Source organism: Balaenoptera acutorostrata, chromosome 10 (assembly GCF_949987535.1).
Source record: "Balaenoptera acutorostrata chromosome 10, mBalAcu1.1, whole genome shotgun sequence".
NCBI lineage: Eukaryota > Metazoa > Chordata > Mammalia > Artiodactyla > Balaenopteridae > Balaenoptera > Balaenoptera acutorostrata.
The window spans coordinates 94,031,289-94,103,377 of NC_080073.1; the positions used below are offsets into that span (position 1 = coordinate 94,031,289).

At 40.2% G+C, this 72,089-nt stretch overlaps 1 protein-coding gene and 1 pseudogene across 1 annotated transcript; both read right to left on the minus strand.

The window, feature by feature from the left end:
• Nucleotides 1–7,937: 7,937 nt before the first annotated feature.
• STMND1 (stathmin domain containing 1) lies at nt 7,938–38,813 on the minus strand. Its single transcript, XM_007197170.2, has 5 exons — nt 38,733–38,813; nt 27,095–27,275; nt 21,944–22,095; nt 9,066–9,197; nt 7,938–8,353 (listed from the first exon to the last, which is right to left on the minus strand). The coding sequence occupies exons 1-5, from the start codon at nt 38,811–38,813 to the stop codon at nt 8,069–8,071; spliced, it is 831 nt and encodes a 276-aa protein (XP_007197232.2). The 3' UTR covers nt 7,938–8,068.
• LOC103014186 (actin-like protein 6A) lies at nt 30,829–32,259 on the minus strand (annotated as a pseudogene).
• Nucleotides 38,814–72,089: the final 33,276 nt, after the last annotated feature.

Consider the following 72,089-nt stretch of genomic DNA (forward strand, 5'->3'; position numbering starts at 1 on the left):
GTATAGCAGAAATTAACACAACATTGTAAATCAACTACACTTCAATAAAACAAATTTTTAAAAAGACCAAAGGAAGGAGAAAAAAAAAAGGAAGAATATTCACTGATCTTGTTGAAGCAATGTGGGAGATGGGGAGAAACAATTCATGAAGCGGCCACCCCTGGGAGGGCTCAAGCCGCCTGGTGGTTGGGAAGTTGGGGGGGGTGGTCACTGTGAGGGTCCTGAGTCACCCACTGAGGCTGTCCTCACACTGGCGTGGGCAAGTACTGTCTAGGCAGGCCCTGAAATGCTCCTCGATCATATGAAAGAGCAGGCTTTTATTAGACTGAGTGACATAAAACTGCCAATGACTGGACCACATTTAACCTCCAGCTTCCATATTACAGCGAGTTCTAGCACCTGACTGGCAGGCCAGCAGCTGTTCACGCTGGGCTGAGGACTAAGGTCCAGCTGAATTTCTCCACCTCAGCTGCAGCTGGTAATTATTTGTTTGTTTTTTTCTGGTGTGGGTTTCCCACATTCAAGCTGCACAGATTTCAATAAGTCTGGAAGGACAAAGGGGTAAACAGTCCCTCCTTGAAGAATTAAATAAATGGTTCCAAGTATTCTGGGCTAATCTGGCAATTGCTCATTGTCACCATATTCCTGTGGAAATAGCAATTCTCAGCATCATCAACTTCTCTGCAATGCTAGACACAAGATCCAAAATGAAAATGTCCATTTTATAGAATTTATGAGATGAAATTTAAGACTAATAAGCTGGCATTTTGGTGATGACTATAGAATTGTTTACAATAACTTATTGATAAATTGAAAATAACCAAAACCTCCAACAAACAGGCATTGGTTAAATAAATAGTAGCATCTTCCAACTTTTTAAAAACTGTAAACCCCTTAAGCGGTTTAAAAAAATATTTTCTGCAATTTTGAATGGCATGTGAGAAAAAAACTCATTTTAAATTTAAAACGTTAAACATTTTGGGGTCAATATACTAAAGATTGTGTTAGAAAATTTCTTACAATAGATGAATCATGTGGAAGATTATTAGTTAATAAAAATAGTCAGTTAGACAGGGAGTCTTAAAAAACAGTGTATATATACCCTAAATATTTTGTTTTAACTTAAAACATTTATATATACTTTCACCTGAATATACTGTGATGTAACACCAAGGCATGGTCAGGATTCTTATGAAAACCACATTCGTAATGCATTATCTACAACTGCAGGTTTAGTTTCCTTAAATTGGAGGGTGAAATTTGTACATTTTATGAAACCATGTGAGTCTAGAAGCTTCAAAGATTTTTTTTTTACAATCTTGTCTATTCCTTTATAGAGCACATTTTTTCAAAAAGCATTTCAAAATTAAATGTAACAGCCAGTTGTTGGGCTGCACCCCACAGGCTTGCAAGCCTTGTAGTTGCCCAGCCTCTAGACCAAAGAAAGAAAGAGCCCGGAGACAGTGACAGAGACATCAACGGCTATTGGATAGGGGATCTTATGCATCTGAAGCAAAAGGTCCTGGACTGACATCCTGCCACGTACAGCAGACAGCTGGCAGGACACAGCTGCAATCTTCAGTACTCGCAAGAGAAGGAGGCTACCATTTATATGGGGAATTGACATCAGGTTGACTCATCAGTTACCAGGGAAACCAGCGAGTAGGGCAGGGGGCAAGCAGGTAGGCAGCTGATTAAGCCTTCTAATTAAGAGAATTGGATACTCATGAGTGAAGCAGGGACTGGTCAAGCAGGGGATGTACAGAGAGCAAGAGTACAGCCATCTTGAATGGCCCGACCATACATCAGTACAAATGGTGTTAATAGGTTTTAGAAGAGACATAACCGACTCTTGGTAAATATTCAACTTGACCCTTGGGTGCATGGGTACTTGAACTTGCTGGAAAGTGGCCTACTAGTCATAAATGGGCAGCTTATTGTGGGCATGGCTGGATAGGCTTACGGAGTGAACGAACACACAGGGCAAACCTGAGTGTGCGTCACCTGGAGGGCTTGTTAAATTCAGATTGCTCAGCCCCGTGATTTGATACAGAAGGTCTGGGGTGGGGCTGAGAACTTGCATTTATTACATGTTCCCAAGAGATGCTGATGCTGCCAGCAGGGGTGGGGGGGCCACACGCTGAGAACCACTGGCACAGGCCAATCCCACAGGGTTGGTTAAGGGCTAATCCTCTGTACAGTCTTTCTCCCCTTTAACAAGTGAGCACTGCTAGTTCCTCCTTAAGAGGAAAAAGCATGAAGTGTCATATACCTTTTTAAGCGATATGGTTGGTTCAGGAATTGAACTGTATTACACAGAGAGGAAATGTATGTTTCAATTACTAGAAATGACTAGGAATTGAATTACTGCTTTCCTGATCCTGATGTTTAGAATGACTGCATTTGGTGCTTAAAACAGCTGATCACTTAATTTTTCTTGTTTCTAAATGACAAGAGAAAAGGTTACGGATCCTTAACTGCAAACACTTTTCTGTCAATAACACTTTGCAAATGTAGGTAGCCTTTATTCCTGATCACTGAAAAACTGACTCAGATAAAATTGTCACCTTTTAAAAAAATTTTATCATGTGGGCTTTTGAAGCACACTTGAGATCTCAGTGTGCTGAATACAAGCTGTGATGAGGTGAATACAGCTTCCTGAACAGGAGAAGAGTCTGGAGGTGAATTTGCAAGACTGTTCATTTGCCCTCTGAGGGACAGGGACCAAGAATAAGGGCAATGGAAAGCGGGGTCCTGGACAAGCAAGCATGGCAGCTGGCTGCCTTCCTGGGGGTTCAAGACTGTTGTTAAACGGGGAGTGTTCCAATTATTTTACTTACCAACTTATAAAAACACAGAAACAGAAATGTGTTATGACTGGCTTTAAGGATGAGAATCCCTAAACACATAACAGGGAAACTAAACAATGTTACATCAAGAATGATACTGTGTGGGCTTCCCTGGTGGCGCAGCGGTTGAGAATCTGCCTGCTAATGCAGGGGACACGGGTTCGAGCCCTGGTCTGGGAAGATCCAACATGCCGCAGAGCAACTAGGCCCGTGAGCCACAACTACTGAGCTTGCGCGTCTGGAGCTTGTGCTCTGCAACAAGAGAGGCCACGACAGTGAGAGGCCCACGCACCGCAATGAAGAGTGGCCCCCGCTTGCCGCAACTAGAGAAAGCCCTCGCACAGAAACGAAGACCCAACACAGCCAAAAATAAATATAAATAAATAAAAATTTAAAAATAAAAAGAATGATACAGTGGGAGCAGATTTATTTACGTGAAAAGATATTGTCCTTTTGAGTGAAAAAAGGAAGTTACAAAACAATTTATGTTGTATTAGTCCATTTATGCAAGGAAAAAAGTTACAGTACCTGCAAAATGTTCCCAGTAGTTTTCTTGGTAGGAGGGGAAAATGTTGGATTCTTGGTGTTTTTTGATTCTTATGTTTTTCAGTGCTTATTTCCTATAACATATTACTTACGGGATTTAGAAAAATAAAAACAAAGAGGTGGCTATTATTTTTAAGAAGCAAGTACAAGTGACAAAGAGAGACCGTAAGGGTCATCTCCCACTGTTTATTTTAAAATAATGCCCTTTATCAATCTCCTGAGACAAAAATTCCACCATCCTACAGGAAGGCGCTGTATACACAGGTTATGTGGGTGCAAAAGTGATCTATCTGCTGACACACCGTAGCATTATATATCTTTAGAATGCAGCATTTACTGTATAATTACTCCTTCAAATACAAGCTATTTACTGATAATGAAATAACAAAGACAGAAATAGGCACAGTCATAAATTACTGGTAGTCACTATAGCAACACCCTATAATAAATTCTATTTTTGTCCTTGTGATTGCAAAATTACTTTTGTTAACATAAGAATCTTACATTGTGTATGTATCTTTTAAATATATGTGAAATATTTTTAAATACACCTTTTAAATATTATTTTAAATAAATATGTTATCCATAACTTCTTTTCCCCCAGAAAAACTGGAGGATTTTTACTAGATATCAAAGTACCTTTTATTAGACACAACAAGGCCATCTTTCACAAGGAGATCAATACAGGCATGTTTTCAGCTGCCCTCAATTAAAATGCTTACAAAGATGTTTATCTAATCCCATCTTCTGACTCATAACTTTCCTGAAGGTTGTGGTTTGGTTTTAATTGAGGTACGCTGGTGATGTTCAAAACTTTGTTTTAAGAATGAGAAAACCAATTATGTTATTTCAATAGATAAAATTAACATTATCGCCAGAGGCAATATTTTAGAAATCTCAATCCTTTAACGTTCAGTGTGAATCATCTTTAAAAAAGAAAGAAAGTTGATCATGGAAAAAAGTCACATTTACATTTGAAGTTGTTGGTTTTGTTTTGTTTTGTTTGTTTTTTTAAATTTTGCAGAGATGGGGTCAATGGCTCATTAGAGGCAGAGCGGATTCAAAAACAAGCCTCCTGCCCAGCTGATGCTAGTGGCTCTGGGAAGGTGGGAAGTGTCTACAGTCTCTGAGCCTCTTCTTCATCCCTAAACCCTGAGAAGGTTTTACGAGTAGTAACACGCCTAGAGTTTTAGGGCAGTTCCCAGAATCCAGGTAACTCATTGTCCCTCCATCCTGTTAAAATGGATGGTCTTGCTAAGAAAATATATGGCTTATCTTTTAGGGTGTGTTACTACTTGGCATGTTTCACTCTATATATAGAGAGAGAGGTTTTCAAGCCAGGGTATCAGTGATAATGCTCACATCTATATTGTATATATTTTAACTCAATAAACATGTCTTCCAAGCCACTATAAATAGCATAGGCAAGAGCATAAGATTTCAAGAGAAAGGGCTTCTCTGGTGGCGCAGTGGTTGAGAATCTGCCTGCCAATGCAGGGGACACGGGTTCGAGCCCTGGTCTGGGAAGATCCCACATGCCGCGGAGCAACTGGGCCCGTGAGCCACAACTACTGAGCCTGCGCGTCTGGAGCCTGTGCTCCGCAACAAGAGAGGCCGCGATGGTGAGGGTCCCTGCACCGTGATGAAGAGTGGCCCCTACTTGCCACAACTGGAGAAAGCCCTAGCATAGAAACGAAGACCCAACACAGCCAAAATAAATAAATAAATAAATTAATATTTAAAAAAAAAAAAAGATTTCAAGAGAAAGTGTTATTTGGGTATTTAGCAAGTTTGAGGATTGATTTAACTTATAAGAATTACTAAAATTTGAACTGAATGTACTTTTGGTCATTTAAATTTTATTATTTGCAGAGATCTGAATGATAGTCCAACTTTTCCTAAATGTCCCAGTACAATCATTTTGTACTAGTAAATCATCAGCTGATCTAATATTTCATGAGATTGGCACATGCCACCACGAGATCATCTCCATAGAAAAAGCAACGGACAGATGAAAAACATCATGTTGCCCACGTAGGATTTTATATAAATAATATGCTATAAATATTGTGGCATATTCTAGTTTGCACAGTACCTTTAAACACATTATTTCATTTGGTATAACTCTGGGAAAATGGCGATCCCAAATTAACATATACAGTAAGTCCCCTACGTACAAACGAGTTCTGTTCTGAGAGCGCATTGCTAAGTCCAATTTGTTCGTAAGTCCAACAAAGTTAGCCTAGGTACCCAACTAACACAATCGGCTAAATAGTACTGTACTGTAATAGGTTTATAATACTTTTCACACAAGTAATCCATAAAAAACAAACAAAAGGGCTTCCCTGGTGGCGCAGTGGTTGAGAATTTGCCTGCTAATGCAGGGGACATGGGTTCGATCCCTCGTCTGGGAAGATCCCACATGCCGCGGAGCAACTAGGCCCGTGAGCCACAACTACTGAGCCTGCGCGTCTGGAGCCTGTGCTCCGCAACAAGAGAGGCCACGATAGTGAAGAGGCCCACGCACCGCGATGAAGAGCGGCCCCCACTTGCTGCAGCTGGAGAAAGCCCTCGCACAGAAACGAAGACCCAACACAGCCAATAAATAATAAATAAATAAATAAATAATTTAAAAAAAATAAAGAAAGAAAGAAAACATTTTTAATCTTACAGTATAGTACCTTGAAAAGTACAGTAGTACAGTACAACAGCTGGCATACAGGGGCTGGGATCGAGTGAACAGGCAAGAAGAGTTACCGACTGGAGGAGGGAGAGGAGGTGGGAGGTGGTAGAGCTGAAGGATCGTCAGCAATAGGAGATGGAGGGCAAGCTGCAATTTCACTCACTCCTGACACTGATGGAACGCATGTTCACACCTTTGAAAGCTCTCAACTAGAAGGTTCGTATGCAGTGGACTTACTACAAGGTAAAAGAGGTCCAGGGAGCCTAAAGGACTTTCCAAGGTACCGCTGTAAGAAGTAGACTGGTTCTTAAAGGTTTTGGTTCTGGAACGAGTTTGGAAAGAAGCCCCCTCCACCACCACCATCATACCTCACTGCTGCAGGAGTCCTCAGTCCTACAAGCTACAGGAAGATGAGGTGTCCATTTGCAACATCCCAAAGGGAATGTACAAACAGGAGGTGCCCAGCGGTTTTCTGCTCAAATCAGCACTGCCATGGGTTCCCAGGGAGACAAGCCATCTCCTGGGGCTGTCCTCCAGCTTCTGGAGGATATATGGGTGTACTGATTTATCCACAGAAGAAACATTTACACACCATGTATCATGTGCCATTCACTTTCCAAGGTACAAAACTGCAACCGTGATCAAGACAGACCCATCCTCCACCCTGTTAGAACTGACACATCTAGCGGTAAAGATGGACACGCACCCGGTAATTCCAAAAGAGGGTGGCAAGTGCGACACTGAGTAATCCGGGCTGCCAAAAGGCAACTATGAGAGAGGGCCACCAACCCAGACCAGGGGCTTCAGAGGAAGTGCTGTCTGAGTGGAGACGGGAGAAACAAGAAGGCATTAGTCAAGTAAAGCAGTGAGACGGGGAGAGGGGAAGGAGGGAACAGCATGTGCAAAGACACAGAGGCTAGGCAATGTGCTGAGTGTGAGGAGCTAGAAGTTCAGCAGGAGTGAGTTATGAAAGCCGAGAATCTTGCCAGTCAGAAGAAGAAGTCTGGACTTTACCTTGACCATAAAAGGGAGCCAACAAAGGGGTTCAGCAGAAAACCATTGAATAGGGACTTTCCTGGTGGTCTAGCAGTGAAGACTCTGCGTTCCCAATGCAGGGGGCCTGGGGTTCGATCCCTGGTCAGGGAACTAGATTCCACGTGCCACAATGAAGATCCCGCATGCCACAACTAAGACCCGGCGCAGCCAAATAAATAAATAAATATCAAAAAATAAAAAAGAAGACCGTTGGATAAATACTAAGAAGACTGTTGTAGTAATATAACTGAATAATGGTCGGGTGGTCTGAACAAGGCAATGACAGGGGAAAGTATGAAAAGGGATGCAAGAGATCTTCATAGAATGTAGACTCATAAGACCTAATAACTTTTTCATTTTTCATATGAAGAAAACTCCATACTTCATTTAATTCTGAGAAGTGGATATTGCTTCCTTAGGCTATATGGATGAAACTATAATTCAACCAACTTCAGGATATTGCTTTAATCACAACACAACACAAAGAGAATTGGAAAAAAACCACACCTAAACATAGAGCATAAGAAGCATACAGATCATTAAAATACTTAACACAAATCCATACAATTTGTCTTAAAGGACCCTCAGAGGGCAGACACAGCCAAGGGGCAGGAGCCAAAAAGAAGGATTTCATTTGGCACGAATACATTAATGGAAGCTGAAAGGTGCTCATCAATGAAAGACATTTTCACCATGTTTGAAGCCACACTGAAGGAGAATGACAACTTTATAAAAACAAAGCTAGTCACATCTTCCTCTTCATTTTTTTAAGCTAGCATAGCCATTTAGTTTACTCAGCTAAGCTCCAGCCCAGGCAGCTCGCACGATCATTCCTAAACCCAAGGCACAGCCCAGTGGTGAGGGGTCAGACAGTCAAAGAAACCATGAGACGTACTAAGAAAGTCACACCTGGGGGAAAGGATGCCTTTTCACGAAATTCCCATAAAACGGCTCATTAGAACACGTCATCTGCTTGGTTGTAAGATATGTCTGACTCCACGACCCCAATACCTTCATACCTGTAGTTTCTATCATTTGAGCTTGTATCACGTTTACTCTTCTTCCTTTTCAACATCTTTCCTTCCAACAGGTCAGAGGGTTCAAACGCGGCGCAACTCACAGTTTTAAGTCCTTTGGCAAACGGAGCCTCCTTCCCACCCGCTTCAGCTGGATCTGAACGATGGGCTGGGGGCAGAGGTCGGTCACTCCACAGCATTTTTCTTATTTCTTCTTCTTTAGTCTGAAAAGCAGTATTAAACAGTGAAAACGAGTCCGAGTGACTTTCTCCAAGTTCTCATTACTACTACCTGTAATGAACACTACTGGCTTCCCTATTTCATTATGCAATCACTCGACAAACAGAGGTTGAGGAATTACTGTTGAAGAAGACAGAGCCAGCCCCGACCCCATACCCTCCAGACACCCTCCAAACATACCCTCACAGGGCTATGGTCTAGTCCTTGCTCTCTGAGAGGCCAAGTAGAGACACGGAAGTAAAGGCTATCAGACCAGAGCTGTGAAGACTGGCTCCCGGCAGAAGGGCAGACAGAGGGTTTATGGGGACCACGTGTGTGTAAATGCTGCAGAAGTTGTCTGAGGGTCTGCACGGCCTCCTCTCAGCTCCCGTCCTCCACCTGGGACCTCCTGACACCCCTGGCCCCAACTGAAGTTTCTCTTTATTTTAATAGGAAAAAAAACACCATACTTAATTCTCAGAAGTGGATATTGCTTCCTTAGGCTACATGGATGAAACTGTAATTCAACCAACTTCAAGATAGTGCTGCATTCCTTCACCACACAAAGAGAACTTAAAAAAACTAAACATACAGCATAGGAAGCATAGAGATCACTGAAAGAATTAATACAATCCACGCAATCTGTCTTAAAGCTGGCGACTGGAGAGGATGCACGCATTTCGGAGGCAGTGCCCCCTCACGCGAGACCTGGGCTACCTTCCTGCGCTCCTCCACTGCCTGCATCTTCTCTTCTATGTCCTTCATCGTGCAATCTTTCACTTCCTTTTTGATTTTAAGTTTTTTCAGCCTGGCTGGTGGCTTTCTCAGCAGCTTCTCAGTCGTGCTTACCTGCAAAAAGACACTTTTTAAAATGCAGAAACAAATGTATTTATTAGCAGAGGAGAAAGATAAGAGAGAGAGAATAAACATTGTTTAAGGTTTTAGTCCTAAAACACTAAACAGATTTTTGGATAGATTTGTAAAAACAGTTATGTGAAAACTGGTAACAACTGAACTCATCCCTAAAGACCTTATGCCTGGTAACAACAGAACTAATTCCTAAAGAAAAGATATCTATTAGATGTCTAGGAAAAAACAGGCTATTATCAAAAAACATGAAAGAAACATGCAGTGATGGAGGAGGGCTCTTGAGAAGTAAAAAAAAAACCTGGAGAACAAATACAAGATGGGAAAAGGTGGCAAATGAATGATGCATTTGTAGTTCAAGGTAAGAAGTTAAACCCCATGATTTTATAATATTCCATAAGCTACGAATGACTTTCATTTGGGGTCGAGATTAGTTTTAGGACTTTTGGTCTTGTGAAGGAGAGAATTAACACTGGTCTTTGCTGTCAGTACTTTACAAATGTTTTCATGACAATAGAAAAAAACCCATACTATTTCCTGATTGACTACCCTTTATGCGTTTAGAGCAGTGATAATGACTTTGATTATAATTTCTAGTTATTAAAAAAAGGTTAAGCTGTTGTAAAGGGTTTATAAAGAAAGTTTCATTTTTAAAAATTGGTTTTTTAAAATAATATACCTTGGTTATAAAAAAATTAAAATGATACAGAAATAGTCCCCTAATTCTCTGTTTAACCAGCTGGCCCCCAATCCCACTCATCAGCATGAACCATTTTAAAGAGTTTGGTGTGTGTCTTTCCAGACATTCTCTGTGCACATATATCTATATACACATATATTAACAGTGCATCTGTCATGTTCAACAAATCAATGGGATTATACCATATACACTGTTTTGCAATTCGCTTTCTTCATTTAATTGAATATGGACATCTTTCTAGGTCAGTATATAAAGAGATATTAAACTGTCTTAACACCAAACCTTCATTATACAATGAACCAAAACAGGCAGACCTCATTTTATTGTGCTTCACAGATATTTTGGTTGTTTTTTTTTTTTACAAATTGAAGATCTGTGGCAGCCCTGCATCGACCAAGTCTATTGGCGCCATTTTTCTAACAGTGTTTGCTCACTTTATGTCTCTGTGTCACATTTTGGTAATTCTTGAAGTATTTCAAATTTTTTCATTATTATTGTATTTGTCATGGTGATCAGTGATCTTTGATGCTACTATTGCAAACCGATAACGACTCGGTGAAGGCTCAGATGATGGTTAGCAGTTTTTAGCAATATAAGTATTTTTAAATTAAGATCTGAACATTGTTTTATTAGACATAATACTATTGGACACTTAACAGGCTACACTATAGTGTAAACATAACTTTTATATGCCCTGGGACACCAAAAAATTCGTGTGACTCGATTTATTGTGATATTTGCTTTATTGCAGTGGCCTGGAACCGAACCCGCAATATCTCCAACTAGGTACTCCTGTATTGCTCTAGATAATTTCTCTAAAGACTTTTAAAGACAAAGGAGCTATTGATATCCATTGCCATATCGAAAAGACTGTCTCTTCAGATTGCAATACTGTAGTTACTGAGAAAGTAAATCACACAAAGAGAGACAGTTCAGCATAGCAGGAAAGGGTACCAGATCCAGACACATACAGCCCTGGGTTTGAATCCTGGCTTGGTCATGGTGTGGCTTTGCATGAATTCTTAAACTCTGTAAGCCTTCCCTTCCTCATTTAAAATATAGGTTTTATTTCACAGGATTTTTTTTAGAAAAAAGAGGAAAATCTTTGCCAACTTGGTCTAGCGGCCAGATCACTTCTCTGGTTAAGGCACTGACTGGTGCATCTCTCCTGCCACGTGTGGCACAGAGAAGCGAGGCCCAGCCACTGGTGGTCAGAACAGAGCAGGCAGTGGGATGGGCCACGACCCTGGATCAGTCAGGGGAGGAGTGGTGCCTGCCGAATGGCGTGCCAGGGTCTCGGCAGAGACGCAGCCCCTAGGGATTTCCAGGTGGTAGTGCGAACTCTTCAGGCAAAGGAGGGTGGGCAGGAGGGCGCCCAGCCCATAGTCAAGGAGTACTGGGATGTACAGCCGGTAGGAAAGTAGGAAGAGGCAGAAGACGAGGAGGAGAGAGTTGAGGAGAATGAGGAGGAGGAGGATGAAGAGGACGAGGAGGAGGAGAGATGAGGGAGAGGATGAGAATTATGTGGACCAAGAAGAAGAGAAGGACGATCCTCCTGAGGGCAGGGCACTAGATTCTGCTGCTGATTTTAAACTGGGATATTTTTTCCGCCAACTTATGATCCCAAAGTCCGTATGGTTCCAAAGAAGAGAGTGAATATCAATATGAAAACGCTGATGAAGAGGAAGAGGATGGAAATGAAAAACCAGAAGAAGGACTTAAAATGGATATGGTCTCAGCAGAGGGCGGCTCTGGAGAATACAGTTGGAAGGCATAAAAAGAAATGGACAGCGAAAGAAAAGATGAATTTGTTCTTCATGGATATTCTAGTATTCATTAGCCCAAAATACCAATTTTGTTTCAAAGTTCAACACCCCAAAATGATATTAACTGACATCTTTGACTTTACTCTTACCTTTCAGAGATAAATTTAACAGTATTGTTCACATTGAAAATAAAAGCTTGTTTGAAATGAAAAAAATAAATAAAGAGGAAAGTATACAGTAGCCACTCAATAAATGGTAATTACTTATTCAGTGAAAGCAGTGACTTTTTTCAATGACAGCACACAGAATCACAACCAAATACAGTATTTGTCATGAAGGGGAGAAATGAGACTCAGAATCCCAGGGGCCAGCAGGCAGGAGGCCTGGGCTCTGTTTAACCCTGGGTCTACTGCTAACACCCACTGTGTGACCTGACACAAAGCACTTCTCTTTGGACTCACTTTTCTCAAAATTATACCATATACGCTCCTCTGCAACTTGCTGAGGACGGCTAAGGTTTCTTCCAGCTTTAAAATCTATGATTCTTGGAAAGCCTTCTAAAGGGAAAACATTTATTAAAGTTCTGGTTCAGTTGCAGCCTTCAGACAGTTTTATGTGATGAGAAATTTTCACTACAGGAAAACTGGGAGATGTTTGTCAAAGCAAGTTCCCCCTCCCCCATTCTTGTGTTATTTTTTATGACAACTGGCTTTTAGGCTCCCTGCTGACAAAAGCCATCTGCTGAAAAGACGGGACATGCTTGCTATGGAGGCTCAACTAGAGATACTGTGAAATTAGGATGAAACAGTTTTTTGGGGAAGTTCACTCATAGAGGGCTAACAGAGAATGGAATAGTCATCTAAGATCCAATAAAGCAAGTCTCCATCAGGCTTACATAGGAGTCTGAACCTTTATTTAAATCATGAGATCAATAGTTTCAAGAGAGCTTGGGCTTTCTAGTTTGGGTGACCTCTTCCTGTGGCTTTATCCCAAAATGATGCATAAGAAATCATGTACTTCCTCTCCCTTGTGGAAGTTAATCCTACCTTGTACAGCCTTTGTCCTTTCTTGAGTTTGACATTTTAAAGAAAAGCACTGAAAGACCTGAGGAAAGCTATCTGTATTCTTTACCACTGGATTTTATAAAGTCAGGAGTTACCAATTGTTGGCACTTAAAAAATGATAGCATTATATGATCACATTATATACGTACAGAGGTGCTACCCATAGATACTCTAAAAAAAAAAAAAATCAACTTTAAAACCTATAGAAGTTACTAGTTCAAGTATTCTCTTTAAGAACACCAGCAGGGGATGGCATACCCAAAGATGCTGTGATAAGAAGGGGATCTCGTTTCTAGCCAACCTGCTTGTATACATTACTTCCTGCATCCACTGTGTCTTCCTCAGAGCTTTCCTAGTTAATTATTGACCGACAGATAAACCTACCTTGGCTATGTTCTCTTAATAGGAGTCTTGTGCATAGAATAAGCCAAAGTTTCTCACAACAGATCTGTCACTCCTGCTCTGCCACTGTTAAGACCTCCTAAGATGGTCACTCTGAGCGTTAACTGCCATTATTTTGTCTTTACCCCGGTCAACTTCCTCCTCCTTAAAAGACTCCCCATGAGGTTCAGCAAATAATGTTACAGACTCTGATCACTGTCAACAAACTCCCTAACTGCACTGAAGGTTATCAAGGACAGAGGTTGCCTGGAAAAGGGAATCAACTTGGACTAGAGACAGAAGGGATCAACAGAGGCTTGAGAGTCTTGTGCAGGGAAACCCAGAACAGGAGAAATGAGTTTGGATGAGAAACACCTGAAGTGGATAATGCCTATGTGGATAAATGACAGCCACTCCCATCTCTTTAAAGAGATCTGTACCAATCCATGCATGTATTTACATGTGTATGTAAAACTAATATACATTTATAATACAGCCATTGGAGTCTCAGTAGAATGTTTTAAATATACTGGAAGATTCACTTAGTCTGATAATTTAGCTTCTTAACATCGTATTACTTACATATCATTATAATTCTTTCTGAGTGAGCGTAACATCTATTAGCGTGAATGTGCTTGCAGGCAGGTTATCCAGAGGGGCTATGGAATGGCTGTAGTACTGGCTAAAAAGCAGATGATGAAAAAAATTAAGAAAAAAGACGATAGGGGGCCCTGTGGACACAGCTACTGCTGTGGATTTCTAGGAAGAGACCAGCTCATAGGGGAGTCCCCTTTTCAGCATCCTTTATTATATTTCACTCTAAATGATAACTGAATTAAAGATAACAACCTGGCTAAGACAGGGACAGATCTATGTCTAAAATTCCCTTGTATTTATATATAATATTGGTCTACATAAGGAGCCTTGTTTTTAAGTATTCTCACTTTTATTGTTCTGTTTTTTTCCCATAATATTTCATTTAAAGTTCTTTTTAAAGCAATGAAGAAATGGTGTTCACATGTCTGATTGGATTCATCGTATTGTAGTATCTGCTGACAATAACATCCTTTTTCTTGACTATCCCCTTTTTGTTTCCTTTGGCTCTTTGTTTCTTAGTTAAAAGTATTAACTGTCTCATAATATTTTCATTTTCAGTCCTTCAATATTCATTCTCATCTTTTTGTATTGGCCTCAGAACTTTCCCCCAAATATTCAAGACATCTGGTGTCTGACACACATGTTCTCAGCTACACCTGGATTGAAAGAGACTTTACCTGTGACACTGAGCAATTATATCTCTTCATTTCCATACGCTTCCTGGGTATCATCTTAGTCCAATAGTGAACACATGTTCTATTTTCAGGAATATTTTAGGACTCTCTTTCACAGTGAATGGGGGATTTCAGTTTCGAAAGCTTTAACCCTTCCCAGCTTGATAATGAATTTGAGGGCTTGGTGTACATTTTTATTGAAACTTCATGGCAGTGGTTCTCAGCCTCGGCTGCCCACTGGAATCACCTGGGAGCTTTCAAAAGCACCACATTCTGGGCCCACCCCAAGCCACTGGTCCCAGGAGTTTTGAAAGTCTCCTGGGTGACGCAAATGTACAGGTTGAGGACTGCACTCGGCAAGAAGACGCACAGCTGTGCCTTACAGCTCTGGCCTGTTGCAAGTCTGGCTTTTGTTGGCCATCTTGGCCCAATTCCAAAGCAAAAAAAAAGAAAAAAAGAACTGTGTTACTCTTGCCTACCTTTGCAGTCCTGTCACATTTAAATCCTTTTGAGAACGCTCCAACTATGCCCCTGACAACCATTCTATTCCTACATAATACGAAACACAGTCTTCATCTTTGGATCTCTTAATGATGTTATTGAAAGTCAAGCCTGTACTTTTCATTTTTTAATAGATACGTTTCTTTCACAGTGTAGTTTATATTAATTAACCTTGCTGGTGCCCTTGCAAGGTCCGAGTCTGAATCCATTCATCTCTGGCACTGGAATCATTGAAAAATGTTTTAATGTTATTCCCACTGACGTGAGCATCAAGGGTCCATAGCATGTCTCTTCAGAAGGCTTGCTTAGCTACTGAATGTTCCCACAATCTATCCTCCTCCAGATGGCTCTCCTGTCTTTTCTTTTTTTTTTTTTTGAATTTTTGAATTTTATTTTATTTATTTTTTTATACAGCAGGTTCTTATTAGTTATCCATTTTATTCGTATTAGTGTATATATGTCAATCCCAATATCTCAATTCATCACACACACACCCCCCACCCCCAGCCGCTTTCCCCCCTTGGGGTCGATACATTAGTTCTCTACATCCGTGTCTCAATTTCTGCCCTGCAAACCGGTTCATCTGTACCATTTTTCTAGGTTCCACATATATGCGTTAATATACGTTATTTGTTTTTCTCTTTCTGACTTACTTCACTCTGTATGACAGTCTCTAGATTCATCCATGTCCCTACAAATGACTCAATTTCGTTCCTTTTTATGGTTGAGTAATATTCCATTGTATATATGTACCACAACTTTTTTATCCATTCGTCTGTTGATGGGCATTTAGGTGGCTTCCGTGACCTGGCTATTGTAAATAGTGCTGCAATGAACATTTGGGCACATGTGTCTTTTAGAAGCATGGTTTTCTCTGGGTATATGCCCAGCACTGGGATTCCTGGGTCATACGGTAATTCTATTTTTAGTTTTTTAAGGAACCTCCATACTGTTCTCCATAGTGGCTGTATCAATTTACATTCCCACCAACAGTGCAAGAGGGTTCCCTTTCCTCCACACCCTCTCTAGCATTTGTTGTTTGTAGATTTTCAGATGATGCCCATTCTAACTGGTGTGAGGTGATACCTCATTGTAGTTTTGATTTGCATTTCTCTAATAATTAGTGATGTTGAGCAGCTTTTCATGTGCTTCTTGGCCATCTGTATGTCTTCTTTGGAGAAATGTCTATTTAGGTCACTGCCCATTTTTGGATTGGGTTTTTTTTTAATATTGAGCTGCATGAGCTGTTTATATATTTTGGAGATTAATCCTTTGTCCATTGATTCATCTGCAAATATTTTCTCCCATTCTGAGGGCTGTCTTTTCGTCTTGCTTGTAGTTTCCTTTGCTTTGCAAAAGCTTTTAAGTTTCATTAGGTCCCATTTGTTTATTTTTGTTTTTATTTCCATTACTCTAGGAGGTGGATCAAAAAAGATCTTGCTGTGATTTATGTCAAAGAGTGTTCTTCCAATGTTTTCCTCTAAGAGTTTTATAGTGTCCAGTCTTACATTTAGGTCTCTAATCCATTTTGAGTTTATTTTTGTGTATGGTGTTAGGGAGTATTCTAATTTCATTCTTTTACATGTAGCTGTCCTGTGTTCCCAGCACCACTTATTGAAGAGACTGTCTTTTCTCCATTGTATATCCTTGCCTCCTTTGTCATAGATTAGTTGACAATAGGTGCGTGGGTTTGTCTCTAGGCTTTCTATCCTGTTCCATTGATCTATATTTCTGTTTTTGTGCCAGTACCATATTGTCTTGATTACTGTAGCTTTGTAGTATAGTCTGAAGCCAGGGAGTCTGATTCCTCCAGCTTCATTTTTTTCCCTCAAGACTGCTTTGGCTATTCCGGGTCTTTTGTGTCTCCATACAAATTTTAAGATTTTTTGTTCTAGTTCTGTAAAAAATGCCACTGGTAATTTGATAGGGATTGCATTGAATCTGTAGATTGCTTTGGGTAGTATAGTCATTTTCACAATATTGATTCTTCCAATCCAAGAGCATGGTATATCTCTCCATCCATTTGTATCATCTTTAATTTCTTTCATCAGTGTCTTACACTTTTCTGACTACAGGTCTTTTACCTCCCTAGGTAGGCTTATTCCTAGGTATTTTATTCTTTTTGTTGCAATGGTAAATGGGAGTGTTTCCTTAATCTTTAGGATTCTCCATGTATAGTATCCTGTCATCTGCAAACAGTGACAGTTTTACTTCTTCTTTTCCAATTTGTATTCCTTTTATTTCTTTTTCTTCTCTGATTGCCGTGGCTAGGACTTCCAAAACTATCTTGAATAATAGTGGCGAGAGTGGACATCCTTGTCTTGTTCCTGATCTTAGAGGAAATGTTTTCAGCTTTTCACCATTGAGAATGATGTTTGCAGGGGGTTTGTCATATATGGCCTTTATTATGTTGAGGTAGGTTCCCTCTATGCCCACTTTCTGGAGAGTTTTTATCATAAACGGGTGTTGAATTTTGTCAGAAACTTTTTCTGTATCTATTGAGATGATCATATGGTTTTTATTCTTCAATTCGTTAATACGGTGTATCACATTGATTGATTTGCATATATTGAAGAATCCTTGCATCCCTGGGATAAATCCCACTTGATCATGGTGTATGATCCTTTTAATGTGTTGTTGGATTCTGTTTGCTAGTATTTTGTTGAGGATTTTTGCATCTATATTCATCAGTGATATTGGTCTGTAATTTTCTTTTTTTGTAGTGTCTTTGTCTGGTTTTGGTATCAGGGTGATGGTGGCCTCATAGAATGAGTTTGGGAGTGTTCCTTCCTCTGCAATTTTTTGGAAGAGTTTGAGAAGGATGGGTGTTAGCTCTTCTCTAAATGTTTGGTAGAATTCACCTGTGAAGCCATCTGGTCCTGGACTTCTGTTTGTTGGAAGATTTTTAATCACAGTTTCAATTTCATTACTTGTGATTGGTCTGTTCATATTTTCTATTTCTTCCTGGTTCAGTCTTGGAAGGTTATACCTTTCTAAGAATTTGTCCATTTCTTCCAGGTTGTCCATTTTATTGGCATAGAGTTGGTTGTAGTAGTCTCTTAGGATGCTTTGTATTTCTGCGGTGTCTGTTGTAACTTCTCCTTTTTCATTTCTAATTTTATTTTTTTTAAACTTTGGATTATTGATAGATTGATTGATTGATTGATTGATTGCTGTGTTGGGTCTTCGTTTCCGTGCGAGGGCTTTCTCTACTTGCGGCAAGTGGCAGCCACTCTTCATCGCGGTGCGCAGGCCTCTCATTATCGTGGCCTCTCTTGTTGCGGAGCACAGGCTCCAGACGCGCAGGCTCAGTAATTGTGGCTCACGGGCCTAGTTGCTCCGCGGCATGTGGGATCTTCCCAGACCAGGGCTCGAACCCGTGTCCCCTGCATTGGCAGGCAGATTCTCAACCACTGCGCCACCAGGGAAGCCCCTCATTTCTAGTTTTATTGATTTGAGTCCTCTCCCTCTTTTCCTTGATGAATCTGGCTAATGGTTTATCAATTTTGTTTATCTTCTCAAAGAACCAGCTTTTAGTTTTATTGATCTTTGCTATTGTTTTGTTTCTATTTCATTTATTTCTGCTCTGATATTTATGATTTCTTTCCTTCTGCTAACTTTGGGTTTTGTTTGTTCTTCTTTCTCTAGTTCCTTTTACTTGAGATTTTTCTTGTTTCTTGAGGTAGGCTTGTATTGCTATAAACTTCCCTCTTAGAACTGCTTGTGCTGCATCCCATACATTTTGGATCGTCGTGTTTTCATTGTCATTTGTCTCTAGGTATTTTTTGATTTCCTCTTTGATTTCTTCAGTGACCTCTTGGTTATTTAGTAACGTATTGTTTAGCCTCCATGTGTTTGTGTTTTTTACGTTTTTTTCCCTGTAATTGATTTCTAATCTCATAGCATTGTGGTCAGAAAAGATGCTTGATATGATTTCAATTTTCTTAAATTTACTGAGGCTTGATTTGTGACCCAAGATGTGATCTATCCTGGAGAATGTTCCGTGCACACTTGAGAAGAAAGTGTAATGTGCTGTTTTTGGATGGAATGTCCTATAAGTATCTATTAAATCTATCTGGTCTATTGTGTCATTTAAAGCTTGTGTTTCCTTATTAATTTTCTGTTTGGGTGATCTGTCCATTGGTATAAATGAGATGTTAAAGTCCCCCACTATTATTGTGTTACTGTTGATTTCTTCTTTTAAAGCTGTTAACAGTTGCCTCATGTATTGAGGTGCTCCTATGTTGGGTGCATATACATTTATAATTGTCACATCTTCTTCTTGGATTGATCCCTTGATCATTATGTAGTGTCCTTCCTTGTCTCTTGTAACATTCTTTATTTTAAAGTCTATTTTATCTGATATGAGTATTGCTACTCCAGCTTTCTTTTGATTTCCATTTGCATGGAATATCTTTTTCCATCCCCTCACTTTCAGTCTGTATGTGTCCCTAGGTCTGAAGTGGGTCTCCTGTAGACAGCATATAGATGGGTCTTGTTTTTGTATCCATTCAGCAAGCCTGTGTCTTTTGGTTGGAGCATTTAATCCATTCACATTTAAGGTAATTATCGATATGTATGTTCCTATGACCATTTTCTTAATTGTTTTGGGTTTGTTTTTGTAAGTCCTTTTCTTCTCTTGTGTTTCCCACTTAGAGAAGTTCCTTTTGCATCTGTTGTAGAGCTGGTTTGGTGGTGCTGAATTCTCTTAACTTTTGCTTGTCTGTAAAGCTTTTGACTTCTCCATCAAATCTGAATAAGATCCTTGCCAGGTAGAGTAATCTTGGTTGTAGGTTCTTCCCTTTCATCACTTTAAGTATATCATGCCACTCCCTTCTGGCTTGTAGAGTTTCTGCTGAGAAATCAGCTGTTAACCTTATGGGAGTTCCCTTGTATGTTATTTGTCGTTTTTCCCTTGCTGCTTTCAATAATTTTTCTTTGTCTTTAATTTTTGCCAATTTGATTACTATGTGTCTCAGCGTGTTTCTCCTTGGGTTTATCCTGTGTGGGACTCTCTGTGCTTCCTGGACTTGGGTGTCTATTTCCTTTCCCATGTGAGGGAAGTTTTCAACTATAATCTCTTCAAATATTTTCTCGGGTCCTTTCTCTCTCTCTCTTCTCCTTCTGGGACCCCTATAATGCGAATGTTGTTGCATTTGATGTTGTCCCAGAGGTCTCTTAGGCTGTCTTAATTTCTTTTCATTCTTTTTTCTTTATTCTGTTCCGCAGCAGTGAATTCCACCATTCTGTCTTCCAGGTCACTTATCTGTTCTTCTGCCTCAGTTATTCTGCTATTGATTCCTTCTAGTGTAGTTTTCATTTCAGTTATTGTATTGTTCATCTCCGTTTGTTTGTTCTTTAATTCTTCTAGGTCTTTGTTAAACATTTCTTGCATCTTCTCGATCTTTGCCTGCATTCTTTTTCCAAGGTCCTGGATCATCTTCACTATCATTATTCTGAATTCTTTTTCTGGAAGGTTGCCTATCTCCACTTCATTTAGTTGTTTTTCTGGGGTTTTATCTTGTTCCTTCATCTGGTACATACCCCTCTGCCTTTTCATCTTGTCTATCTTTCTGTGAATGTGGTTTTTATTCCACAGGCTGCAGGATTGTAGTTCTTCTTGCTTCTGCTCTCTGCCCTCTGGTGGATGAGGCTATCTAAGAGGCCTGAGACTCCTGTCTTTTCTTTTTGACCCACCTTTTATTTTCTGACCCCCAGTGATTCACCTACAGCGAGAAAAAAAATCTCTCCTTGTCCTTTCCATATTAAAGACGCATCATTTTTTTAGTACTTTGAAGTAAGATAAGGTAGTCGAAAATGCCTTGCACCCTGTTAGCTAGCCTTGTGCAAATGTAAATTGTCATTATGTTGGCATCATTTTTTCTATTATGTGGTCCATTTTTACCTTCCCCCTCCCCCCCAGTTCCTCTTATTATTGGCAGCCTGATAGTATCATTCATAAGGCTTAACAATCTCCTTTCCTTGCCAAATACTTTCTGCAGGACTTATTTTTCTTTCTTCAAAAGAAAATGCCACTTTGGCTTTTATTTATGAGTTCTCAGCAAGTCCCTCACACAGAGATGGAAATTACCTTTATTGAAACACTAAGTGACTTGGTCTAGGTGCAAACTTGATTTCACTAATGAATCTTTTTATTCCCTATTGATTGTTTTCCCTACAACACAGGGGACTGGCCATCACTGAGGTGCCTTTGATATAATTTCTGGTCTCAATTTCCATCACTTCTGTTTCTTTCTTTTCTTTCCTATTCATTTTCCCTTAGGCCTCTTTTCTGTGTTATTTCTTCTTTTTATCTTCTTTTCTCTGTCTATGCTTTAGGATTACTGGTGCTGCCAGCAAACAGCGGCTTAAAAAGAAACCCAAACCAATAAGAACTAAGCAAAACAACAGCAAATCTGCCATCTTCTTCATAGGTTTACAAAGAAGTTATTAAAAAGTTAAGAACGCAAGACTTTGGCCACAACAAGTTAAAATCAGGCTACAAATAATGCTCACACTACAGAAAAACAATGATAGATCAGTCAAGATGAATCAACAAAGAAAATTAAGGGTATAACAATTTTTATCATTGTATTTATTTCCTCATGGTTGACCTCAGGGTGTGTATATAAAGGTATACATGTATCTATTTTAGCTTTGACATTCAGGCCTATTTTCTTATTGGATAAGTCAGGGTTCAGTTTGATATTCACATGCCTAGTGCATAGGCAATATTTAATAAAAACTGCTGAAAGAATGAAGGCATTTTATTCAATGGGCCTTATCATGTCTCAAATTTGGTGAAACCCAAGATATGTTTCATTGGATTCATTCATCATTAACGATCAGGCAATTCCTGAATCTGTAGAGAAGGATGGTGTGCAGAGGGGTGAGGGAGTTTATGGGAGAAAAAACTGGCTTAGATAAATGCTGTAATCTGTATTGTGACACTAAGATGCATATTGGTGGAAAAAAATAACTAGTGATCAGTCATATTCTGTTGCTATTTTAACTATAAGCTAGTGTTAATTACAAAATTACTTGCCGTGACATCATATGATTCTCCATTTCTAAATACTTTGCTGTGGCTTTGTATTATTCCTTGAACAATTAACTCCTCCAGGATGTCTGATGACTTTTGTTGCTCTCGATTCTCTAAGGGTTGGGGTTTATGGATTAATCCATTGATCACTAGGTCTTCCAAAGGAAAAGAAAAAAGAAAGTGAAATTTAAGCACGAAGATTTTATCAATCAAATGCTAAATACATGCCTTATAAATCATGCTAATTAACTCTTAGTCTCAACACTTGTACCTAAATATCTGTTTCTACTACAAATCTTTATAATCCTTTGAAGTTCAAATTCTTAATGTTCTTACAGAGGATACACATCAACATAATATACTGTTTACTTAGCAGGTCGAATATTAACATAACAAAAAGTCTTTCTTGTGCTGCTATGTACTGCTTTTTTGTTGTAACAACACTTACACACTTGGGTACGATTATACGGGTTCTGTGCAATAATTATGAAGCTAAACCACAGGCACGAATGAGATAGTCTTTCAGTGACTCTTATGAGTTGCAGTTTGGTTTCTATGCTTTGTATACAAAGGATAAACAGCGTGATGTTGCCAAGAGACTTCTAGTTCTGCAACCCTGAGTTTACAATTACGCCATCTGCTAAATCTACATAAGTAAAAGCATGCCTTTTTGAAAAGAGTCTTTGAACCAAATCAGAATTGGAGTCGAGTGGTAGCTAAATTTTTATTCTAAAAATGGCACTGAAACAGTTTATAGGGGAGCACTAATGAGAGAGACCGCTCCCTTCACAAATCACCCAATTATATAAATAAGCAAGCAAGCATCTGTTTTTACAACCTCATAAAATAAAGGTGCAATGAGAGGTCCTCAGAAATGAGCTCTCTTCTATTTTAAGAAGTCCATTTCATCCAGTGGATGGAATCTTTTTATGAAAATTTCTAAACCCACTGGTTAACAAAGACAGTTTTCATGAATTTGTAATGGGAAGACAGGAAAAACACACACACGTGCACACACACACACAAACCAGATGTCTCTCACTTCAGAATATTAACCTTCCTGGTATCAGAGACTTATAATTGCCCACTGCAATTAACTCCAACGAATTTCCTATAGTCTTATCACCTTTCCAGTGCTATGTCTTCTACTCATACACGTGTTTGAAATAGAGTCAGTTCTCATTTTAAAGTGCTCTGTACAGATTTTGGTACAGAGCAGTAAAGCATGACTTTCAAGGAGGTAAACGAGAAACTAAAAGAACAGAAAAAAAATCAATAAAGAAGAGGTGAATTCTCTTCAAGGAATTAGAATGATTTTTTGTTAGAAGGTGGGTTTATCTGCAAGGGTCAAAATAATAATAATAATGACCGTTTATTGAGCACTCATGTGTCTGGCACTATGTTAAGTACTTTATGTTCTTTGTAAGATCTAATTCAAACATAAATTCTGTGACAGAGGTGTTAGTATCTCTATTTTATACGTAAACTATATGAGAGAGGCTAATCAACTTGCTCAAGGTGAGGCAAGTAGTAAGTGAATTAACTAGGATTTGAATCCAAGTCTATTTGACATTAGCATCCATGCTCTTCACCTCACTGTACTCCTTCCCAAACAGCTTATGTATCAATAAATGGCTCCCACTGGTCATGGTCCACTTCTCTCTCAGGATGTTCTTAAAAAGAATGTCATCGTTGACATCTGTCACTAGCATAACAGAATTATTTTAACCATTTCTATCCATTCTTTTCTGAGTCTACCAAAGTACTTGGCTTGACATTTACAGTAGCTCACTTATACAGAAATCCCTGGACTACATCAGTCATTTCAACTAATATTCATGATTTCTTGGGACACTGAAGACTATTGGGGGAATGTTTAAAAATAACATTGTTTCTTTCTGATTATAAAAGAAATAGTGGGGCTTCCCTGGTGGCACAGTGGTTGAGAATCTGCCTGCCAATGCAGGGGACACGGGTTTAAGCCCTGGTCTGGGAAGATCCCACATGCTGCGGAGCAACTAGGCCCGTGAGCCACAACTACTGAGCCTGCGCGTCTGGAGCCTGTGCTCCGCAACAAGTGAGGCCGCGATAGTGAGAGGCCCGCGCAACATGATGAAGAGTGGCCCCCGCTTGCTGCAACTAGAGTAAGCCCTCGCACAGAAACGAAGACCCAACACAGCCAAAATAAATAAATTAATTAATTAATTTAAAAAAAATAGTGGTTATCAGAGTAAACTTGGAATATATAAAAAAGAGTAAAGAGGAAAATTAAAACGTCCATACTCTTACCTTTCAGAGGTTGCCAGTTAACATATGAAATTTAATTTTTATAAATTTGACATCATGCTGAACATCCAGTTTTATTTCTTATGTAGTTAATATTTACAGTAGCATCAGTTCATGCCATTAGAAATGTCATAAGCGTAAGTGTAAAAAGTGAAATCATGCAAGAAAACATGGGTGGATTTGTCTTTAATCTTGGTGTAGGGCTTTCTAGCTATGTCTCAAAATCCAGATTCAATGAAAGAAAGATTGATAACTTTTACTACATTAAAAAAACCCTTCAGAATGGCAAAAAAACCCCCAAAAAACCCAAACCCACAGTAAAAGTCAAAAATAGGTATCACGTATCTCCTGATTTGATGTACTAAGCAGGATACAATATCATTTTTGGTATTCTCGCTAAAAATGCATATTCTGAACCTAATCATGAGAAAATATCAGACAAATCCAAACTGAGGAATGTTCTACAAAGTAAGTGGCTTATATCTCCAAATATATGAAGGTTTTAGAAAACAAAAAAAGCCAAGGAATTGTTCTGGATTAAAGGAAACTGAAGTCACATGACAACTACATTAAACGTGTGATTCTGCATTAGATCTTGAACCAGAAATTTATTTCTAAAGGACATTTGTGAGACAACTGACAAAATCTGAATAGGTGAGATAACAGTACTGCATCAGCAGTAATTGTCTCATTTGGATCCTTGTACTGAGATTTTGCAAAGAATGTTCTTGTTTTTAGGTAATGCACACTGATATATTTAAGAGTAAAGTAGCATTATGTCTGTGACTTACTCTCAGAAAAAATATAGATGTATATGGGAGAAGGGGGGAGAGGGAAGAGGGAGGGAGGGAAGAGAGGGGACAATGATAACACAAATGTGGCCCAACATTAACTTTGGGGGAATCTGGGTGAAAGAATACAGGCATTCTTTGTTTTGGACAACTATTCTTATCTGAAACTTTCCAAAATCAGAAGTTTGTTTGTTTGTTTTTTCTTTGTTTTTGTTTTTGGCTGTGCCACGCAGCTTGTGGGATCTTAGTTCCCTGACCAAGGATTGAACCCGGGCCCTCGGCAGTGACAGTTCAGAGTCCTAACCACTGGACCGCCAGGGAATTCCACAGAAGTGTTTGTTTGCTTTGTTTTTTTACTAAAAGGAAATACTTGGGAAATGTTAGCGTGAAACTTGAAATTTTTAACAAATATACTCTGTAGCTGTGAAGAGCAGGGATGCAGAGAGGAAGCTGGGCAGAGAACAAATAGAAAGCTCAGGGTACTGGTTCTTACTCATCCTGTGGGAAGAGCTTTCCGGAAAACGAATTTACACTACATTTTGAAAACACCTGCTTTGGTGGTTCAGTGTCTCCCCCACTGGTCTCTCTTAGCACCATCCTGCTTACCTGGGGCCCTCCCTCCCCATACTGCTTTCAACGGTGTACAGATGGCAGGACTGCCTGTCCGAGGGCACCCCTGTCCTCCTAACAATCTCTATAGTCTGTTAACACATGGATATTGCGCATTCGTGTTGCAGTCTAGGAGGGATTCTCATCAACAGAATCATCAGAGAGAAAAAACACATGCGCTGGCCCAACACAGAGGGAGAGAAAGGGGCCATCCCTGCCCTGCATCCCCCATCTCCTCCTCCATCCTCAGAGGTCATGCTACACCCTATCAGAAGCACAAGATGAGGGCAGATGTGAAATTTGTGATGGACCTAGAGAATATTATGCTTAGTGAAATAAGTCAGACAGAGAAAGAAATATACTGTATGATATCACTTATATGTGGAATCTAAAAAATAACACAAACAAATGCATATGCAAAACAGATACAGACTCACAGATATAGAAAACCCCCTAGTGGTTACCGAAGGGGAGAGTGAAGAGGGGAAGGGCAACACAGGGGTAGGTGAAGAAGAGATACAAACTACTATGTATAAAATAGATAAACAACAAGGACATATTTTATAGCCCAGGGAATTACAGCCATTACCTTATAATTACTTTTAATGGAGTATAATCTGTAAAAATACTGAATCCCTATGCTGTACTCCTAAAAACTAACATAATATTGTAAATCAACTATATTTCAATTTAAAAAATAAATAAAAAGGGTATTAAAAAAGGAAATTTGTCATAACCTGAGTTGCCACAAAAGTCCAAGAAAAAGAATCTCACTTACTATCCAATCTATCTTCCAACTCTAACTGGTCCCTAGGGAAGAAACTACAGCAATGAGGAAGGAAATGAAAGCCTCCCCCTACCCCAAATAAGTCTTCTTGAACTCTGTTAAGTTCAATTTGTTTCAAAGGCTGATGAAACAGAAACAAGGGCTCTTAACACCAGAAGGGTAACTCAAGTAAAGTGAAAACATACCACAGGAAAAACCACAAATAGTTTCTAAAGAACACACCAGGTCAACATCACATCTTTCATGTTTTTGAAAGATATTTTTATTGTACATTTGCTTATAACTTTGAATGGGGAGAGAGAGGAGAAAAAGTTTGATGTAGGTTTTACTTATTTTTTCAAATGTAGAACTTTGTCTTGGAAAGATGTTAACACAGTGGAAGTTTTGAGAAATTAACTAAAGCCTGTGCAACTCCTATTCCGAAGGCCTTATCCCAACCACCAATAAGGGCTCCTAGTTTAAAAAAAGATAGTTTTAATTATGTCATCAACAAGAAGATTAATGGTTAGTATTACTTACTCGCCTAATGAAGGCCTAAGGCTATGTCTTGGAGGTGGGACCCTGACATTTGAAGCACTGCCTGGCTCACAAAGCTGTGATAAGTCACCAAACACACATTATAAAATATATTCAGAGAAACGGTATTTATTTATATAGATCAACATGAACAGGGGCTGTTACCTGAATTTATTCTTCTGTTTCTTTCACTAGGAAATGGGGAACTTTCTGGAATGGTTCCAGGTAAGCTTCCCAACTGGGCCTGCTTGTCCAGGCTTCCAGGGCTGCCCACATTATCCTTGGGCAGCGTAGCTTCAATCTGGGGTCTGAAATTCTCCCCAGAATGAGCCACACCGACATCAGCCTGTGAAAAGGGAACGGCTTTGTAAGAGTCAAGATTTCTTAAAAAATGGTTTCTTGGAAAATGAAAATGCCACACGGTCTGCTTTGTGAATAGCTGAGTAGTACCCAGCACCCTGTCAATGTGACCTTATGTGGCAAAAGGGACTTTCTTTGCAGGTGTGATTAAATTAAGGACCTTGTGATAGCAGGAGTATCCCAGGTTATCCAGGTGGGCTCTGAATGTAATCACAGGTGTCCTTAGAAGAGGGAGGCAGAGGAAGATTTGATTACAGAGAAGGAGATGGTGACGTGACGTCAGAAGCACGGACACAGCTGGAGACGCTGCAGTGCCAGCAATGAAGATGCAGGAAGGACCACCAGCCGAGGAACGTAGGAATGCAGCTCTAGAAGCTGGAAAAATCGAGGAAAAAGATCCTCTCCTCAGAGCCTTTGAAGGGAACCAGCCCTGCAAACATCTTGACTTTAGCCCAGTGGAACCAATTTTGGACTTCTGACCTCCAGAACTGTGAGGGAATAAAATTGTGTTGTTTGTAGCCACTAAACTTACGTTAATTTGTTACAGCAGCAGTAGGAAACTAACACAGTGACTAATAGGAATCTACCAGGTACAAGCTATTATGCTGAGTATTCTGGAGGATACCAAGATGAACAAGTTTAATCATCAAATGTGAAAAGTAAAGATACTGCTATGTATAAAGTCTTTTTATTTATTTATTTAACATCTTTATTGGAGTATAACTGCTTTACAATGGTGTGTTAGTTTCTGCCGTATAACAAAGTGAATCAGCTATACATATACATATATCCCCATATCTCCTCGCTCTTGCATCTCCCTCCCACCCTCCCTATCCCACCCCTCTAGGTGGTCACAAAGCACAGAGCTGATCTCCCTGTGCTATGCGGCTGCTTCCCACTAGCTATCTGTTTTACATTTGGTAGTGTATATACGTCCATGCCACTCTCTCACTTCGTCCCAGCTTACCCTTCCCCCTCCCCGTGTCCTCAAGTCCATTCTCTACATTTGCGTCTTTATTCCTGTCCTGCCCATAGGTTCTTCAGAACCATTTTTTCCCCCCTGTATTCCATATATATGTGTTAGCATACGGTATTTGTTTTTCTCTTTCTGACTTACTTCACTCTGTATGACAGACTCTAGGTCCATCCACCTCACTACAAATAACTCAATTTCGTAAAAGCCTTTTTAAAAATGAAACTACCATTATTGTTTTTGTTTCAATCAAACACTAATCTAGGCTTTGCTGTTATGGTATTTGGTAGATGTGCTTAACATCTACAATTAGTTGACTTTAAGTAAAGGAAATGATCTTCAAATAATCTGGGTGGGCCTCATCCAATCAGTTGAAGGCCTTAAGAGTAGAACCAAGGTTTCTCTGAGGGAGAAGGAATTCTGTAGATGCAGCTTCAGCTCCAGCCTAGCTTTCTGGACCACCTATTCTATTGTATGGATTCTGGACTTGCTTTGCCAGCCCTTAAAATTGCATAAGCCAGTTCCTTATAATACATCTATTTATCTATCTGTTCATCCATCCTACTGGTTCTGATTCTTTGGTAAAACCCTGACTGATATAGAAACACAGTAGAAAATAAGAAAGACAATTCCCTAGACAGAAGCATTATTGACATCTTAGTATATAACTTCCCAAATATGTTTGATTATGTAACTATAATCTTTAAAAATAAATTGGAATTGGCCAGTAAGCATATGAAAAGATGTTCAATATCATTGGTCATTAGGGAGATGTAAATCAAAACCACAATGAGATATCACTTCACACACACTAAGATGACTATCATGAAAAAGACACATCATAAGAAGTGTTGTCAAGGATGTGGAAAAATTGGAACCCTTGTACAGTGCCATGGGAATGTAAAATGGTGCAGCTGCTTTGGAAAATGATTTGAGAGTTCCTCAAAAATTTCCTCTTAACATAGAGTTACCACATGACCCAGAAATTCCACCCCTAAGTATATACCCAAGCAAAATGAAAACGTCTGTTCATACAAAATCTTGCACACAAATGTTCATAGTTAGTATTCAAATATCTAAAAAGTGGAAACAACCCAAATGTCCACCAACTGATGACGAGATAAATTAAATGTGGCCTATCCATACCAAGGAATATTATTTGGCAATAAAAAGCAATGAAGTACTGATACACGCTACAATACAGGTGACACCTGACAACATTATACTAAGTGAAAGAAGCCAGTAACAAAGATCATTTCATTTACATGACATGTTCAGAAGAGGCAGACTAATAGAAACAGAAGGCGGATTTAGTGGTTTCTCAGGAAATGCCTGTTGGCTGCCAATGGATAGTGGTTCCTTTTAGGGGGACAAAAGTGTCCCAAAATTAGCTTGTGGTGATGGTTGTGAATTGTGCATTTTAATGGATGAATTGTATCAATATATGTGGATTACATTTCAATAAAGCTGTTTAAAAAACAAAAGAAATCAGATTATATATTAAGTGATACATTGTATTTCTGTAACCTTTTTTTCTATAACTATTATATATCAGAGACATTTACCTATGTCAATACATATAGGTCTATCTCATTCTATTTAATGGTGAGAGTAGTTGTTTATTTGAAGATTGCATTGCAGTCCATTACGTAACTAAACCACAATTTATTTAACCAATTCCTACTGAAGGGCATCTAGGTTTCTAACTTCTCAATATAATAAACAGAACTGCTATAATATCTGTGCATATACATCAGTGTGAACTCACCCAATCCTTCCATGAGAATAAATTCCTAGATGTGGACCTGCTGAGTCAGAGGATATACACATTTTATATTAATATGTGTTTCCAGAGGGCCTTCTATAAATCCTGCACTGACTTACAATCCCACCTTCTCCTTTTAAGGATGTCTATTTCTTCATACCACAGTTTCACTGCTTGTAAATAGGCTGAAACACAGCATAAAAGGGGCTTATAGGTGATGTAGTAAACCACCAACTCCAAAATGCTGGTCCATGTCAAATTTTTCATAATTCCACAGTAAAAGAAGGAAAATATAAGGAGTCTTTCATAAAGCTAAATTAACCTGATTTAAAGAACTGTCATTTATTTTGAAAGGAAGTAAATTAGTATGTTTAGAAAAACTTTTCTTTCCCACTCCTCATTCAGTGGAAGTCAAGGCCTCTAGTAGATGTTATCAGCCAACTTCTTCTCCATCTAAGACACACTTACCAGAGGAATCCTCTGTAGTATCCCTAGAAAAAGCAAGAACATAAGCATCTTCTACAGACTATTGTCTTCTAGCTATTTTTTTTTTTGGCTGGTAATTTTTATTTAATTTTAAAAGCTAAAGGTAAAAAATATAGGCAGTAAGTTTTACTAGTCAATAAAAAGCAATTCTACCAATCCACTGGTAATATACTAAACAGAGTTGGAAAGCATTTTACTGAAAGCAAAATATTTAGAGAAAACAGACATTTATACAAAATTATAAAATGCTTGTAATAAGAATAAGTGCATTTCAAGGAAAGCACAAACGTATTTTAATTTACAGAGCCAGTTAAAGCCTTAAAAAATTTAAGTGGAAACTGAAATATGCAAAAATGTATAAACATTCTACAAAAGATGGTTGTTCTTTTCCTGAGTATACTAAAGCTATGAAACATAAGGTGACATAGAAGGTAGAGGTTTGGGAACTCTTCTCAAGGGCATTTCCTTTCTACACACTGCTTCCCTCCTTCTTCATATTCTTGTTCAGAAATCCACATCTGCTGAAAGGTGCCCAAAGAAGCTAGAATAGAGCCACCGATCCATGAACTAAACCTCTGTTTAGTTCCACTGCTGTATTATTTGCAATCAGTTTCAACCACATACTTGGGGGTGTTTTCTGAGAGAGTTCTCTATTCAACCTGTCAGTAAAGCTCTGTATTAGCGTGTTTCCTCCTGCCACTATAACGCTGCCATAGAGACCTGGTCTGATATCAACATCGCACATTCCAATACTTGTAGTGACAACATGACTGATGCCCAGCATTGTATTTCCTGATAACCCCTTTACATTGGAAGGGTCAAATAATCCTTCAGGAATCTTTAACCGTTCTGCTCCAAAATCACAGTTGTAGTCATTGGGGAATTCATAATGAACAGTTGGCATCTGTGCGGCTACTTGTTCATCGTAAGTTGAATCAGATACTTGAAGTACTGAGCCTTGAAAATCCTGGATAACACAGTGACACATGTAATTGTGCCAAGACCTTGTAACCTGTGGCAACTTCTCTCTTCTCTTCCAGTTTGCTGGAGATCCTTCACAAACAGCTTCTTTTGATGCAATCATATATGGAGCAATCAGTTCTATATTCATTTCTTGGAAGAGTTCTCTGCACTGCATAGTAATACAGTCTCCAGCAAGAGGGGATTTTACAATGCCTTGCTGAAGGACATAGCCATCGTGAACTGGAACTGCAGTGGTACGAGTGGTCCACTGTCCAAGATAAGCCCAGTAGAATGACCATTAGCAAACGCTGTCAAAACAGCAGTTTTGGAAAGGAAGAATGCAGGGATGTTGTAGTGTTCAAACATTAACTCTGTCAGTTTCTCTCTCTTTGCCCTGGTATTCCACGGTGCTTCTGACATGAGAACAGGATGCAGGCTGGCTTCTGATTTGACATGCATTTTGTAGGTATGAGCCAAAATAGCCTGGAAACTATCCCAATCTTCAACCATCCCATTTTTTCAGTGGTGGAATGGCCTCTGTATTCTCCCTCGGAACACACAGGCCATTCGTATCTATGTAATAGGTGGGACCGCCTTGTTTGCCTTTATCACCATCTATTTCCAGCAATGTACTTCCATCATCTCTTTCTACACCACACCAATAGCCGTAGGGAAATCCACCTTGGGAGGGTTGTCACCAGCATAACCAGCTTTCACAGTATAGGATCCAATGTCAAAAACAAGGGCTCCAACTTCATCTCCCCCGTACACCCTGCTGCTCATGGCTGCTATCGATGCGACTCCTACGCTAAAGGCCACCCGGCGAAGTGACTGCAACGGCCGCGACTGCGGGTCCCGAAAAGCGCTGGCCCCCAACTCCCTTAACTTCCACCGCCACCCGCCTCAGGCAACAAAGCGGCGTCCACACCTTTCTAGCTATTTTTAAAATGTCTACTGATTTCACTGTTTTGGCCCAAGGGGTGATCTTCTTCTCCTCTGAAACTTCAAAGGGCCTCAAGACTCCACCCTCCAACTCCCACTCTTTTCAGCACAGCCCTGTCACACGGATACACGTGTGTGTCTTGTTGGGGGTCACGAATGGTGTCAACGAGAAAATGCCTGGATTGGGTCTTGATGAATGAGCTTCCAGTGGGGAAGGAGAAAAGGTCCTTCTAGACACAGGAAAAAGTACACACAAAGATGGGGTGTGAAACAACATGGTGCGCCGAGGAACTTGAATTATTCCAGTTTAGCAGAAATAGACTGAGGTAGAAAGTGGTAGGTGCTGAGGTGGGAAAGTCTTTTGGGACAGGTAAAGACGTGTCATTTTATTTTGAAGGCAACAGGAATCTTTTGTAGGATTTTTACACATGGATGTAAAATAGAAGCATCAGGTATGATTTTTAGAAAAATCACTTTTGGGTTCGTGCAAAGGGCAGGAGTAGAAGGAAGGATGGGACAGAACAGAGCGAGCAGTTACGATGACTACCGTTGTCCAGGTGAGGCTGGATTAAGCATGAACCAGGACCGCGGCAGTGAAAATGGGGGAAAGAGGTGGGCCCCGAAAGATTACAAAGGTGGATAACGGACCTTTCAGAGCTTCAGTTTAAAGGAGAGAGGTCCCTTTTGGCTCTAAATTATGACTCTAGGAACTAAACAGAAAACATTCCCTTTAGGAAAACAATAAAAAGCCAGGACACTGGCATGAAACTCTTGGGACTCTCACAATAAAAATCATACCAATTTAAAAATCTAAGCACATCTGACCACTTTCTGGAAGCATTCCAAAGCTCCCTTAGAGGCTAAGGAGAAATCACCATAGCTAGGTTGTGGGCCCCTGTCACCCTCGGGTTCTCAGAATTCAATTAGCGATTCTCACATGTTCGTAGGGAGACTCGCATTGCTTATCACCCTGTTTGCAGAACATGATCACTCCGGCTAAACCAACATCAGTTCATTGTGTTGATGGTTAATTAGTTCTATGGCTCAGAACTACACGGGAAAATATAAAAAACCAACCAACTGAACAAACAAACAAGTAAGCAAATAAAAACTCAACAGATCTGTACTATGACTCAGCACAAGGAGAAAGTGTGAGAGGATCTACATGCTTTTCTCTTTCTCCACAGACTCAGTTACTGCCCATGCAGCCCCTGAATAGTAAGCTGACCCAGGAAAAGAGTCTTTACATATTACATGCTATGTTATTATATAATAACAATCATATCAGACAGGGCCTCCTTTTCCTTTGTTATACGAAATATATAAAATATGAAGTATATATACATACACACACACACACACACACACACACATATTTTATATAACAAAGGAGAAGGAGACCATGTCTGATATTTATCTTTTAGGGGCACAGAGTTCACACTGAAGGTAAAGATCATATTGTCCCTCTTTCCAAATGAACTATTAAAAACCAATATCTACAGTGATAGTAAGACAGTTATTTTGACGAGTTCACTTTGTTTCGCAGATCCATCGTTTTTTGAACCTAGTAAAGCACTGAATTATACACAGGGACTAATTTTGCCATTTAAGATTTCCCAGTGGAGATCCTGAAACAGGTAACTGATTTAACAACAACAGTAAACAAAATGCCCATATTGGAACTGAGAGCAAACTTGAATGTTTTCAGTCTAACACGTGGCTTGTCACAAAGATAATCTGTCAACTACAAGTCAGAATAGATTTAAATGCCACAACCCTGAACAACCTCCCAATTGTTTCAACAAAGCAATTCATCCAGGCCTGAGCAAGGAACTTTCCCATTTATGCTTAGATATGGTCTGCCTTCAAGCTCTGTCAGTGACCAAAACTTAAGTTGTAGCCAATGAAACACAAGCTTCCAGCATAAAAGAACATACACCAGCCTTCAGTTTCCAGAGCAGAAATGTAAGGTTTTTCTCTTTTGCAAACTAAGAAGTCTTTCAAACATCTTATCTATGTGCAACACATTCTGGAAATTTTAACACCCAATTTCATAATCTAGACTTGAGAATAGACATAGTCCAAAGATGAGAGATATTTACAAATTAATTAGATCTATGCCTCACAGGGATACGGCATAGACAGTTTTCCTGGTCTACCTATGCGTGCAGTTTATATTTTCACACCAATAAGAAGTCTGTCTGCAATGGTACCGGGGGAAGGGGGTGGGGAGGTGGGTGGAAGGTTTTATTTTTTCCTTGAGATGAAGTTGTAGCAGAAGTACAGATTCAATGTTTCCACATTTTGTATCAATTTCATTTTATGCTTCATTGTCTTGATAAAAATTGATAAATTTTAGACAGAATTGAAAAACTGTGAATTCCAAGGTAACAGCTATGCATGGGATTTATCAGCATTCTGAAAAAGGTATTACTTTTAACTACAGAAGGGTGTTTTGTTGGTTCGTTGGTTGGTTGGTTTGGCAGTATTATATGTTGTGTTCTAAAGGTTTGGGGAAACAAATTTGCCAAACAGCTTGGAGGGAGGGAGTCATTTGTCAAGGCTCCCTGGAGCTGAAACCTTCTTAAATCAAATTATTGGCAGATGCATTTTATAAATATATTTGTCTGTAGACATATAGGAAGAATTTTCTCATCAAATTTTGATTTTTTTCTAGTTTACTTCAAACAAATGTAATAATAAATAGCAACCCTCCAAAAACCAAACAGAAATATATATATATTCATATTTTAACATCTTTATTGGAGTATAATTGCTTTACAATGTGTATATATATATATATATTTTTTAATTGCACTTTAAAAGTTAGCCCCTTTTACTGACGACAAACAAGAATTTTCTTGTCAAAGTTTAGGGGAAAATTGTGAAGGATACTTAGAGATCATCTATTCCAATCTAGTCTCTCCCCTTTTATATTAAGCGAGAAACTTTGAGTTAATCACACAGAAGAAGAGCATTTCTCCAACTAAGAAAAGTTTCCCATGCTTTCCTTATTATGCATTATTTTATTACCATGTCCTCTTTCCACTTTAAGGGAGAGTGAACAGAAACTCTGGAGGCAGATCTCAAGAAGTTTGATTCAGAATATTCTGAAGTCGTGCCGCTAAGAAACATACATATTTCATGCAAGCAAACATGTTCATCTCATTTAAAAGACACTGCCGAACTAGTGAACTCTCAGCCCTATGCATTTATGAAGGTAGCAAAAAGTACTGTGCTGACAGCCTGAGAGTGTTTAATTAATAATCATACTTTTCCCAGATCAGATTTCCAAAGTCAAATGCTTGGGGTAGGGAAAGAGAGGTACAGATGTGAGTCAACTCTGAGTCTATTTTCAGGTTATTTTAATACTAAATTTCCTCCTTGCTGACTGTCATTAGTCTAGTTATGCTACTAGGAGACAGGAAGATGCTGGGAGGGACGTGCAGCCACCCAAGAAACATTCGTTAATGTCTGCTCTGCACCAAGTACCATAGCGAGCACTGGAGACACACAGACAAAAAGCAGTTCTTTTCCTCAGTAACAGCTTAGGATAGGAGGCAAGCATGGAAACAAATAAGTACAATGAAAGGTTCTGAAATATGATAGGAGAAGGTGTAAGGTCCACTCCGCCAGCATGGGGGCAGGGGCAGGGGGACTGCGAAGAGTGGTCTTGAGTCATATTGAAACCTGGGGGCATATTTGCCTGTGGTCCAGGAAGACAAAGAAGGAAAGGTCTGAAGGAAAGAGAACAGGTGCAAAGGCACAGAGGCAGGAACAGAATGGGGTTGGGGAACACGTGGTGAGGTCTGACCAGAATCGGAGAGAAAGGAGAGATGAAACTGGAGAATTTGACAGGCGTCAGCTCGAGAGTCGCTAGTAAGGCACGCTAAGAACTTAGGATTTTATCTCACATAAATAATGGTAATAAGATTGATTGTAATAATTAATATTAAGTGCTTATTCTGTGCCAAGCTTTGGTATGAGCACTTAATGTGAACTCAATTCATTTAATCCTCACAACTCCATAAAATAACTATTATTACCCTCATTTTACAGATAAGGAAGCCAGGGCACAGAGAGGTCAAATGACTTAACCGAAGTCACACAACTAACAAGTGGTGAATCCAGAAATCAAACCTAGGTAGTCACATTCTTGACCATTGGTTGGTGTGTCTACCTAGTGGGTCACTGACTTTTTTTCAGCAGAGAACTGACATAATCAGATTTTATTTTAGAACGATCCCTCTGGAGGTCACGTGGAAGACTGGAGGTCACGTGGAAGACTGGAGCTGCAGGGCAGGTGAAGGCTGGTCATTAAGGAAGCACCCAGGGAGACTAATTAGGAGTCTTGTATCAAAATCCAAGCAAGGAAATTCAGGAAGAAACCCAAACCCATCCCAGGCCTTGAGATGCTTGGTCCAAAGGAACCTAGTGCATTTGACGCTTAGAGAGGATTGCTTTTTTAGCACTCCTTCTCTATACAACAAAATTATTTTCAGTAATAACCATGAAATGGGACAAATGATAATGGCCAGAAAACAAACTCAAATAGTGAAAATTTTCTTCTACTGAAGTCTTATATGTAATCATGCCAGTAAAATAAATTTTAAAAGATTTTTGCACAAAAAAGGAAAAGCACAATGGATTAGTACTTTAAAATCACATTATTTTTTGTAAAAGGAGAGGGAAAAAAAGCATTCTTAATGTTACTCCACAGCAGTGATGAATAATAACAAAGATGACCATATTGCTCCCAAGAAGCCCATAAATCTATTAGGGAGAAGGAGCTTTAAACAAACATTTACCACGTGATAAGGGAGCACCAGAGTATTTGGGCAGTGGTGCTTGGGCTCAGCGCTGACAGAAGTAGGAGTTCACGAGGCGGACGGGAAATGGGGCCCAGGGAGGGCATTCCAGAAAGAGGGAATGGCATGGGGAAAGGCACGGAGCGTGAGGAAGCCTGGAGGAACTGAGCACTGCAGGCTCTTGGCTTGGCAGACCTGAGGGTCCACGAATGAGAGTGCCTGGGGAGCAGAGGATGACATTAGAGAGACGGGTAGGACCAAATGTAAACTTTTGCACACCGCAGGGAATTTTTTTCTTAGCAAGACGGCCTGGTTAGGGTGGTGATGGGAGAGGCAGAAAGACCCAATAATAGGTAATAGGGCCCTAAAGGCAGACAGTGGCGGTTGGGATGGAAAGCAGAAAACAATGTTGAGATGGGTGGGCATCTGGGGACAGGCATCCCCCAGGGCACCAGGGACTAAGGCTGAGTCCCAGCCTTTAGCTGCCTCTGGTTTGTTTCTGATGGATTCACACACAGTAGGTGCTGTAACTGATACTGAAGAATGTCTTGCCCATCACCTGCTGAGAGAAAGTGTGTGCTCTTTAAACTGCAGGTCCAAAAACGCGCTTCAGGAGGGGTGACCTTAAGTCTTGGTTTGCGGCAGACAGTATGGGCTTATATCAGACTGTCTGGGCAAAGTTATTAATAGGGTTCCCTTCCATTCTTAAGAGTATTCTGCTTTTGACGATAAATTATATGGTAACACTGTCTTTGGGTAACCGCTCCGGAAGGAACCTTTGTGGGTTCCTAGTTCTGTTTGTGGAATCTCGTCCTGGTGGTGAGGATGTAAAGAATCATGGACCGCATTTCCGCCTCCCCCAGCCCATCCCTCCATACACTACCCTAGAAAAAAGCGCCTATTCGTTTCTCCAGAAGAATTACGGGAGACGCAACCTTGAGGGAGAGGGGGCAGAATCCTGGGACGAGACTCTTGACAATTAGGTTCTATCTCCAGCTCTCTGCCCCCCCCAAACGAGCTGTGGTGCCTCAAGCAAGTCGTCCACCTCTCTGGGCTTCTAGATCCTCTTGTGAGCAGCGCGAGGGCTCAGCCAGACGGCTGCTAAGATCTCTTCCAGCGCTAAGGAACTCTCAAAGGGCCCACTTTCCGGAAGCCAATATTATATGGCGGCTCCCAGGAACTCTCACCTTCCCCTGCGAACCACCACCAACCCAGCTCTGTGCCGAACGCCGCGCTCCTCCCGTTATTCCTACCTCTGCCCTGGGGTGCGACCACCTTCGCGGGCTCTTGAAACACAAAAGCTAGTCCTGTAGCAGCACGAGACCTGGTTAAGACAGCAGTTAAGCGGCCCCAGAAGAAAGCCGCTCCCTCCCGGCCCACCCATTGCACGTCGGCCAAGCAGGCGCGCTGTGAGCCGCCGCAGACGCCGCTCCAGCCGCCTCCAAACGTGGGAATCGCCAGGCCTACCGGGTAAAAGACTTTCCTCCCGTTTGTCTCTGTTTTTACCTTGAATCCCTCTTCCCAGCCCTTCTGAGGCGCGGGCACACGTCTCTGTTCAGCAGCAGCCTGGGAAGGTCCGCAGCCCATGGCGCGCGCCGCGCGTCGCCCCTCAGGCCGGGCCGCCCCGTGCGCCCCCTCGAGCGCTCCTCGCCGCGCCCCCTGCGCCCGTGCGTTTCGGCCCCGCGCGCTGCTCCTCCCCCCGCCGCCCTCCGCGACTCCAGCCTCTCCCGCCTCGCGCACGTAAAGGCTCGGCAGGAGGCGCTCGACACCAGGGCCGTGGCCCGGAACCGTTGCCACGATAAACCTCATCACGCGGACCTAGGACCTGGGCGGCAATGGGACTTTTGTAACCCGGACCTGGAAGGTCGGAGGCGTTTAAGGGACACCTGGGATGCCCTCTCCCGAGCCTAGTGAGGGGAGAGACCGCTGCCTGGCCCCGTTGGTTTTAAAAGTACCGTAGGCGCCAGCATCCTGCGGGGACCTCTTTTTTTTTCCTTTCCAAGGCATCGTGGGGCACGTCCCCACCCCTGCTGCCTGAGCCGGGCGCCCAAGCTGTTGGCTTTGGGGCTACAGACCCCGTGGGGACTGTGTAGAAGGAGGTTGCAAGGAAGGCGACCGTAGGAGTCCCGCCGGCGGAAGCAGCGCTTGAGGACAGGTGGACGGTGGAGGCGGCCCGGCTGGCAGCAGACGGCAGTGGCGCAGGGAGACCCTGGAGGGGACGGTCACGCAAACAGAAGCCCACTCAGTGAAGAAAACCAGACTTCTAGGATCATAGACGGCTCAGCAGCCGCGAAATGAGTCATGCAAATCAATTTTATGGAAGGAGCATTTTATGAGCTGTTACCTTGTAAGGAAGGCGGGTGGATGGGTGTGCATATTTCAGAGAATTAAAACGGTGGCATCCATCAAAGAAAGGCAGACCAGGCGGACTGCCCAAATGAGCAACAAGTTGTTCCTTCCTGGATTTTTTTTTCTTTTTATCCTATTTCCAATTAATTTTTATTTTCCAGAATAAATTTTTTTTAAAAAAAAAGAGCTGAAAGGGATCTAGACATTACCTACCAGCCCCTTATTTTACAGGCTGCAAACTTAGGCTCAATGAGGTTGAGTGACGTAGACGGGGAGGTAGGAGGCAGTTAATGAGGGAGCTGGAATGAGGAATCAGGTGGCCTCACTCTGTCCCGTGTATCCGTAACACCAGGAAAATACGAGAAAGGATTCTTGGAAATGTCCTAAAAGTTCTGGATCCTGCTAAGGAAATTAATGGTCAGCTCTGTTATAGGAAGCTGATTATTTGCTTTATAGCATTTAAGCTCATTTCACTCTCTCTCCTTTCTGCTGTGAGGATGCTGCCTGTCAATTTTCTTTTGGCTAAAATTGAAGAAAAGGAAAGATGAGATGAAACTCAAGCCAAGGCGTTACGATTGTTGAGCGACAGGCATTAAAAATTTGTAAATGAAGAGTTGAAACCAGGCTAAAATGGTGTTTTGGGAACATCTCTGAAAGTGTTAACTCATGGGTGTAATAAGTCACATGAAATGTTCCAATTGGAAACTGAAAAATTCTCAACTAGAACTCAATTCAGAGGACACCTATAAAACGTTCTTGAGAAAGTTTAACGGAAGTTTGTAGGATGAACTGTAAGAGTGAAATACTGCAGATCATTTTTTTTTTTTTCCTTTGAAGGCTATCTGTGAACAGAGGTTTGCTAGGACATCAGTGTGAATGAATGATACCCAAATGTGTTGTGCAGCTATCTTTTGAGGCATCCTATCATTTACAGTCCAAAGTTGTGAAAAATGCCCCCTTTTTTTTTAAACATCTTTATTGGAGTATAATTGCTTTACAATGGTGTGTTCGTTTCTGCTTTATAAAAAAGTGAATCAGCTATACATATATCCCCATATCTCCTCCCTCTTGCGTCTCCCTCCCACCCTCCCTCTCCCACCCCTCTAGGTAGAAAAATGCCCTTTTTAAAGGTATGTGCTGGAGCCTGCTTGTACCGTCTCATGAGAGCCAATTCTCGGGAATATTTGGACCTAGTTGTTCAACACAGCCATTACTAAAAATTAAATTATATAAACTCACAATTAAATTAGTTATATTAAAAACAAAGGTAATAAGTACAACTCAGTTTCTAATTGAAGAAGAGGAAATTATTTTAATCAGTTTCTAATTATTACAACTTACTACGTTTCTGAGTTTATTGACATCTCTTGTATCTGTATGGTGTGCTACTGTGTGTCTCTTCCCAACTCCACCTTCAGTGATATCACGTTGATAGTTTAAAATCAGCCAAGGTAGGACTATGTACACCATGAAAACTGGTAAATGCTACAAATCAAAGGCTTTCTCCTCAGCCCCCCTCCCCCCCCTCTCCCCCAGAGAACACACCACTGACTGTTTATTCCAGAATGCCAAGGAATGCCTCTGCCCTCTTCACTGTCCTCTGACCTCTCTCTGCAGTGAAGTGGCTTCTGTTACCCCCAGCCTGAGCCACAGAATGTGTGCTGGTATCATTTCCACATCTCCCTTCGCTGGAGCTGGGGCGCTATTCTAAGGCTCCAGGCTCTGTGTCCTTAACTATCCTGTTCTGGTCTTGGATAACCTGTTTCCACCTGATGACTGCTAGAGGGAAAAATCCTTCGAGGCTCACCCAAGCAGGGCTGTCACTTGCTCACTTTAAAGTTTGACTACTACTCTCCATTTTTCTCCTCAGATATGAATAATCTCCGGAAGGCCAAGTTTTTACTTCCCTCCGGAATCTATTTAAGCCTGAGGTTTGTCTTGAGCTTATTTTTCTCTGGAGCGATGAAGGTATTGTAAGGACTTGGGCCTCTCAAACCTTACAGTGCACACCCTGGAGATCTTGTTAAAATGCAGATTATGATTCAGTAGGTTTGGGGTGTGGCCCCAAATCCCACATTTCTGAAAAGCTCCCAATGGTTCTGTCGCTTTTTGCAGAGGGTCACACTTGGAGTGGGAAGGGTGTAGAACTCGTCAGAATATCAAATCATGACTTCAAAAGGCAGAAAGGAGAAAGGAAAAATGGGAGGAAGGAGAAAGAATCGAGGAGGAAAATGACAGGGAAGAATCAAATGAAGTTTATTAGACAAGCATAGAGGAAAAGAAACCCTGGCCTCGTTTTATCAAGGTATCCTCCGTCTAGGAAGCACCTTTATCACATAAAATTACAACTAGGGGCCTGAGTGCCACACCAGCTTCTCATCCTCTTCCCTGGTAGAGAAAGGATCTTTGCAAGTTAGTGGCTCAGAGTGAAGAAGAAAAGAAAATCCTTACTTGCCATCACCCAAGCTCTGGAGGTAGCTTTTCCTCTTCTGTCTGTTCTGAAAGTTACCCTTCCAGGGATGACGGGCAAACCAGAGAGCAGACATGTCTCCCCGCAGCACTGGGAAGGTTAGTAGATCAGGGCGACGGGGGTTGGTGGGGGCAGCGGTTGGTAACACGCAGCCAAGGGGTTTCAGAGTTCACATTGAAAACTCTACAATTTTAATTCCGACCCTAAGCTTTTCTAGGAAGTGGGACATCAGAGAAATCAATTCCGATCCCACCACCAAATCCACTGAGTTTACCAGGATTCTTCTATGCATAGAAAAGTTACGTGCTGACCTTCATTCCCAAACGTGTCCCAACTGACTAATTATTTCAGTAATAACTGACATTTTTGAGGGCTTGCTAAGGATTAGGTAAATGAGGCAAGCTGATGACTATGTTGGTATTTCTGTTTTATCAGTCAATTGGCTTAAAGCAAGGATGGGAAAACTATGGCCCACTGCCTGTCTTTATCTGACATGTGAGCTAAGAATAGATTTTAAATGGTTGAAAAAATATAGGAAAAAAAGAACATTAATTAGTAATTCCTGAAAATTACATGGCATCCTAGTTCCATTGTCTGTAAATAAAGTTTTATTGGAACAGAGACACTCCCATTCGTTTACATATTATCTCTGACTGCTGTTTTGCTACAATGGCAGGGTTGAATAGTTGTGACAGAGACCATATGGCTTACATAGCTGAAGATATTTATTATCTGGCCTTTTATGGAAAATGTTTGCTGATCTCTGATTTAAAATGATAAAGTAATTCCCACAAAGGCATGAAATAATTCTGCGGAGCCCTAACGTCCTGAAAGAGTTTGTACTGCTTCCAGAAGGGCCAAAAACTCCCAGGAAATAGCTGCCATATGAGGGGAATTTATCTCATTAACTAACGACTCCCAGGCCCATGAAACATTTTGTTAAGTGGCTTCATTCAACTGCTAAAACCCTCCCCTGCTTCCATGGGGCGCCCTGTTCAACAGGCTGGCTCTGGAGTAGGGAACAAAAGTTCCCTGTGCTGCTCAGCTGTTTCGCATCCTGAGACTTAGCGCAGGGACGCTTGTAGATTCTGGAAAAAGAAAAAAGAGCACCAGATTGTAAGAAAGAGGGTGGTATTTCGAGTGTCATCTTGAATTTAAAGACCTAATTTAAAAACCCCATATTGTTCTGGTTCTTCACGTCCCTTTGTCAGACGCTTCAACCCAAACATTGTATTTCTGGAAAACAGTCCTCCCCTTCACGCACACATTGCGTCGCTCAGATGTGAAGTTTATATCTGAGGAATCCACTGGGGCAGGGTGCCTCAGTAACAGAACCAAGCACATTTAGAAACCTCACGGATCTGTCTGTGAACGGTTGTGTGATAAAACTACTATGAGTCAAGGCAAGTTGTACCAGCATATTGTTAAGAAATACACAACAACACATTTGCATAATCGAGATTTTTGCAATCCCTGTGCGAAAGCTTGCTATGACACCAGCGATGAATTAATGGAGTTGCCTAAGATGCAGAGTGCAAGCGTATTTTAGGCCTCCCTCTAAGGGACTTGATAGGACAGATTCTGGCAGAGAACACTCAGAAATAAATGAATAAGCCCACAAACAGGGGAACAATTGTTTACCAAACCTTGGCATTAAGCCACCAATCTCGATGTTGGCTCATTCAACACAAACTGGGTAAATACAGAGAGAAAATGCCAATCTCAGAGGAATACCTCAGCGAATGGCAGCTTCACAGGAAACGTAGCCATGATAATCTCATAGAATTATAAGCCTCCCATTTACATCTACCCTTAAGAACCAGTTCTGAACCATCTTTAGGTCTTATGTGGGTCTAAGACTGTGCTGAGGGCTTAATGGGGATGTGTAAGAGGGGAACCAGTCCTTGCTGAATGGCAGTTGGAAAGGCAAACTCGCTTTTTAGAAAGCTGTAACAACTCTTAAGGTTACACATGGCAATTTTCACACACTGATATTCTCACAATTAAAGAAAAGTAATATTTAAATGATTTTCACTGCTTCCAATTTTGGCAGTACGTGGGCACACAGCACTGAGACTTTCAGAATGAGTGGTGTGATTTTTCCGCTCTGGCCTTGAACATATTGTTTGATGCTCTAGGGGAGTTTGGCTGCTTGCAGAACTGAAAGACTAGGGGGAGAACAAAGCTTTCTAAGAGACTTGAATTTTTTCTCCACTGGAATGTGGTGGAAAGAATGCTGGGCCAGCTGGCTCGGTAGTGGACTGGCCACCAGGAAGTTGTTTAACCTCTGGGGGCCAGCTCCTCACTCTTGTAATAAAAGGACTTGACTAGGAGGATGCTGAATATTTAATAGCCCCTGGAGCACCTATTCTCAAAGTGAGGTACTGTAGCATCTGTTTCAGAATAACCTCTGCATGTTGTCATAAATGCAGATTCCCAGCAATACGAACAAACGCATTGGATCAGAATCTCCGAGATGGGTGCCCCAGAATCTGCATTTTTAAGAAGTATTTGGAGTTATTCATATGCATAGGAATGCTTGCCACATTGCAAAGAGCAGAGGGGAGAAGAATCTGGGCTTCAGAGAAGATCAACCTTTGACCTTGGGAAATTATTTCACCTTCCTAAATCTCAGTGTACTCATCTTTAAAATAGGAGATAGCAATAATACCTACCTCCTAGGGTTATTGGGTTATATATTTAATCGTCCTAATATATATACATACATATATTTAATATATAACTAACTAAATATATATATAGGCATGGAAAATGCTTCACTCACCCACAGGAATTACAAAATTCATGACAGCTAAGACGATTTAGACTGTATTTTGACATTTAGGATTGACCTATTTTTTTTATTGTCAAGTTGTAAAATTCTAAACTCTGACTGAAAGTCCACAACTTTATGAAACTAACATCACTGCAAGTGAAGAAAACAAATTTTGTTGGATAATCTAGCTTTTGAACAAGATTAGTTTTTTGGGTTTTTTTTTTAACCACAAGCTTGCTTACATCTCATTTTTAGACCCACAAGGACAGTTCAACTGCCCTCTAGCCCTCATGCATCAGGCCCCAAAGCTCTAGGAAAATAATAATTTTTAAAAAAGAGTGCAAATATCACTTGTCGTTTACCACCAACCGAAAGCAAGCATTGCCCTTTTCACAGTGGATGCTGCCAATTTTCTTTCTTCTGGAGAAGCCCCCTTCTGAGCAGGTAGGGTTCACACAAGCCCCATGATTCCCTGCTTCGCTCTCCTTCCCTCTGTCTTGTCTTTGATCAGGCTCTACAATTATAGCAGCTCCAGCAAGCGGCCTGCTGCCTGCTCTCTTTTGGAACGAGCTGTGGTGAGGGCCTGATAGTCCGAATTACTTGGAGGGAAATTATACCTCTTCTCCCCTCAAAAGTCTGTTGAGTCTCTCCAGGAGATTCATCGCAGGGAGGCTGTTACTGATTTCTCTCTCTCTGTGAAGACTGAAATTCAGGTACAAGTACTCTTTTTGAGAGTTAGGGATGGGGGAGGGAGACAGAGAAATAAAAAAGAAACAGAGAGAGAGGAAGATTTTTTATGAAGGGGAAAGGTTAGGACAACTTTCCCAAACAGAGAAGTGTGCGTGAGTCTTGAGTATGCTCTGGACCAGCCTCCGGTGGGAAAGAGGAACTCAGTTCTTCAATTCCCTGTGCCTGAATGGGCTTCATTCCCATACCAGGTGGCACCAGTGTCATTGCTTGCAGAAATAGCTCCCTTCCATTTAATTCCCCAAACATGGATTGGGCACCTACTGTCAGGTGCTCTGCTGAGCTCAGAGTTGGTCTGTGATAACATCTGCTTTAGCCCTACCTTTCAGCCAGGTGTCGGTGGGTGGAATTCTTGTAGGGACAACTATTAAGAGTAGAAGGGTCAGGCAGAGACTGTGGACCTAGAATGAAAAAATGTCATTCATTCTTAAAAAAAAAAAAAAGTCCGTGTTCAGAATGCCAGCTCGAGGGCTAATGTTAAACTCCAGCTCAGTTTTGTGAATGGTCTTGAGTGGCAGCTGATGGTCACTTTTTGCACGTGGTGAGGTACCTGCCACCACACTTTCAGGTGCTAGTATTAACTGTGTGGGTCAAAAAAAGCCTGTGCTGTTCCACTCTCCATGGAGTGTACGTCAGCCAGCTACGGGGTGACGGCAGCCCCTGTCCTTCCAGAGGCTCTTCTTACTAATTCTTGGCGAAGTGTTTCAGACCCAACCTGCCTCATTTTTCTCATGAATCCTTCATCACCTTACTAGATTGCCCCTCAGGCACCCCAGCTGACACCATACCTATAGGCTCCTATGAAATCTCCGATTGTCTGATGTATTGAATTTTAATTTATGGCCAAGCATCATTTGTTACTTCCACCTAACCAAGCCAATCTTCTTGTCATCCACACATACTTATGTAGCCTGCCATTTGTTCTACATGTTTGCTTATTTATTCACTCAACAAATATTTATTGAGCTCCTACTGTGCACCAGGCACCGTTCCAGGTGCTGAGGGTACAGGAGAGGCCAAAACAAAGTCCCTGCCTTCAAAGAGCTTAGAGTCTAGAGCGGCAACGGAATAAACAAAAGAGTAGACGTATACCCTGGGAGGTGGTGAAAAGTGCTGTGCAGGAAAATAAAGCTCAGAAAAGGATAGAAAGTAACGGGGGGGGGGAGGGGGGCGGAGCTATAATTTTAGATTAGGGATCAGGAGAGGTAGAGAGGAAATGACCTTTGTGGATGAGGGAGATGGTGTGTTCTAAGCAGAGAGAACAGTAAGCAAAATGCCCTGCACCACAGCATGCTTCGACCGTGCAAGGGAGAGGGTGGAGGCCAGCGTGGCTGCCCGGGAGTTAGGAGAATATAGGGTCCAGGTCAGTGAGGCAGCTAATGTCAGCATCATTGCTCATAGGACTGGGTGGAACCCCAAGAGAAGTAGTACCATCTCCTTCTTGTTCTTGAGGAGGTTGTGTATTATTATACTCATTGTATAAGGTGTGTGAGGGTCAGAAAGGGGCTCATTTATCAACCTATGGGCCCACAATATGGTTACACCCAGTGATCCTAAGTCCACATCGTCTGCATGAATCCCACTGTTTCTTCTTCCCTTAGCAGAGTTTCTCCAGCACTCAGCAGAGGATCATACTGTATTTCATGACAAAAATCCTCCATTTTTTTCCAAATGTAGTTTTACTTTACAAACAGGCAGTGGGGACCCCAACGGGGACCCCAAGATTATGCCCAGACAGTGATGTGCTCCAGAAGCACTGCAGCAGGGAACATGCTTCTCTCCTGACAGGATTTATCACTAATGAATCCATCAATCTCTTTCAGTGCAGTATCTGAAGAATTAAAAGAAGTAATTGAAGAACTGTCCATAGTGGGCAAACCTACAACTTTCCTGCTGAGTTTATTCTTATTCCCCCTCCAGAGTGAATCCCAGCTGACTATTAATTAGGCTGACTATTTACCAGCTAAGTGCTGAAAGGGCGACAGTGACAGATATTTGCAGTGATATTAGCAGTGATGCTCACCTAGGAGGGAGAATCTTACTTTCAAAGTACACCACACAATGCAGTAAAATTGTACTTTCAGTTGTTCAGAACACATGTGATATCCCTTCAAACTGCTAGAGGGGAATATTCAGCTTGTTATCCTCTTATACAATACATTTAGCTTGGGTTGAATTCAATTTAGCAACAATAGAAAAATTCTTTTATTTCCCATTCTGTTAGGGAAAAAAAGCAAAGAATGCTTCAAAGTTGCCACAAGAGGGAAAAAAGAGACATCGCCACTGTCCTCTTTCCTCAATCTGTTATATATTTTTTAAAAATTATCTGTTTTATGATTATTATATATCTTGACAGCATCACAAATTTGGTTAAGTGATGTCTCCAACCTTCTTCCCTTTCCCCTGATGTAACATGATTCAGATAGACTTCCAGTCAAGATTGAGTAATAAGAAGCAGACTTACCCTCCCAATAGAAACAATTAAAAACAAAATAGTGAAACAATGGCTTTTAAGACAGTGGACACCAGGCAATGAAGGACAGTGGTCCCTGAGAGATGGAAAGCAAATAGAGTGAGCCTATGATTACCTTTACCTAACTGCCTTGAGAGAGATTCCAGATGATGGTACAGGGAAGGAAAACCCCAAACAGCCAGCAGAGTCCTTGAATTGAAGAGAAGATGCTGGGAGTCCAGGGAGGGAAAAGGTGGAAAGAGTTTGCAGGGCAAAGTACCTGAGAGGAGACAGACAGAACTCTGGGGACTGCAGAGGGTCCCCTTGAGTACTCAGCAGAGGACTGATCAACACAGGCATGTGAGAAAACTACTCAGAGCTGGGGAAAAAACCACCAAAAAGGATTAGAGGGAATGGTACTCTGAGCTCTCGCAGTGCTTGTTCTCACCAGTCAGACTAGAAAACCTCAGTAGGCGTAGGTTAGAGTACTCAGAAGTTACTAAATACTTGTCCTTAGTAGTGGGGAAAAATTAGCCCTTCACTAAGCATCACTATGGCCCCACCTAACAAATCATAAAAGCAATATCTGAAACTGCGTGCAAGTAATGGAACTGCACCCCAGGGTTTAGGAATATTTATAGAGACTCAAAACTATCCAGGACCCAACAAGATAAAATTGATAATGTCAGAATTCTAATTAAAAAAATGGACCAGGCACACAAAGAAACAGGAAGATACGATCCACAATTAGGAGAAAAATAAGTCAACCGAAACAGACCCAGAACTAAAACAGATGTTGGAATTAGCAGACAAGGGCATTAAAACTTATGATTACTGTGTTCTATATGTTCAAAGAGCTAAAGGAAAGATTAAGCATGTTAAGATTAGAGCCAGGAAAGATTTTTTTAAAAGACTCAAACTGAACTTTTGGAGATGAAAACTTCGATGTCTGAGATTTAAAAAAAATAATCTGAATGGAATTAATGACAGTCTTAATCCATTCAGGATGCTATAACAAAGTACTATAGACTGGATGTCTTATAACTAAGACGTTTATTTCTCCCAATTCTGGAGGCTAGAAGTCTGAGACCAGGGTGCCAGCATGGTTGAGTTCTGAGAAGAGCCCTCTTCCGGTGGCAGACTTCTCACTGTATTCTCACATAGTGGAAAGAGGATGAGAGAGCTCTCTGAGGTCCCTTTTATAAGGGCACTAATCCAACTTGTGAGGGCTCCACCTCCAATACAATCATATTGGGGGTTAGGATTTCAACATATGAATTTTGGAAGGGACACAAACATTTAGTCCATTGCAACCAGTTAGACATTGCAGAAGAAAAGACTAGTGAACTTGAAGACATAGCAATAGAAGCTATCCCAAATGAAACACACAGAGAAAAAAGACTAAAACCAAAAATGAACAGAATATCAGTGAACTGAAGGCCAACTTCATATAGCCTGAAATATCTGTAGTTGGAGTTCCCATTGAAGAGGAGTGGAGGGATAGGAAAAGTATTTGAAAAAATAATGAACAAAAAAATTCCAAATTTGATAAAAACTATAAATCCATAGATCCAAGATGCTCAAGGAATCTGCTGCACAAGAAACATAAAGAAAACTACGCCAAAGTACATCATAATCAGCCAATCAAAACTAGTGATGAAGGGACTATCTTAATAGCAGACAAAGAAAACTTGCCATGTACAGAGGAACTATAAAATAGCATCTTAAAATACTGAAAGAAAAAGTGGGGGGCAAGTTATAATTTTATAACCTTGAACATATCTTTCAAAAACAAAGGCAAAACAAACTTGTCCAGATATACAAAAATTGAAAGAATTTGTCACCAGCAGACTTATATATAGGAATGGAAAAGGAAGTCCTACAAGCAGAAGAAAAATGATAGCAGATGGAAATATGGATCTACACAAAGGAATGAAGAGCACTGGAAACAGTAACTACATGCATAAATAGAAAGGAATGTTTCCTACTATTTAAATCTTTTTAAAAGATAATTGATTGTTTAAACAAAAATAATAACAACATAGTATGGGGTTTATGACCTATGTGATACAATGTATGACAATGATAATAGCACAAAGGCCAGGAGGGGAGAAATGGAAAAATATACTGGAAATATTATTAAAAAACCAATGACACGATCTCTGAATAAACTCCTAAATATTTGGAAACTAAAAAGCTTTCTTCTAAATAACCCATGAGTCAAAGAAGCAATCAAATAACTGAAAGGAAGAGTCTTGACATCTAGTCTCTTTTCCCAATTCTTTGGGAAATTAAAACACTAGTAAATATTATGGTAGGATTTGGGGGGAGTAATAAGTAATAGTAATTACTTGTAACAGTACGTGGGGAGTGTATTAGTTTTCTATAGCTGCGTAACAAATCTTCACAAATTTAGTGGCTTAAAACAACACACATTTATTATCTCAGAGTTTCCATAGATCAGGAGTCCAGGCATGGCTTAGCTCGGTCTTCTGTTCAGGATTTCACAAGCTGCAATAAAGGTGTTGGCTGGGGTCTCAGCTGGGACTCAGGATCCTTTTCCAAACTCATGTAGTTATTGGGAGAATTCATTTTCTTGCATCTGTGGAACTCATTGAGGATTGCTTCTTCAAGACAAAAAGGAGAGATTCTCTGCTGTTTCTTTTTATCTTTGACCTGCAGACCCTCCTTTAAAGGGCTCACCTGGTTGCCAAGGGAGAGAGGGATGGGAAAGGGATGGATTGGGACTTTGGGATTAGCAGATGCAAACTGGTATATATAGGATGCATAAACAAGGTCCTACTGTATAGCACAGGGAACTATATTCAATATCCTGTGATAAACCATAATGGAAAAAGAATGTATATATATGTATAACTGAGTCACTTTGCTGTACAGCAGTAATTAACACAACATTGTAATTCAACTTTACTTCAATAAAAAATAAATTTAAAAAAATAAAATAAATTGCTTAACAAAACAAGGCTCACCTGATTTGGTTAGGCCCACCCAGGATAATCTCCTTCTGATTAACTCAAAATAAACTAACGTGGAACCTTAGGTGAAATGCCTTCACCTTTGCCATATAATTTAACCTAACCATGACTGTGACACCCCATCATAATTACAGGGTCTACCTACATTCAAGGAGACAGGATTATACAGGGGGTATACACTAGGGTCCTGGGATATTAGGGGCCATCTTGGAGTTCTGCCTGCCCCAGGGAGACAGGAAGAAATGAGCGTAGAAAACGAATATTATTTGTCAATTATTTGTTATTCATAATATCTCCTAAAAGAGATTCATAATCTCTTCTAAAAGAAATTCTCTTTTCTTAAAAGAGATTAAATATTGCTCCTGAATGCAAACGATTAGCTTTGATTGGCTTTATGTATTTTTTTCCCCTCAAGATCATTCATACCCTTCTGAATAACCTTAAGAATAATTACAGTTATGGTAATAGCTACTGTTTCTTGAATGCCTAATATGTGCCTGGCATTTTGCATAGTATTTTACATATAATATTACATTCGAACTTCACAACAAGTGTATGAGGTGGGTATTATTATACCCATCTTGTAGATGATGAGAAGATCCTGAGGCTTAGAAATCTTAAGTCACTTACCTAAAGTAGCACAACTGGTAAGGAAGGAGTCAAGATTCAGACCCAGAACTGTCTGATTCTCAATCCAGTGCTACAGAGAAAAAAATGCGAATGCAGATAGCAGGGAAAACTGCGTTTCCACTGCTAGTTCTCCTTTTTGAACAGTCACTTCTTACTGAATTCTTTCCTTTAACGATAAATGCAGCCATCTCTGCAGATATATATATATTTTTTCAACTCTGTTAAAGCATTTTCTATCAGTTAGAAACATTCTCCGTATCCACCTTTTCCCTACTTCATCTCAAAGTCTAAAAAAGGGATGTACAATTGTGAGTAGCTGACTTGTGTCTCTTGGGTAAGCTTCTGATTTGAAGAGTGAAAATGCATTTGGAAACATGAAAACATGTGTACAGGTGACATTTCCCTAGAATGCAATTATTGTATGCAATTATTATACATAACCTCAGGTGTCTGATTGTTGGTAGTTCTTCTATTATTTTATACATTTGAAACAATTTGCCGCCTGAACATCTGAGTCCCATGTGAAAGCTAGCTCCTATCGGATTGAATATTGTTCTCTAAAATGGGGGTCCCCAACCAGTTGTTCTTTGAGACCAAATGGCTAATCGGTTGCCTCCCTGGACGGCGTCTCAGAGGGGACAAAAACGTCTCCTGGGGGAAGGGACACAAAAGGGAGGGAGCAATCGCCCTTAAGGAAAAAAATGCATGTGGAGGCGACACAGAAGTTTTCATAAAGAGAATGCCCTCACGCCCTTTGTCTCTAGTTTTACTCGGAGAGAAGCGAATACCATGATCTCCAGGGGAGAATCTGTGGACCCCTGTTTAAACAGCATCTTCAAACGTGCAGGGCTAAGTAATTAACGTCGCCACCAGGGGGCAATAAAACCACAGCGATGCTGGAGTAATAATAAGCTTGCCTTTACTGTGTCCAAAACATCTCCAAGGATAATCTTAGGTGAATGGATTTTGTGCTACTCATGGTCAACGATGCAATTAAGAACGAATACACTAATTACATTTCTACTTTAAAGTAACAATAATAATCAGCCTATGCAGCTGGGCGGTACAGTTGGGCAGGCTCTGTGGGGAAAACTTTTATTCCCCTCTGCTACCTTCCCCCATAGAAAGAAATCTTAGCCTTAAAAGGGATTGTGATGGGAATCACGGGGTGGGCATAGACAGGAGCAGGGAAACTTCCAGATAAGGAAAATGAAGCCCAGCGACATGAAAAGTGGATCGTCCAGCACCCTTCTCCTAGAAACAGGCTCGGACCCCAGAGATCCTGAGTCCCATCTACTAGGAACCCCACAGGACTGTGCAGCCTTCTCAGTGAGGAACGGGGGCACCAATCATATTCTTTGTGTGCCCACAGTATTTAACACGGGCTTAGTGAGTTCCTAATCGGGTCAAGGCATTGAGGTATACTGGAGGGAATAATAATAATATAACAACAATAATAATACAGACATGACCCCTGCCCCCAGGAACTCAGGGTCTGGTGAGGATACAGATAATGAGTTAATGGTCAGACAAACATCTAATCACAATGATATAAAGGAAAGTACAAGTTAGTGTGAGATCATATAATGAGATGGGCATGGGGGTTAGACACTTAACCTGAGGCTTGAGGGGAGAGACAAACAAACAAACGAACGAACAAAAACCTGGAGAAGAGCATTCCAGGCTGACACCAAGTTATACTGGGTTAGAGAGAGAGAGGCTGGTGCTGTTGAGTGCGAAGTGCCCTCTAGGCCATGTCAGGGGTTCGGGATTTCATTCTAAGTGCAGCAATAAGTGTTGACGGGCTTTGCACAGAGGATTGACGTGAATGCAATTATATTTTTGTAAGATCAGTCTGGTTTCTATTTGGAGAAAAAATTGAAAGGGAACAAGAGTTAAAGCAGGGAGACTTATTAGGAGGCTGTTATGGTCCCCCGGTGATAAACAATGAATGCCTAGTAGTGAAGATGGAGAGAAGTAAACAGATTCCCTCTGTAGTTTGAGTGAGACTAGATCTGCCGTTGTCTTCGATGTTAGGGTTAAGGGAGAATGAGGCATCAGTGATGACCTCCCCAAATACTGGGCACGTGACAGTGTGGATGGGTGACATTTACTGAGTTGGGGGAGGCAGGAAGAGGGACAGAGATAAAGCGTTCGATTTTAGACACGATAATTTGGGAGGTCAGGAAACCATCCAAAGGGGGTATAAGGTTGGAGCTCAGAAGGAAGGTGGTAGCATAGAGATTCAATTTTGGGGATCATCTGCACAAACCCCGATGAGATTGCCTAGCAAAACAGGGTTGAAAGAGAAGAGGGCTGAAAAGTGATCCCAGGAAGACCCCAGTATTCAGAAGACAGGCAGGAAATGGATTCATGCAAAAGTGACTCTGAAGGAGCTGCCAGATGTGTTTAAGAAAAGCTAGGAGAAAGTGGTATCATGGAAGCCAAGAAAAGAGGATCTTTCAAGAAGGAGGGAGTAATCCACTGTGTCAAATGCTTCTGAGTGATTACTACCTAAGGTAAAGCCTGAAAGGCAAATTGGAGGAGGATGGTTAGGGAGGGGGAATCAGAGCTGTGAGAGTGGGGACATAATGAATTAGTCACTGTAGAGCTGGGCCATGTCAGGTGTCCACTTGAGGTTGGAAATCATGAGTTTATAGTGATATCAATTCTCTCATTTGTATAATCACTTTGGCTGAAATGTTCAAAATCAGGGAGTACGTACCCCTCCCCACCTTCCCCGACATACATAGCAATGTACCACAGTGGACACTCAAAGCCACATGATAAACATGGCCCAACTTTCAGAAGGTAAATTTACATGACAATAATTAATTTAAAACATTTTTATTTAAAACCAAGAACACATATAAAATGGATTAGAACACAAAGTTCAAATAGATTTTTATAGTAAATCGGAGTATTTAAAAAAAATTTTTTTAATTGAAGTATAGTTGATTTACAATATTGTGCTAATTTCTGCTGTACAGCAAAGTGATTCAGTTATACATATATACATCCTTTTTAAAATATTCTTTTCCATTATGGTTTATCATAGGATATTGAATATAGTTCTCTGTGCTATACAGTAGGGCCTTGATGTTTATCCAGTCTATATATAAAAGCTTATTATCTGCTAACCCCAATCTCCCACTCCATCCCTTCCCCAACACCCTCCCCCCTGGCAACCACCAGTCGGTTCTCTATGTCCATGTAAATCGGAGTATTTTAAACAGGATATTATGATTTCAAGAAGTTGCTCCAGGCTCTCCCTCAAATTCCTGAGTAAGTGACTTGCTTGCTCCCCTTTGCAGATAAGGGTTCCCGTGTGAAAAAGTTTGAGAACTAATGACTTAGGCTATAGTGGGTGTGGGAGTCCCACAGAAGCCAAGTGGAGATTAGGAACCATATTTTTGGACTCCAAAGCATGTGATTTTTCTACTTTCCCACATACATCTAAAGACTGTTCTTCAAGATTGTTCATTTCTGTGTTAGAATGTTCTGTTAAACTGTGTTCTAAATGATGCATACAACAGTCCTGTATTTCTTTTATTTAAGAGACAGTTGTGAATGTGACTCCAGATACTGGCTATAAATAGAATTTTATTAAAACCCGTGGCAACCCTGGCCTGCCATTTGGCTGGTGGACTCAGCTATTTTGGGCCTTTCTTTTGGTAAAATTCAGAGCTGTGCAAACTGGGCTCAACATTGTACTAATTCTGGACTCTGTTTAGGGAAATACATTTGCATTTATATCATCCTTGCTGTTTGACAGATGAGTAGAAGGAGTCACAGAGGTGTTGCTTGCTTGAAATGCTAAAACTCACAAGCAGAAGCTGCTAGTTTCCTATTCTGTCAGAGTAAATGGTGCTACTATTTTTGGTTCGGTGTTCTTTTCCATTTCTGGTTATAGTGATCAGAGAGAGACAAATTCTACTTTGTTTCTAAGATACTCTCTGATCTCTTTCAGGCAACTCACAAGCCATGTATTGTCACTGAAACGCTCACATAGTAAGGTCCTTGGGTGATGGTGGCAGGTGGGGGATTATGTGCTAAAGCCCATGTAACAAAATAAAAAGGAAATATTACCTCAAACTCTGTGCCAGGAATGATGATGAAATCTGTGGACTTAACCCTTCTTTAATAACTTGTCAAAACCTGTTATCTCCTTAATGCTATGCCCTTTGAAAAGAGCCAGAGGTGACTAAATCTCACCGGTAATGAGTAACATTCATTGAAAAAGCATTTAAAGAGTGTTTAAAAGGGTAAAAATTATTTTAAGCATTTAGGAAAACCCAAAATTCTATCTATATGCTAAAAAGGGTAATATGATAATGGAGTCTAATAATATAGTAGTAATCAGATTAGGAGAAATTTCGGAGATAGGAGACTGGGAGCCAGTGACACTGTCATCCCAGGAAGGGGCTTGGTTTCAGGGGTACAAGAGAGGTGCACAAATTCCCTGCAGTGACTGAGAAGATAGGGGGGGAAAAAAAGCAAATTAGGAGGTTGTTATAGATCCAGCCAGAATTTTCTATCATGTTTTTCAATTGGGAGGGTATTTTACAATGCAGGGCATATGGATAGAAACTTACCAGTCGCCTTCTAGACATGGAATGGCCTCTCTGTGGCAGGGAGACTCTTAAGCTGCTCCTGCCTCAAATCCCCACCTTCCAGTACACTTGCTTTTGTGTAATCTTCTCTCCTCGAGTGTGAGCTGGTCTAGTAACCGGCATCTAATCAATGACATCCAGCAAGATGATGGGTGACCCTTCTGGATTGAACGACATAAGATGGTAAGTTCCAAGTTGCTGGCAGACTCTCCATTGCTGTGTTTGATGAAACAAGCTGCTGGGCTGGGGAAGCTCTTGGGGCCTCAGGAACTCAAGACAGCCTTTGGCCTCTGGCCAACAGTCAGCAAGGAACTGAGGCTGCCAGACCAACAGCCTGCAAGGAACTGAATCCTGCCAAAAACCCCATGAGCTTGGAAGTGGATCCTTCCCAGGTCAAGCCTTAAAATCAGACCCCACTACTGGCCAACACCTTGAAGGCAGCCCAGTGAGAGACTGAAACAGATAACCCAGTTACACCATGCTCAGACTCCTGACCATGGAGTCCTAACTGTGAGATAATAAATGTGTGCTAAGTTAGAAAAAAATACCATCTTCTAAGGGCATGAATTCATCATGCTCTCTCATACTTGACCCTTTGCCCAGCTATCCCTTCTGCCAGGAATGTCCTTCCTCATCCTTCCCTTCCATTTGGAAGACTCCAAATCTTTTTGCGATAGTCAGCCATGACACTTCTTCCCTGAAACTTTCTTGAATAGTCAGGCTTTTCCCCCTCTGTGCCTCTTTGGCAGCTTGTGCCACCTCTTGTCACGCGTGCTGCATTGTCATCAATCAACGATCGGTGTGACTGTTCACTAGACTGTGAGATCCTTGAGGGCAGGGGCTGAACATCTCCATCTATTTCCCCAGCATCTACCAGAGTGTCTACCCCAGTGTTTACAATATTAGTATCTGCCAACTGGATAAACACTGTCCAGAATAAAAATACCCAGACTTTGACTTTGTAAACATGCCAACGATCACAAACTCACCCTGGTCAAATCTCATTGTCTTAGAGGTTTAAATTAAGCAAAAGACTTCCCAGTTTGTGCTGCTGGCCCACCAATTTTGAAATCACACTCATGTGGTTCATTGCATTAACATTTCAACATAGACAAAAGACCTGAGATACTCAGATAATTTATTGCCAGGAAATTTTATTTCAATAACAGAATGAGCCCTGGCTGCCTAGATGCTGCCCTGCTTTCCAACCCTTTCCCAACTTTGCATCCATTCCAGCTGTCCCACTTCCACATCCCTCCTCCTGCCATCATCTTTTGTTTCTCTGTTGCCCACCCCTCTCCACCATGGCCTCCACACTAGGCGGTATGCAGAATCATTAATAAGGTGTCTAGATGGTAAAGGTGGCCCCATTACCCTCCCTGGTCTGCCAGTGAAATTGAAATCTGTGGACACATCTTGTACAATATTAATTAATATTAATAATAATAATAAGAGCTTTATGCTGGCTCTTCCTTTGCTTGGCAGTACCAACCAGTTACAAAGCCTCACAATGTTGTGTTGGGAGATTTTTTACCGCTTGGAGGTTAAGTTCATGAGCTCCAGTTAGACTATCTTGATTCAAAACCACTGCTTCCATTTGCAAGCTGTGACACTTTGGGCAAGCTTTTCTCTGTGCTTAAGTTTCCTTATCAGTAAAACAGGGTGATAATAATAATGCTTACCACACAGAATTGTTTCAAGAGGATTAAGTGTGCTGATATGTCCCAAAAGCTCTTGAAATAGTCCCTGGCACTAGATAACTGCTTGCTCTCGTTGAAGATTCCAAAGTTTGCCAAATAATTAGAAATGTGGTAAAAGGGATCTACATGATAAGTTCTGGCCAACACGATGCTAGAGAAACAGCATACCGGAAGCATTCAATATTGTGCTTTTGGGCAAGTTCAGGTTATGTTAATGGATGCAGTTTGTTCAGGTTTTGATGCCTATCTCTTATTTTCTTGCCTTTTCTATTTGGTTAACAAGATAATGTTCTTCCTTCAGGTATCTGTGCATCCTGGCACCTTCATCCCAAGGATCTCCCTTGGTAATCATGCCTTCCCTCTATGAGAAAGGACAAGTGTTACCTCCAGTTTTTCAAATGTGAAAACTAAGGCACTAAAAGATAAAATAGGAACTGATGGATATACTTTGGCATAAACTTATTTAAAACCCTTTTAGGTGCAAGGTTTCCTGTCACAGCTTCATGAATAATGGTAGTCCACATTAATTTTTCCTTTTTCTAAAGCCTATAATTTGTTCCTTGCTCAATTAGACACTATTTTGTTGTTCTCTGTTTCATGCATATTAGTTATGTTTCATCAAGGATACTGGAAACTTCCTAAGGCTGGGGACTATACTCTGGGCCACTCTCACCCTGTCCTAATCACCCCAGGGCCAGATACCAGATGACTAGGGACAGTCCCTCTGCCCCAGAGCCCACAGAAATTATTCAATCTAGACAGTCCTAAGCCTGCTTCCTTACCAAGCCCATTATTTCCCTCAGAAACCACAATAAAGGCTCCTGCCAACTGTTCCCCTCTCTCTCTTTCTCTCTGCTCACTCATCTTACCTCAGTGCTTCCTGTGTGGCCCTTCCTGGCATGCTGTGCCTCCTGTTTCTAGGAGACTGTGAGTATAATAAAAACTTCCTCCTCTATGGTGATCATTTCCATGTCTGTGTGTCTTATCACACCTGCCTAAAACAAATCCTGCTACCAACTGAATGCCAACTCAAATGGCTTAAACATGAATGAGATACAGTACTTCACATAGCAAGAAGTTCTTGGATAGGGAAGACCTAAGGTCCAGTTAACTCAGTGGTTAGATTATGTCATTCTTTCTGCCTTTCTGCCCTGTCTTCCTCAGAGGGTCAACCTTGACTTTGGCTAGCCTCTTCTGGGTCAAAAGATCGTTGCTTCTGTTCAAAGTATTACATCCAGATACTACTACAAAATGGAGTGGAAGAGGGACCATTTCTTCTATTTAAGGAAACATTTTTTTCCATAGGCCCCTCCCAGCAGATTTATCCCATGTCTCATTTAGCCAGAACTGAGTGACATGCACACCTTAAATAATCATTGGCAAGGGGGAATGGACCACCATGATTGTCTGAGACTCATAAATATTTATTCATGCGTCACAAAGAGGAGGGAAGGATACCCAAACAAAAGTAAGGGTCCTGCCAATAACAGAGAAGTTTGGATGGAACCAGCAGTTGCTACAATACACTTCCATGCTGATTTATCCTTTAATCTTAAGGAGATTCTCGTTTGCATAGGAAGGAGTCTAAGAACTTAAGTATAGAATAAAGAGTTTACTATTTCTGGGTTAATATATCAAAACACATTTTCTGGAACAACAATGTCCCTTATTTTCCAATTTTGTCTGCAGATGTAGAGTTCCTCCTGATGAGGGTCTATGGTGCCTGAAGACCCCTCTTCAGCATATTCTGCTCCAGGTGTCATCTTCCTTCCACTCTCTGTCCCCTCTCTTTTCTCTCTTTGCTCTACTAAAATTGTATGAGTTTACTACAACACTTCTCTCTTCTTTCTTCCTGCAGTTTTACTTTCCAAGCGAATTTCGTGGCCTCCCCGACAGATCTCCCTTCGTTGCATCAGGACAGGCAGAACTAAGGTTTCAATTTGCTTCAGAAACTGAGCTTTGAGCTTGTTGCCATAACTTGACGGACTTTGAGATCATCTTTATGGACATGGGACAAATACGCATTGTGAGTATATAAAAATATCGGTGAGCCAAAAGGGTGGACTGTGGCAGACAACACTCATTCCTGTTGTTCCTGAAATCTCTTCTCTACCAAATCCTCCAAGTGTCGGTCTCTTCCATCCTAATCTTGCTAATTCTGCTAATGAAGGATGACTACAAGGGAAATGTTTGCCAACTATATCCTGCATGACAACGTCTGTGATCCAGTCTCTTTATCTAAGAGGCTCGAAATATTTGATAATCCAAATTAGAACCAGGGCTGTGCAGAGGATTACAGTTACTCCAGACTTATCCCAAAGAAAGGCCAAAATTAGCTATGATGTGGGTGCACATGAAATCTACCAAGCTTCTTTCAGCCATCTCAAGAGCAGACAAGGACTTCATGATGTCACGTGTGTGTTATCATAGCATCACATGGGAGGCAGAATCACCGTGCTGAAAGGTGAGGCCTGGAGCCAGACTGACCTGCGTTTGAAGCCTGATATTGCTGAATCACTTTGAGCAGCATCTACACCTTCCCTCACCTCCATTTCCTCTTCTGTAGCTTGGTGATAATAGTAGGATCACGGTAAAGGACAAATGTTTGTAAAGCCCCTGCCTATTACAGTGCCTGGTATGGAATATGTATTTGATCAATGGAAACTGCTACTATTATCACAAAAGTGTATACAACTTAAGTCATCACTTCCTGGTCTTGATTAATTGGGTAAATAAGTCTTCCTTATTTCTCAGCTTCCTTAGTCTTCCTGAGGGTGAATCTTCCCAGAAGACAGAATTACCTAGAATGCCTCCATCAATACTTTCCCATTTTCAGATTAAGATCGGGTGTTATCATTTTGCTTTGTATTACTTGTGAACATAAAAAAATTCCTAGCCATTTAAATGAAAACAATAGCATCTATATTTAAAAATCCATGTCATAGGGTAAAGTATTAAAAGTGACAGCAAGGGCCAGAATGAGGTTTTAGCAATATCTTAATGGTGCACTAAGAAAACTCCAAAATGTTTGCTTTATCCCCATCCTCAAGTCATCAGAGTGAGCGCTGGTAGGATTTTTATTAATAATACATGGGACACCATATCAGACTGACAGCAGGGACTAGCTGTCTAAAATTCTTTTTGGGACAGGGCAGATATAAACAAACCAACCAATAAAAACTGTAACCAGGGAGACTTTCTCCATGGGAATGTGGTTTAGGTGGAAAATTCCTATGCACCAGTTAAATAAACTATTTTAAGTTTGTTCCTGTGGCATAAAGGTCATTTTTTTTGTTAGTCAACATCCAAATGGCCTGTGCTGAACACGGACCTCCTAAACACAGAGGATATTTGCATCACTCCATATAACATCCAGACGAGGCACTAATAGATGTCCTAGTAATGGGGACCTGGACAATTTTAGTTTCCCTTGATTTGTTTTCCATTTAAATGTGATAGGATCACAATATGAGAGGGCAAGACATCTGAGAGATTATAGCCACACAAATACTATATGAATTTAAACCTCAGAAAAACCCACCGCACAAAGACAAATGACCAGATGATATTCTGCTTCAGACGCCGGGAACAGGGCTGCAGTCCAGGTGACTGGAGTGCTTTTCTTCTCGTTCTAAAGCTGCTTGATACGTGTAAAATATCATCATAGTTTTAATACAGTTAACTACCTTTACCCTCACAGCAAATATAAGTGCCATAATAAGTGGTATATCTGCTAGAATCTCATGAAATTATTGCAAGTCAAGGTGACATCAATGGTTCAGAAATGAATGTAAAATGAAAGGGTTCATTCATGAGAAAATAATGGTATATATTGAGTCTTAAGTGAATTCACTTTAAAACCTATATTTTTGTGTTATGTTTTCTTCTCAAAGAAAAGTGCTTCAAGGTCCATCTTTAATGGCTGTTTAAACATCCTGTGTCTGAATTAGCAGCCTCCTGGTACTGAAACGTGACCGTAATATGTTCTTTGTTGTCGAAGGGCGCTTCTGTGGCATATTAATTTATTTCAGTAACTGATATTTACTTTGAACAGGGACTGTGGAAGAGCTGTGATGATGATTCAGAAGACAAACAAGTGAAGGAACAAAATAGCACAAGATAGTAGTTGCTCAGGTTATGCTGAGGCCAGCTGTCTACACATGGAATTAAGAGAGGAAATGATTTTGGACCAAATTGGGGAAACTTTGGACTTGGAGCTAAATTGATTCTTCAACTTCAATTTAATCCTCAGCACAAGACAAATAACAAGAGCCTGTATTTTCCCTTATCCCATGGTTACCCAAACACAATTATATCATACAAAAGTGACCACTGGCAACTTCTTTAATGGGGACCTGGACGATTTTAGTTTCTCTTGATTTGTTTTCCATTCAAATGTGGTAGGATCACAATATGAGAAGGCAAGACATCTGGGAGATTATAGCCATGCAAATATGAACATGCAGTCAATTGAATATATATTTGAATATATGTATTGAATATATGTAATTGAATATTTGTGTTTGAGCTCTCCAGAGAAACAGAGTCAATAAGATATATATGTATATGGGGAGATTTACTGTAGAAATTGGCTCACATGGCTAAGGAGGCCAAGAAGTCCCACGATCTGCTGTCTGCAGGCTAGAGGACCAGAAAAGCCGGTGCTGTAATTCAGTCTGAGTCTGAAGGCCTGGTAATCGGGGGGACTATGGTACAAGTCCCTGTATAAGTCCAAACACCTGGGAAGCAAGAGCATCAGTGTCTGAGGGTAGGAGAAGATGGATGTCTCGGCTCAAGCAGAGAGAATGAATTCACCCTTTCTCTATTTTTTTGTTCTATTCAGGCCTTCAATGGATTGGACGATTCCCATCTGCATTAGTAGGATTGACCTTCTTTTTTCAGTCTACTGATTCACATGCTAATCTCTTCTGGAGACACCCCCAGAAATAATGTTTTACCAGCTGTTCGGGCATTCCTTAGCCAAGTCAACACATAAAATTAACCAGCACATGTGATGTCACTCTTGTGGTTATGGTAAATTTTACAAGATGTTATCTTCCTCCTTCTTAGGAGGTCCATGTTTAGCACAGGCCGTTTGGATGTTGTTCTAGTCTCTCCATTCCTCTCTCTCTCTGTCTCTTTCTTGTTAGCTTTGAAGAAGCAGGCTGCCATGAATCCTACAGTTGCAAGGAAATAAATTCTTCTAACAACCTGAGGGAGCTTGGAAGTAGGTCCTCCCCAGCTCAAGTCTCCAGATGAGAACTCAGCCCTGGCTAACAGCTTGATTGCAGCCTTGCAGTGGACCCAGCTAAGCTGTGCCTGGACTCCTGACCCAAAGAAAACCTTGAAATTCTTTAAGCAGTATAGTTTGTGGTTATTTGTTATACACCGTAGAAAACATACAGTTGGTATTTCTACAGAGTAACTTTTTCTATCCTTTAATTTCAACGTTTCTGGATCCTTATGTTTTGAATGTGTTTCTTACAAACAGCACATAAATAGAAAAAAAATCAACCATCACAGTATTCAATTAAATATATATGCATATATATGTGTGTGTATGTATAAAACTTATATATGTGTATGTATGTATAAAACTTATATATGTGTATGTATAAAACTTATATATGTGTATGTATATATGTATTCAATTGCTCTCCTTAAATCTTTGGGTTTTACTCCATCCATCAGTAATTATTTTTAAAATTTTCAACACTATTTTTTTTCTTCCTTCTACTTGTCTCCCATTCTCTCCTTTAAAAAGAGCCAAGATATGAAACAATAATTTTTATTATTTGTTTTCTTCTAATTTGTTTTCTTGTTAACAATTTTAAATACACAAAGTGGCTGAGCCTTATATTTGATATTTACCTGCTTTTTACCTATATAGCCACTGAAAAACTTTCTCTCATGGTCAGTGACCTTCTACAGAAAAGTGTCCCCACCCTTGTTCTAAGTAAACAGTGGAGCATAACGCCAGACAATGCAGCCTGACTATGGAATGTGGGTAGCAACTTTGCAGCCCAGCCAGCCTGGCAGGGAAAACATTCAAGAGGGCTCTTTGTGTTGGAGCAAAGAAGCAGGATGGGACTAAGGGCAAAAGAGGTAACACAGGCCAAAGCTTGCTGGCATCTGTGGGATTGATTCCTACAGGTTTAATATAGCTCAAGTTAATAGAGCACATGTGGTTGTGAAGTCAAGCATCACTAGGATGGACTATTAAGATTGGCAATGGGGGCCTGCAGGCAAAATGCTTGAAACAAATGTATGGTTTTTCTCCAAGATAGGCCGGGAGAATATGCCCCATCATGATACTACAGTTCTGATTTGTGCCTTAAACTATGTGAAAGCAAGTAGAGCAGAATACTGAGGATGTTGTCATCAGAATGAGAAAGATTCAAACTCCAGCTCTGTGTTTGTTACCTGAGCTATCTTTGGCAAGGTCATGGGGGAGATTTCAGACCTTGGATCAGTCTGGTGAGATAGATTTAATGGGGCAGACTAAATGCTCAGCACTTCATATAGACATAATCAATCCCAGCTTCCAACTATATAAAAATAGGACCAGTCCATCAGGGGGTAAGGAGACAATACATTGTACTCGTGGAGATCTACTTTGCTCCAGGTTTCTAAGGACTATGGCTAATTTAAAAGCAGTTTCTGGCTCCCAAGCTAAAAAATCACATCACATCTTTACAGAGTCCTGCTTGCTACACAGTGTCTGTGTGGGGACATTAGCTTATGAGAGCCTCTGGTGAATATAACCACCTCAGCAATATCATTCTTCTCTCTATCAAACACTGTATTCAGATTCTTAGAAATCTGAAGCTAAAAATATTTCTTCATCTTATTTTGGGTAGGGGGATTCTGAATTTTGTTACTTACATTATAGCTAGTATTAACTGAGTTCTCATATTTGTAAGGCAAAGTGTTAAGCACTTTACATGATTTCATTAATCCTCTCAAATCCTATAATTCAGGATAACTTTTTTGAAATAGTAATGTTTTGAAACTATATATGGAAAAGCCACCCCGTACACCTGAGAACATCAACCTAGAATGACTAACACCCAGGCTTACTCCAATAAAATTACTGGACCTTAAAGAAAAGGGAAAAAAATCCATTGGGCATCTAGCTAAAAAGAACACTCAATTTATACAGGAAAAAAAATTGTATTATTGTCAGACTTTCTAATAACAACAGGAAATAAATTATATATATATATAATATTAAAGAAAGAAAAATGTGAGCTAAGGATTTTATATCCAGCAAAACTGACTTTCAAACATAACTAGGACAAACTAGTAAACATGCATAAATGCAGGGAATATTATTCATATGACTTCCTCCTGAAGCATCTACTAAAGAATGATCTTCAGACAACCAAAATAACTAGAGAGATACTGACATAAGAACTATTGGCAAACATTAAGTGTACTGTTACTTTTAGAACTAAGACTAAAAGAGGCTCAAAAGGAAGAGCATATAGTATGTTGCTTCCATGTCCTGGTTATTGTAAATAGAGCTGCAATGAACATTTTGGTACATGACTCTTTTTGAATTATGGTTTTCTCAGGGTATATGCCCAGTAGTGGGATTGCTGGGTTGTATGGTGGTTCTATTTTTAGTTTTTTAAGGAACCTTCATACTGTTCTCCATAGTGGCTGTATCAATTTACATTCCCACCAGCAGTGCAAGAGTGTTCCCTTTTCTCCACACCCTCTCCAGCATTTATCGTTTCCAGATTTTTTTTTTTAATTTTTTTAATTTATTCATTTATTTATTCATTCATTTATGGCTGTGTTGGGTCTTCGTTTCTGTGCGAGGGCTTTCTCTAGTTGTGGCAAGTGGGGGCCACTCTTCATCACGGTGCGCGGGCCTCTCACTGTAGCGGCCTCTCTTGTTGCGGAGCACAGGCTCCAGACGCGCAGGCTCAGCAATTGTGGCTCACGGGCGTAGTTGCTCCGCGGCATGTGGGATCTTCCCAGACCAGGGCTCGAACCCGTGTCCCCTGCATTGGCAGGCAGATTCTCAACCACTGCGCCACCAGGGAAGCCCCAGATTTTTTGATGATGGCCATTCTGACCAGCGTGAGATGATATCTCATTGTAGTTTTGATTTGCATTTCTCTAATGATTAATGATGTTGAGCATTCTTTCCTGTGTTTGTTGGCAATCTGTATATCTTCTTTGGAGAAATGTCTATTTAGGTCTTCTGCCCATTTTTGGATTGGGTTGTTTGTTTTTTTGTTATTGAGCTGCATGAGCTGCTTGTAAATTTTGGAGATTAATCCTTTGTCAGTTGCTTCATTTGCAAATATTTTCTCCCATTCTGAGGGTTGTCTTTTGGTCTTGTTTATGGTTTCCTTTGCTGTGCAAAAGCTTTTAAGTTTCATTAGGCCCCAGAGAATATAGTATGTAATGGATATATGCTCTGACAGTGTAGATACTGGACAATTGTGAAAAATGGGGAGAGTGTGAAAACTTTAAAAAATATTTTCAGGGGCTTCCCTGGTGGCGCAGTGGTTGAGAATCTGCCTGCCAATGCAGGGGACACGGGTTCGAGCCCTGGTCTGGGAAGATCCCACATGCCGCGGAGCAGCTGGGCCCATGAGCCACAATTACTGAGCCTGAGCGTCTGGAGCCTGTGCTCCGCAACAAGAGAGGCTACGATAGTGAGAGGCCCGCGCACCGCGATGAAGAGTGGCCCCCGCTTGCCACAACTAGAGAAAGCCCTCGCACAGAAACGAAGACCCAACACAGCCATAAAAATAAATTAATTAATTAATTTAAAAAATAGATATTTTCAGTAATTACATGGGTTGTGGTAGAATTAGCTTGCTTTTATGAGACTGTTGTATATGCATTGTGGTTTAAACAAATAATTATGATGTATTCTAAGTCTATTGTCCTCAGTATCCTTTGGAACTAGGATTCTTAGTGTGGAAGAAAGGAGATACAAATGTAATACAGAAAAGTTCAAGTAAAAAATCTGTAATCTTGAATTTAAATAGAAAATATCAGTCTGAGCTCATTAGGTATTTTATCTCGTATATATTTTTTCTGGGTCTATACACTAAAACTTCCTTAAAAACAATGACCAATGCAGTAACAATAAGCACTCCCAGCATTTAGATGATGGTATTGAAATACAACTTGACTTCCCACTGAATGATATCAATGATTCTTGGGGAAATGGCTGATTCCAGATTTGGAGTAGGAAATACACAAAAAGACCCTGGAATATCTTGCTATATCAGGTAGCAAGGAAGTTATCAAAGATGACTAGAGTCATATCAAAAAAAATTCAGTAGCCAACTTGAAGAGGATCACACTCATCAAAGATGGAAGAATCTGAGCTTCGGTAAAGATAATAATTGCAAGGAAAAAGAAACATTATCTTGACCTCCCTATTATAACTATACCCTTGAGTAACCAAATAACAGATAGAGGGCTGTGTCTCTTTTTAAACGTATTCCAATAAATCAATAAAAAAGAAATTATGGAAGTTAATAATGTCATTTTTATCATTCATTGCGCCCACTAATGAATTAATGGATCTAGAGGTTGAATATAATGGCTGTAAAGATTATAGAAAAATAGGCAAGACATTATTTGCCTCCCATTGAAAGAATACCCTATCACCTATAGTTTTGCAAAAATGATCAAACCTGAGTCTTAATCCACAGAATCTAGAGTATGGGAAATGTATTACAGCTCAAATGGCCCAAGTCCTTTAACAAATGAATCATAAGGAAAAGAAAAGGATGGACAGGAACATTAAAAGAGGCCTAATATAGATATTAAATTTTCTTTAAATGGGAAAGACCAGACTTCCAGTCTCAGTTGATGGAATAAGCACACTATACACTATCTCTCCTACAACTTAGCACTAAAAACCCTGGACAGAATATACAAAGCAACTATTTGAGGACCCTGAAAATAAATAATAGCAGGTAGATTGGAGAAGGAATTAAAAAGTTGAAGAATGGTGCATACGGTAACAACTTTCCTCTTTTTTTCTCTTCCTATATCTCCTGGATTAGTCCCACTGTAGCCCGAACTCGGGAACTGGGCTATAGGCGATGGTCAGAACAAGCTCCAGAAGAAAATCCTTCTTTCTAAGCAGAGGAGGAAGATGGGGGGGATGAAAAGGAGGATGGAGAGTAGGATAAACCACCTGTTTTCTTCTCTCCTGGCCATTCCATGAGGCAAGACCTAGTCCTGAAAATGAGTCACTGCTGCAGCAGTGCACAGGCACCTAAAACTCCTGGAGAGAAAAAAAATCCTTCCCTCTGTGGAAAGAAATGGGGGTAAAGGGGGTTATTTTACCTGCTAGTGGAGGGGAAGTCCTGCCATTGTTTCTTTTCTCTTACTGCTTTGCTCTGGAAGTGGAACCAACCATGGGAAGCGTGAAACAGAAGGTGAAGGATAAAATCCTACATTTTGGACCCAGGAACTAGGAAAATGGGACTCTGGGAGCTGGAGAGAATGGAGGAAATCATGACGAGAAGGAGCTTGAGGAAAGAATCCCATAAAACTCTCCGTGAAGTCCCAAGCTGTGCATGCGTGTGGCTGATCTGAAACAGAAAATAAAGGAGGAGAGAACACTTCCCAACTCATGTAGAAGATCAGCATTACCTTGATCTTAAAATGGGACAATGACAGTACAACAAAAAACAATATCCTCCATGAAAGTAGATGCCAAAATTCTCAACAAAATATTAGCAAATGATATCCCACAATATGTAAAAAAAAATCACATCTACATGGATTTTATCTCAGGATGCAAGTCTGGTTCACCATTTGAGAATCAGTGTACTTCACCATATTAGCAGACTAAAAAACAAAAAACACATGATTATCTCCAAAGAAGCAAAAAAAAAAAAGCATTTGACAAAATCCAAAACACCTTCATGATAAAAACACTCAGCAAACCAGTAACAATAAGGAACTTCCTCAACCTGATGAACATCAACAATCTGCAGCTAACACCAGAGTTAAAGGGAAAAGACTGAATGCTTCCCCCTTGAGATCAGGAGCAAGACAAGGATATCCATTTTTATCGCTTCTTTTCCACATCGCAATGGAAGACTTAGTTCGCGCAATTAGGCAAGAAAAAAAGAGGCATACATACGGGAGAGGAAGGAAATAAAACTATCAATTAGGCAAGAAAAAAAGAGGCATACATACGGGAGAGGAAGAAATAAAACTATCTCCCTTCAGAGACAGTATGATTATCTGTATAGAAAATACCAAGGGGTTTACAAAATAAGCCTCTAGAACTAATAGGTCAATTTAGCAAGGTTGCAGGATACAAGGTCACCATACAAAAATCAATCTTATTTCTAGATACTAGCAATAAACAATTAGAAACTGTAATTTTAAAAAATTACCATTTATAATAGCTCCAAAAATTAAATATTTAAGTATAAATATGACAAAAGACTTGTAGGATCTATATGCTAAAAACACAAAACATCATTTAAAGAAATCAAAGATGCAAATAAATGGACATGCTTTTCTAATATATTAGAAGACTCAATATAGTTAAGATGTTAATACTTCCCAAATTAATCTACAGATTCAATGTAATTTTAATAAGAAAATAGCAGAATTTTTTGTAGAAATAGACAAACTGATTCTAAAATTTGCACAGACATCAAAGGAATTAAAATAACCAAAACAATTTCATGAAAGAATAGAGAACTCACATTACTGGATTTCTATGACTTACACTTATTAAGGGTAGTGTGATTCTTACATAAGAATCACATAGAAAATAAATCTAGAAGTAGACCAACACAAATATAGCCAATTTATTTAACAAAGGTCATTCAATGGAGAAAAGATAGTCTTTTCAACAAATGGTCCTGGAACAATTGGACATCTATATACCTCACATTGTATACAAAATTCAACTTAAAATAGACTTTATACTTAAGTCAAGAATTTTTTTAAATTACAAAACTTTTAGAAGAAAATGGGGAAAAATCTTTATAATCTTATTAGGCTAGGCAGAGTTCTTTGATATGACACCAAAACCGTGATCCATAAAAGAAAAAATGGTAAAGTGGACATCATCAAAATTCAAAAATTAAAATATGAAAGGCAAGGTTAAGAGAATGAAAACAAGCCACAGAGATAAACTATTTGCAAATCTCATATGCGTCAAAGGACTTGTATCCAGAATATATAAAGAACTCTCAAAATTCAATAAATAATCCAATTTAAAAGCAGGATTGAGATCTGAGTAGACACTTCTCTAAGTAGGATATAGGGATGTCAAACAGGTGCATAAAAAGATACTCAACACCATCACTCATTAAGGAAATGCAAATTAAAACAACAATGATATGCTACTGTACATCTGTTAGAATGGCTAAAACAAAAATAAAAATATAAAACTTGCAATTCTTGTGATGGCAAAGAAACAAGGCTGGTGGGAATGTGAAATGATGCAGCCATTCTAGGAAAGAGTTTGACAGTTTCTTACAAAGTAAAACATACCCTTACAGTCTGATCCAACAATCTCACTCTTGCGTATTTAACCTAGACAAACGAAAACAAGTTCATCAAAAAACCTGCACATTAATGTTTATGGAAGCATTCCTCATAATCACTCAGACCAGGAAACAACCCAAATGTCCTTCAGTGGGTGAATGGATGAACAAAACTGTGGTAGGCCATTCAGTGGAATACTAAGCAATAAAAAGATACCAATTACGTGGATGAAATCTCAAATGCATTATGCTGAATAAAAGAAGCCAGTCTCATGGTTACATGCCATATTGTTCCATTTATATTACATGCTGGAAAAGGCAAAATTCTAGAGGTAGAGATCAGTGGTTGATAGAGGTTAAGGGTGGAGGAAGATTTGACTACAAAGGCATAGCATGAAGGCATCTGGGGGCCAATGGAACTGTTCTGTGTCCCATTTGTGATGGTGGTTACATAAATTTATGCATGTGCTAAAAGTCAATGAACTGTACAGCCCCAAAGTTAATTTTACAGTATATAAATATTGAAAAGATAGATGAGACTATACCTGTATCATAAAGAATTTCAAGAAATTGGTTACTATAAAATTTAAGATGGTGGTTGACTTTTTTCAGGATAGAGAACACGGAGGAGATTTTAGAATGGTTGGCAAATTTCTGTTTCTTTTCCTTATAATTATTCATTAGGCTATACCCTCGTGTGGTCTTCTCTATCTCTATTTTATTTAACAATAGAAAGGTATATAGCTATTGAATCAATAAAATTTTAACAAAAATTCCAGTATGGTTTTATATGGAACTTGTCAAGCAGAGCAATTCTTAAGTACTGATAATGTTCTGTCTCTTAAGCGGGATGATAAATTTTTGAGCATTCATATCATTAGTATAGTTTAAACATTACACATATTATTAGTATAGTTTACACCGTACACATATGTTTTATACACTCCTTTGTGTGTGTGATCTATTTCACAGTAAAATCCTTTTAATTGAACATCACTTGGAACATTTTCAAATATGCCGAATGACAATATTCTATTTATAAAGCTGATGTTTTCCTAAACACTTATTTTATGCCTAGTATGTGCAAGATCTTTTCAGGTAGACAAGAAAAGTACAAAGCATTACTTGAACATTTTACATGGAGAATGTATTCATGTTTTATTCCTGTAAAAAGATAAGTAGAATTAAAAGTAAGAAAACTACAAAGCTTATTTCCTGCTTCAAAGAATTAGAATCTTATTCAGGAGATGAGAACACGAATGATAGTCTCGGAGAATGGTTAGGCTGATCTTCTGGACCTCCTGCTATGAGTGGTGAGTGTGTAAATGAGTATACAGTGTGTCGAGGATGTGCATTTTGGGGAAGAATTGCTGCACGTAGTTGAATCTCAACCTGCGTAGGTATTCATCCCAGTCATACTGAGGTGAAAGTTTATTAGACTTTTAAGTCCACTTGTTCCAGGAGAATGTACAAACACTGAACAACATATTTTAAGTTGAAATTCAACAGGAACATAAGCTATCATAAACAGAAATTTATTTTACAGGCAGCTTTTCAGAGTGGTACCTATTCCAAATGGCAAAATACACCTACTTACGTATTTAGCATAAGGAAGCTGAAGGAAGAA

What these genes read in the sequence shown, in the direction of transcription:
- STMND1 (XM_007197170.2), bottom strand. Translation starts at nt 38,813, where the DNA reads ATGGGCTGCGGACCTTCCCAGGCTGCTGCTGAACAGAGACGTGTGCCC. An exon ending in GCTGGGAAGAGGGATTCAAG is followed by an intron (nt 27,276 to 38,732) that starts GTAAAAACAGAG and finishes CCCTTTTCACAG; the next exon opens with GCTGATGTCGGTGTGGCTCA. An exon ending in AAACAGAAGAATAAATTCAG is followed by an intron (nt 22,096 to 27,094) that starts GTAACAGCCCCT and finishes TTCCTTTGGAAG; the next exon opens with ACCTAGTGATCAATGGATTA.